A 72,089-nucleotide genomic window follows, 5' to 3' on the forward strand; every position below is an offset into this window, starting at 1 on the left:
AGTGTCCGAAGTCCAACCATCTTCAGCTGCTTCATCAATGACCTTCCTTCAATCATAAGGTCAGAAGTGGGGATGTTCACTGATGATTGCACAATGTTCAGCACCATTCGTGACTCCTCAGATACTGAAGCAGTCCATGCAGAAATGCAGCAAGACCTGGACAATATCCAGGCTTGGGCTGATATGTGGCAAGTAACATTCGCGCCACACAAGTGCCAGACAATGACCATCTCCAACAAGAGAGAATCTAACTATCTCCCCTTGACATTCAATGGCATTACTATCGCTGAATCCTCCACTATCAACAGCCTAGGGGCTATCATTGACCAGAAACTGAACTGGAGTAGCCATATAAATACCGTAGCTACAAGAGGAGGTCAGAGGCTAGGAATCCTGAGGCGAGTAACTTACCTTCTAACTCCCCAAAACCTGTCCACCATCTACAAGGCACAAGTCAGGAGTGTGATGGAATACTCTCCACTTGCCTGGATGGGTGCAGCTCCAACAACACTCAAGAAGCTCGACACCATCCAGGACAAAGCAGCCCGCTTGATTGGCACCCCATCTACAAACATTCACTCCCTCCAACACCGACGCACAGTGGCAGCAGTGTGTACCATCTACAAGATGCACTGCAGCAATGCACCAAGGCTCCTTAGACAGCACCTTCCAAACCCACGAACTCTACCAACTAGAAGGACAAGGGCAGCAAATGCATGGGAACACCATCACCTGCAAGTTCCCTTCCAAGCCACACACCATCCTGTCTTGGAACTATATCGCCGTTCCTTCACTGTCGCTGGGTCAAAATCCTGGAACTCCCTTTCTAACAGCACTGTGGGTGTACCTATCTCACATGGACTGCAGTGGTTCAAGAAGGCAGCTCACCACCACCTTCTCAAGGGCAATTAGAGATGGGCAATAAATGCTGGCCTGGCCAGCGATGTCCACATCCCATGAATGAATAAAAAAAAGTTTCCTGACTTCCAAACTTCCCGCATGGCTAATAAGGGGTCTCAGTGGAAACTGTGATGGGTTATTGACGGTTGCACGTTGGTGGACATTAGGACCGCAAACCGACCAAAGGGAGGAGAATCCAGGCCTGTACCTCTCCAGATTTTGCCATATCAAAAAGATTTGCTGAGTTTTCATGAAGGAAACCAAGAACACAACAGAGTAGTGTATCCCTCTTGTTCTGAGTGTAACAGGCTTCTTATTAACTTCTGCCTGCAGTTACTACATCCCAAAATCATGACTGCCTGTCTTGTTTTCAGGATTTAACTCAAAGAATCTGAGTTTGCCTCTGGATTTTCCACACCATTCAATTTCTTAAGATATGAATCATAACACCCTAAGTCCATTCTTCAATCTGAACTCCTTGAATTTATCTTCAAAACTATAATTTTACTTCAGCTGTTGTAATGTTTCTTCTTGTTTGCACCCATTGAAGAGTACTGATTTTTATTTTAATGGAAACGAGATAACTAGAAATTGATCCAAAACTCTTGTTTCCCTACTGAGCTATGGTTATTACAGTGAGATATTTGAATTCATATCAAACTTGAACATTGTTTGTGTGGACTTGTTTGCCCTGATTGTAACTTAAAACCTCCAGCAGGACAGAGGGGGCTTTGGGTTGGACACCAATTTTACTACCCTGTTTGATTTACACCCAATTGAAATTAAGTAAAAATCAGGGCTCCAGGAACTAAATTGAGATTCCCAAGCTAACCTTTCCTTAGGACTTTTAACAGCCATCAGAGAAATCAAATTGCAACTCAATCTATTTGAATCGGGTTTAAACTCAGTTTTCAGAGGTAAGAGGTCATTATGTCATCCTCAAACTTTGAAATTCTGCATGGTATTCCCAAGTCCAGCTCATTAATACATATCAAAAAGAGCAGTGGTGCTAAATCATATCTGTGGGGGACACCACTGTACACCTCCCTACACTCTGAAAAACAGCCATTTATGCTACTCTTTCCTTTCTGTTCCTTAGCCAGTTTCATATCCATGCTGCCACTGCTCCTTCAATCTGTGAGCTTCAGTTTTGCTAACAAGTCCATTATGTGGTACTTTATCAAAAGTCTTTTGAAAGTACATTTACACAACATCAACTGCGTTACCCTCATCCACCTGCTCCATTACTTCATCAAAGAACTCAATCAAGTTAGTCAAGCATGATTTGTTTTGAACAAATCTGTGCTGGTTTTCATTGATTAACCTATGTTTTTCCAAGTGGCAATTAATTCTGTCCTGGATTACTGGGCACAAATTTGATTCACATTGCGTCGCTGTGGAGGCCTTCCGCTGCTTACCAAGTGTGGGCCTCACTGCTGGCCTCTTCCTGAGCAGCCCGTGTGATGTAAGTGCAGAAGAAGGGCGCATGCAGGTACATGCCCTGCGTGTGTTGGAAGAGCTTGAACCCACACTATTTCGGTGTAGCACAGCCCAACCGGCTGATGTGATGCCAGGATTGGAAACTTGGCTGATGAAAGTCCAGCCCATGAAAGTCGTACATCACTCACTAAGGATGAGGCAAGATGGGACCTGAACCTGAGCTAATTAAAGAGTCACTCCACAAATTGTAGGTGAGGTATATTTCAGTGACTTCTCCTTTGGAAGAGCTGATGGAAGCTCTGTGCTGGGTTCCTGGAGGTGATTTCTACCAGTTTAGAAACACAGCCAAGGAGGAGAGACAACTACCTGATCCATGTGCGGGGACAGTTTTTTCATTACCTCCTGGTATGCTGCATGACCAGGTAATGGAATGGAGAAGGCAGAGAGTGAAAGCTCCGTGAGAGGGAGGGAAGAGGAGGAGGAACAGGAGGAGTCAGGGAGGAGGCATCCTGGACCCTGTGTAGCTGGATGGATTGTTACACAGTGGATTGTGGGTCTCTGCTTCCATTTCAAACAACATCCCCCAACCCAACCTGGACCCACCAATCACCATCCTTGCATCCATTTCACACTCCCATCGCAATGTTCCTTTGACCAACATCCAGCAATAACAGCCACAAAGAAAAACCTTAGCAAAATAGCTACAGCCAGCAACCCATCTAACTATACAAACAACAGTGAACTAATCACATTTGTGCATTCCCATTGTGCCTGTCTTGTGGCTGCCCTTGCTTGTTCTACTCCTCCTATTCAGTGCTATCCCAGTGGGTGCAGCGTGGCTGGTGGAAGGCTGCTAACCTTCATTGTGGGAGACTGCAGATGGCCTTGCAGGATGTCCTTGAGCAGCTGTCAGCCTAAGAGACCTAGGTTCAGACTGCACTACCTCGGCATGGACGGCAACAGTCTGGGCTGGCTGGCTGACAGGCAACAGCAAGGGCCTTGGCGGAGCGGCAGTGGTGAAAGCAAGAATGCTGTCATCCTGACTGAGGGCAGTGGGTTTGGACTCCAGAAAGCCACTTCCAGTCCCATGGGGGCGGGGGGGGGGGGGTGGTCACCTTAGAAATGCTGGTAATCTGCCGGTGTACAGATTGCTGGACTGTTGTGAGAGCCTACATGTCCCTCTGGGCACTGAGATCTGCACCCATAATGGCAACAGTCTGAGCCTGCATGGCAGCAACCATGGATCTAGTGACCTTCATCTGAGATTCCACTGCAGCACTGAGACATCGGAAGAATTCTGGCTTGCTGCAGTGGAAGCTGAGACAGCAGCCACCAGTCGTGTCTACTAGTGCTGTCATGGAGTTGGCCATCATCTACACACTGGAAAGGACAGGCTTCAAGCTCTGCATGATGCATTCTGCCACCTCGGAGCTGGACTCCTCCATGCTCCATGACATGGACTAGAGTTTGGCTGGCAGATCTGCCAATGCACCAAACATCTCGGTGTGCATGTTCATCAGCGTTCTCCTAAAACCCCCCCCCCCCCCCACCCCCCGTCGATGTCCTCATCTGCGTCCCCTGCAGCAGAACTTGTCTGTGACCTCATTATCTGGTGAAGTGATTCATTTTGGCAGGAAGAGTGAGAAGAAGCAATATAAAATAACGGATACAATTTTAAAGAGGGTGCAAGAGCAGAGGGACCTGGGGATATATGTGCACAAACCATTGAAGGTGGCAGGGCAGGTTGAGAAAGTGGTTAAAAAGGCATATGGGATCCTGGGCTTTATAAATAGGGGAAAGGAATCTATGATAAACCTAAAGAAAACACTGGCTTAGCCTCAACTGGAGTATTGTGTCCAATTCTGGGCACCGCACTTTAGGAAGGATGTGAAGGCATTAGAGAGGGTGCAGAAAAGATTCACGAGAATGGTTCCAGGGATGAGGAACTTCAGTTATGTGGATAGATTGGAGAAGATGGGCTGTTCTCATTGGAGAAGAGAAGATTAAAAGGAGATTTGATAGAGGTGTTCAAAATCATGAGGGGTCTGGACAGAGTAGACAGGGAGAAACTGTTCCTGTTGGCAGAAGGATTGAGAACCGAGGGCACTGATTTAAGATGATTGGCGGAAGAAGCAACAGCGACATGAGGGAAAACCTTTTTTAGGCAGCGAGTGGTTAGGATCTGGAAATTACTGCCTGAAAGTCTGGTGGAGGCAGATAGAATTGCGGCTTTCAAAAAGGAATTGGATAATTAGCTGAAGGGGAAAAAAATGCAGGGCTATGGGGAAAGGCGGGGGAGTGGGACTAACTGAGTTGTTCTTGCGGAGAGTTGGCAGAAACACAGCAGGCTGAATGGCCTCCTTCTGTGCTGTAACCATTCTATGATTCTATAATATGAGCCACCCTTTTCCCTGGCCTACCTGCAGCCCACTCATGCCTGGTGATTCACCACGTGCTGATCCTGACTCTATACTAACCTCTAAAATGCACACAGTGCCAGTATCTGAGATACTGGTTGTGAATGTATGCTCAAGTGATGGTCCCTTCTCATCACTTTCACAAAGTAGATCTTCCTCCTATCTCTGCTGAAGCCGTTAAGGTGGCAGCTCTTCTGCATCTGAAAGCATACAAGCAGAAGAGCAGTATTGGGGCAGATTATTCCCTGCAGGTTTCTGAGCCCTGCCATTCAGCTCAAATGGGCAAGAGAAGCCCACACCATGTAGGAAACTGTCACCCATTGTGATTTTCCCTGATTTGGCCAATTAGTGGTCAGAGGTTGGCCTCGCTGTCCGATTAAGGATGGCAGCGTGCTCTATCTAAGCTGGAGGGCCAATAGGAGGCCTTCCAACTTGAAAGCAGCAGCAGATGCCATGACAGGTAAGTGAGAGAGAAGGCCGCCCAAATTGTAGATGCCCTCTCTCCAACATCTTTAAATTTAAAATTAAAAAAATGGCCTTTGCAGTCAGGCCACCATTGTGGGGTGGGAAATCTGTCCACAGGATGGCCTGCGGCTGCTCCTACACCCAGGCAGGAAGCGGGTGCCTCTAGGCCTGCCTGGAGCTCTGGCCAGCCTGGTCTGCTGCCAGGAGACTGCCTCCAGGTTGCTAAACTGTCCCCCGCCGCCTGCGGGGACCTGGAGATCGACTAGAAAATCCTAGTCAGCCTCCATTAACAGGCCATAATAGGCCTTTAAATTGCTTAATAGGATACCCACCACTTGCGAGCAGGTAGCCCTGCTGACCACCAACCGCACCCCCCCCAAACAATCCCACCTACGGAAAAATGATCCAGGGGTAGGACGGAGCCAGGGTACTGGCATATAGGCCAGTGGTATGAAATTCCATGTCCACCTGACTCTATTCATGCCCCCGTTGTGGGCTAAATACCATGCTCTTTGGATGAGGGAAGTGGGGTGGGGAGGAAAGCAGGAGTTCTATGGTCACACTATCTACAGCTTCTATTTGATGCCACATCTCAGGATGAAGGTTAGGAGGGAGTTGAAAAGGAGGGTAAGGTTGAGACTTACTGTTATTCTGGACAGCCTCTGCTGTGCCAGATGCCCATGGGCTGAGTTGCTTCTGGACCCATGATGCATTCCACCATCTCTTCCAGGGGCTGAGAGGATGGAGAAGTGGAGCTCCCACCCCCTCCGGTCATCTGCCTCTGCCTGGTGTTATGGGCAACCTCCCGTAAGAGAAAGCGCAGAGTGTCAGTGATTGTGTGGCACTATGGGCTGGATTTTATAAGCTCGCCACCGGTTATGGCGGCCCGCCCACACAGGCTGCACGCCAAAGAGCAGATGCGATTCCAAGCACGGTGGCTCCTTTAAGTAGCTAGGGTGGGCCACCCACCACCACCCCCCCCAGCCCCCCAATCAAGTAGAGGGGACAGGCTGTCCATCCCTGGCAATGGCGTCAGCTGTCTGTGCACAGGCACTGACCCCATTTTTAAAGGGCTGTTAGCCCTACCGGCATATTTAAATATTTAAAGATAGATTCAATTACATTAAAACAAAACATTTCTTCTGCCTCTCTCCCACCACCCCCTCATAACAATTAAGTTTATTATTTGCCCTTTCCCCCCCAAAAACACTTACATTTACCATCTGACCTTCCCACCATCCTCTACACCCATGACGTTAATTTGACCCCATTTCCCTCCCCGACACACACGCATTGAAAAACTTAACTCCCCCCCACCCCCCACCCCGCACACCCCACCAGTGTTGCGCCAGCCGCTGGGCCAAAGATCACAGAGGGACATCAGGAGGCAACGGAAGTTTATTTAAATTAATTATTTTAATTGATTTAAATATTAAAATTGTGGTCCCATCACCCAGTGGCGGGAAGGCCACCATGGTGCCTCAACACCGCCGGGAGGATCGGGCTGGGCCCTGCTGGTGTTGAGATCAATGGCGGGCCTCATTCGGAGCCATCTTCAGGCCACCCCTACAACAGATCCCGATGTTGAGGGCTCCTTAAAATCCAGCCCTATTTTTGGGTGATGTGTCTGTCATAGCTGAATAGATGGAGGTATGTGGAGGCAGGGTGAGATGAAGTGGAGTATTTGAAGATTAAGCATGAGTCCTGAGTGACAGATGGTCCTTCTCGGTGAATAAAGGGGATGTGGTGCATTTAGCAGAGTGAGAGGTTGTTGCTGTGGTAGGTAAATGTTTGAATGTGTGGATGCATTCACTCACCTTGACCACCCACATAAGGTCATTGCATTTTTTCCTGCATTGCTGCCATGTTCGTGGCGTCAGACTCTAGGCATTTACCTCCAAGGGAACATGCTCCAATTCACTCTTCAGGCTGTGTCTTGAGAGCTTCTCCCCCCTCCTGGAATTCACCATGGTGACCAGAGCATCCAGTGCCCCATCATTACAACTGGGAGCCCTCTCCCTTGCCTGCTGAGACATCCTTCTAATCTTGCAACATCATTTTCCATCAGCCATGATTTCAAGTATGCCCCCTTCCTTTAATGGACAGAGAGCCTTTAACAGGAGCAGGCTGCCTGGAGCATGTGATTGCCAAGCAACACTGCCAGGCCCTCCTGCTGCGCGCAGGGGCAGCATGGAGAACAAGTCAAATGAGGTGGGTAGATGAAAATTGCATTTTGTCCACCTCAATTTGAATGGGTGCAGGCAGGTTGCGAATTGTAATTCCCTGCCGAAAAAACCCAAGGCAACCCAATTTCTAACCCATTGTCTCTACTTCCTTCAGCAACGTGGGATGCATCCCATCTGGACTGGGTGACCTTTCTCATTTGATTATTATTAACCTTTTAAGTGCCTTCTCTTTATCTATTTTTATCCTATCCAATTGCTCTACTACTTCCTCCCATTACAGTGACATTGGCAGCATCTTTTCTGTTGTGAAGACAGATGCAGAATATTCATTCATTATCTCAGCTATACCCTCAGATTCCACAAGAAGTTCTCCTTTCTGGTCCCTAATTTCACTTCCTTTGACTACCCTTTTGCTATGTTTTTATGTTTATAAAAGATTTTAGTGTGCCCTTTTATGTTAGCCGCTTATTCTTTGAACCTATTGTGGCATCCTGCCCCTTAATACTCTTGCATCCATTTGCAAGAAGATATTCAGTGAGTGTATCATCACTTGTCAGATGGTGGAATATGATAATTTAGAAGTAAAGGGTATTTTGAGCAGTGATATTGGTTTGATAATGGTAAATGATTACTGCCGGTGAACTATAAACATCAACTGACCAAATTAATTGGGAAGCAGCAATGTTGGATCCAATTATCTGAAGTAATATTTAGAGCTTTTAGATGAGATAGTACCAACCTAACAACAAGTTTCATTTGTCTAATACCTTTAGTGTAGAAAAATGCCCCCGGGTCCTTCTCAGAAATGTAATCAGACAAAAATGGAGGCCAAACCAGAGAAGAAAATATTAGGACAGGCGACCAAAAGCTTGGCCAAAGAGTTATATTGTTAGGTATGTCCCAGTGAGATTTTTGAAATAGTACCAGAATTATTACTGCCACAGTATGTCTTCTTACCTCTTAGACATGAGTTCAAACCTAAGCCAGATAGATTGGGTTTCACAGGGTCTTAAAGAAGGAGAAGGAGGGAGAGAGGCAAAGGGATTGAAGGAGTGAATTCCAATGCATCAGGCCTGGGCAACTGAGAGCACATTCATCAATGGTGGAACAAGGTGGTGGGGCGGGGGTGGGAGATGGAATGTATAAATGAAATCAGAGGATGAGGAAGTTGTAGTACTGGAGGAGGTTATAGAGATAGAGAAGGGCAAAGCCATTAATTTTAAATTTGAGGCATTGGGAGATCAGGAGCCAATGTAGGTCAGTGAGCACAGGAATGATTGGCTAGTGGGATAGATTACAGGCAGCAGAGTATTAGGATGAGCTGAAGGATGGGAAGCCGGTCAATCGCACATTGGAATAGTCGAGTCTGGAGGTGAGGAACGGATGGAGACCGTGTAGAGGTCAAGAGAGGTGATGGAGGAATAAAACTGGGTGTTGTCAGCATATGTGTAGAAGGGGCAGCACGTAGATAAGGAAGAGAAGGGAGCCACGAATAAATCCTTGGGCGACTTTGGAGACAATGGCGTGGAGGCGGCTTGAGAAGCCATTGCTGAAGATGCTTTGATTACAATCAGATAGATAAAAGTGAAGGCAGCCTAGGGCAATTCCATTGAGCTGGATAAGAAAATTATGGTGTTGTTTACTTAGACAAAGGCTGCAATGAGGATGAGGAGGAATTATGTACCATGGTCACCATCACTGTGGATGTAATTTGTGATTTTGTTTAGGGCTGTTTCATTGATATGGCTGGGATGGAAACTTGATTGGAGAGATTTAAACATGGAGTGGCTGGAAAGATTGGCACTGATTTGAGAGGTGATAACATGTTCAAAAACCTTGGAGAGGAAAGGGAGTTTGAAGGTGGGGAGGTAGTTTGCAAGCACAGAAGGGTCATGGGCAGAATTTTGGGGATGTGTGATGACAGAGTTATTGAAAGGGACAGTGACAGTACCTGAGCACAGGGAACCATTTACAGTGTCACCTAGCATGGGTCTAGGAAGGAAAGTTGGGTGCTCAGCAGTTTATTGGAAATGGAGACAATGGAGCAGGATCTCATGGACAAAATGAGTTTGGAGAAGGGTTGAGGGGAAATAGGAACAAAACTAGAGAAAGACATGGCTTAATTGTCTAGGGCAGGGTTTGGGGTGGGGTGGGGGGGGGGGAGGGGAGCCTGGGGCAAGCTTTGGATTAGTTGGCAAGAGGAAGGGTGATGCAGCAGAGGTAGTTGAATGGATGGTCTCAATCTTAGTAACAAAAGATCCACAAGCTCCTTGCACCTATTAGAGGTGAGGGTGGGTAGGGGAAAGGATTTCAGGGGGTAATAGTTAGTAGCCTTCCAATTCATCTGCATTTGGTGAGAGTCTTCTGCGTAAAACTATGATCTCCCAATCTCCTGTCGGAGATTTGCAATCTCATGTGTCCATTGTGCTGATAAATCCCAGATTCATACTTTCTGTTGTTATCACTTGCTGAAAAGTGAGAGAAAGCAGACTTAAGTTATACAAGTGAGTTTATTAATATCCATAACAGTAGACAACACAGAAGTCCTCGAGACGGCCAACATCCCCAGCTTATACACACTACTGAGTCAGCGGCACTTGAGATGGCTTGGCCATGTGAGCTGCATGGAAGATGGCAGGATCCCCAAAGACACATTGTACAGCGAGCTCGTCACTGGTATCAGATCCACCGGCTGTCCATGTCTCCGCTTTAAAGACGTCTGCAAATGCGACATGAAGTCCTGTGACATTGATCACAAGTCGTGGGAGTCAGTTGCCAGTGTTTGCCAGAGCTGGCGGGCAGCCATAAAGGCGGGGTTAAAGTGTGGCGAGTCAAAAAGACTTAGCAGTTGGCAGGAAAAAAGACAGAAGCGCAAGGGGAGAGCCAACTGTGTAACAGCCCCGACAAACAAATTTTTCTGCAGCACCTGTGGAAGAGCCTGTCACTCTAGAATTGGCCTTTATAGCCACTCCAGGCGCTGCTCCACAAACCACTGACCACCTCCAGGCGCTTACCCATTGTCTCTCGAGATAAGAAGGCCAAAGAAGAGACACTACAGCCAGGGTTTCTGTTTCTGTGCTCTCTACTTGTGATAATCCACCTTTACAATTTAATGGGCAGACAATCATGGACTGGCTAGCAAAGAATAGGTGGCCTATGCGTCGTTTTGGATGTTGTGATAGTTCTGGTTCCATCATATGCTTTTTCTTTTCTTCAGCAGGTAATGTGGTTGTGAAGGAAGAAATAAGAAAAATTAGATGAAAGGAACTGCAATTGTGCAAAAGAAGAAAAAAATTACAGATTGAAAAATGTGATAAAAGGAGGGAAAAATACTGGGAAAAAAATGAGACAAGCGAGAAGCAGTAAAAGAATTTGTCAGCACACTCACCTCTGAGTCACAAGGTTGTAGGTTCAAGACCCATTCCAGGGACATGAGCAGATAGTGTAGGCTGACACTCCAGTGCAGTACTGAGGGAGTGCTGCACAGTTGGGGGCGGGGGTGCTGTCTTTCAGATGAGACATCAAACTGAGGCCTCATCCGCTCTCTCAGGAGTACGTTAAAGATCCCATGGCACAATTTGAAGCAGAATGGTGGCCTGGTCACCATTTATCCCTTAACCAAGGCATAAAACAGATTATCTGGTCATTTATTTCATTGATGTTTGTGGGTGTTTGCTGTGCCCAAATTGGCTGCCGGTTTTCCTACATTACAACAGTGACTACGTTTTAAACAAAATATTTCATTGGTTGTAAGGCTTGTCAGCATGTTCTGAGATCATATATAAAAAGACAAGTCATGCTTCCTATAAGCTGCGTGGCCATGCAGCTACACAGCAACACAAAAGTCCTTGTGCAGGCCGAGCACAAGTTGGGCCCTTTAAATTACTATGTGTGCATGGCTGCGTAAAAAATTTAAAGGGGCTGCGCAATTAAATTAATCGCCAACACAATCCAAAAAAAGGTTAGAGGGAACATTCAAGTAAGTCTTCTTCCTAAAAGTATGTTAATACCAAATTGATACTGCATGTGATATTGTCAGGCTGAGTTATGCAAGTGGAAGACATATTTTTATTGCTTGCTCACATCACCGCGAAACTGGCGAACAGAGATTTCCAAATGCGGACACACAATATAGCACTTACTAGCCTCCCAATATCATAGTGATTTTTTATTTGTTGATAATTGATGATCAGTTCTTTTCAATTAGTAAAATACTTGCTTTAATTATGTTACGGCAATATGGTGTGACGTGGGTGTTTCCCCCTGTTAAACTCCCCACCTGACCGCAGCAAGTGTATTTGTATTAGAGTTTAGCCCCTTTGTGTTTTATTTTTCAAATAACCAGCCTGCGATAGGTTTTCTTATAGGTTTGAAAAAAACAGAAAGTCAATTGCTTATTGATCAATATGCCTTATCCCAGAATTGTCACAACTGCATCCACTCAAGCATTCGCTCACACACACATACACACACATAAGGAAACAGATAGAGAAGGGAAAGAGGAACAAAAACAAGAAATGCTGGATTCACTCAGCAGGTCTGGCAGCATCTGTGGAAAGAGAAGCAGAGTCAACGCCTCAGGTCAGTGACCCTTCTTCGGAACTGGCCCGAGGCGTTAACTCTGCTTCTCTTTCCACAGATGCTGCCAGACCTGCTGAGTGAATCCAGCATTTCTTGTTTTTGTTTCAGATTTCCAGCATCCGCAGTATTTTGCTTTTATTTAAGGGAAAGAGGAAGGTGGTTTTTAGTGGGCGTGGGTGGGGGTAAGATTACGTTAACCTGTTGAATTCTCTTGAGAATCAAGTTCTAGATAGATGCAAGCCTGAGATGATTGTAGATTTCTCTTTTGATTCAAGGTCCTGTTGAAGATGGTGGGTTACTTCTAGCTCTCACTGCTGCATACTGTAGATGTTGGATTTTTTCAGCAGGGCACTGTGTTTCCTGGCTTGGCTGGAACTCAAGCTGTTACAAGTAGCTTCACCTTCTGGGTCAGTCTCTTTCTCTATCTGGATGTCTTTTTAAAGGTAAAATTGTGTCACCTCTTACCTCCTGGTGGGAGACATTTTCATCTCTTCCCCATGGTGATTGCACAATGACCCAGGATGTAGTTACTTCACACCTCCTTTGTTTCAGAAGAAGACATTCAATTCTGGAATGTTTTAGGATATGTGTAAGATGGGTACCATTAACATTTTTTGGCTTTGAAGATTCATCCTTTGTCTTTGTCAGACTGTTTGAATACACAAAAGTCGAATCCCCTTTTCTTTGGTGGCCATTTTGGACCATTGTTTACATTTAAAAATAAAGGTTCATTTTTTACAGACAAAATCCCACTTTCATAACTCTTCAGAGTCAGTCCATGATCGTTGTATCATTGCACTTCTGGTGTGCGTGACACCGGTCCCAAAAAGGAAAAAATGAAATTTCTTAGATTTTATTTTTTTGGAGGGTTTAGAAAGAGGGAAAAAGAAACAGTAAGAATGTTTTAGGTCACACCATTAAACACATTCATTTCATTCATTCCTCAGGCTTCCAGCCAACTTTTTTTTATCATCCTTCCTTTGGATGAGGTACCATCAAAAAACTACATTTCTTTTGGTTACCTGTTGTCAAATGGGGTTGTAGTTTCTCTCGTACCAGTTTGTACTATTTTAGGAATGATAATCTCCAGGACCATGTGATTATTGGTGCAGCTTGTAGTATGCAAATTTCTGTTACTGCTTGTTGTGAGATTCTTTGTACAAACGTTAGCCCCTTAACTACTGCTTCCACAATACATGGCGTTAACTACTCAGGTTCCCTTTTCCTTTTACTTCAGAGATAGCTATTTCCATAATCTGCTCCAGGTCCTCTGGGACACTACTGCTTGCAAGTGGTTGTACAGCTTCCACTGCACGCCCCGTGGCTCTTCGACTAGGTGAGGCATCTCCCTCACACTTGGCTTTCCAGTTTGGGAATTTTCCTCATCCCTATTAAAATCTTTATCATATCTCAGTTGCTTTTCTTTTTGGCTTTTATCTTAGCTTCTTTAATAAATCTTTTTGGCTCTATCTGGGCCCTTTTAAATACTTCTGGCTCTATAACCCCTGTGGGATTTTTGGAACTTCCCCAGCCCTCTGCAGTTGTACAGAGTTTTATTTTCTCCCCTCAATTTCTTCAGTCTCCACGGACTGTTCAGGACCCTCTGTGTGCAATACTGTGCTTCCTGCCAAGTCATTGCCCAGCAATAGGTCTACCCACTGCATGGGTAAAGTCGAAATGATTCTATCACTACCCCGGTGATAAACTTACTCTGTAGGTAAATTTTAACTAAGGGAACTTTCAAACATTTGCCAATAAGCCCTTTTACCAATACCATGGTATTTGTTCTGCTTTCCGGTGGCATTTCTGTCAGTTTGGCTGCCAGTAGGGTCTGAAAACAACTGGTATCTCTGAGGATGATTACCTCCTTGTCTGGTGCCTGGGACACAAAAGGAGTCATTTTACCTTTTGTGCAATATGTTCTGATATCTGCTGTGCTCTTGAGTTATATAAGAACACAGGCTTGACTGCAGAGTCAGCTGCTGTTTTTTTTGGCATACCAACAATTGGCTTGGACATGCCCAGATTTGTCACACTGGAAATATGTCTGGTGGACCCTTATTGGTTTAACCCCTGGGTTCCTTCCTTTAAAAGTTGGAGACTGGTCGGGTTTTCCTTTCCTGCTCGCCTTTTCTCTTGAGCCAATTTCTGCTTCATCGCTATCCCTGCTATCTCTCCCTAGCTTTTACAAGTTACTAGACCCACATTTATTTGGAGTTCGGGATTTAATTCATAGTCGTTGGTCATTTTAGCTGCTTCCCTTACTCTTGTGACTTTTTGTTCTTCGATGTGGGTTCTAATACCACTTGGGATGCTATTTTTAAACTCTTCCAGCAACATCACTTTTCTCAAATTTTCATATGAGGGTTCTAGCTTGAGAGATCGTATCCAGCGATCAAAAGCCATATGTTTGATTCTTTCGAATCAATGGAGGGGTAACCAAAGCTTGGCCAAAGTGGTAGGTTTTCTGGAGAGGAGGAGGAGGAGAAGGAGGTAAAGGGGTTTCGAGAACGAATTCTGGAGAGTAAGACCTAAGTGGCTGAATACACAGCTGTTAATGGTATCATGAAGGGGTGGAATGGGGAAGATCATTGGGCTGGAAGAGGTCACACATTTAGAGAGGGCCAAGGCGATACAGGAATTTAAACACAAGGGGCTAAAATTGGATAGCCCCATTTTTTGGACACAGTTTGAGGATGGCAGGATCATGATTTGTGATCTGCTTGCGCTGGTTCGAAATGAGATAAGCAGCATGCAAAATTGATGTACCCACCTCCTCTCCATGATGGTAGTGTGGCCCCTAGCGGCTCCCATGCTGAACTGCTGTCTATAGGGCTGCCAGTGGCCTTTGTGCACTACAGAGGGCCAAGTTATGTTCTGAAGAATCTACTTGCTCCAGGCAACCTTCTGTTTTTAAAGACACAGTCCCTATAAAAGGGAACGTGCACTAATGTACTGCAAGCTGCTAGTTAATCACTTTGAAACACTGAGAAACAAGGAGGATGGTGCACCATGCCAAGAAAAGGGCTCCCTGCTTCAGTGACACAGCCCTGGAGGCACTGGTGAGATAGGTGGAGGCCAGGAAAAAGGTCATGTTTCTGCCAGGGGGTAGGAAGACTCCAGACAGAGCCTCAGAAGGGAATGGGAGCTGGTAGAAAAGATGGTTAATACCCAGAGTGTCTCTCCTCCCCCAGGACATGGCAGTAATGCAGGAAGAAGTTTAATGACCTTACTTGGGTCATCAAGGTGAGTGAATGCATCTGCACATCATATCTCAGACCCACCACGGCACCCACCTCTCACGCTGCTCAATGCACAACGCCCCCATCAATTACTCAGCAGCCACACCTTGACACTGAGGACTTATCCTAACATCCTTATACTCCACCTCACCCACACAGATCTTCCAATCATGCCAGCCATCCACACACCTTTATACATCTACTGAAACCTACAGCTATTCAGCAATGGCAGGCACATCACCCAAGCACACTTACACTTAGGTCACTGACATTCTTTCCTCTGTTTTGCAGGAGAACAAGGGGAAACCCAATGGACCGGCAGCGGACCAACACGGCCTCAGCATTCCCTCAGCACCTTCGAGGAAATGATGTAATGAATCATCAGGACCGCTACCGCGGAGACAGTGGCACCTAGCACTGCTAAGGTCATCGTGGATGATGGTAATTTAGGGGCCCATGTACCTTCCCCACTCACTCCTCACCCTCATACTGAAAGGTGTTGTGAAATGGAAACTGCAAATGGCACAGGTTAAAAGAATTGTGGGTGCTGCCAGGAGCAAAAGAAGCAAAAGCGAAGGAGAAAAAACTTTTTCACACAGCAAGTGGTTAAGGTCTGGAATGCGCTACCTGAGAACGTGGTGGAGGCAGGTTCAATTGAAGCATTCAAAAGGGAATTAGACTGTTATATGAAAAGGAAGAATGTGCAGGGTTAAGGGGAGAAGGCGGGGGAATGGCACTAAGTGAATTTCTCATTCAGAGAGCCGGTGCAGACAAAATGGGCCAAATAGCCACCTTCTGATCTGTAACAATTCTGTGATTCTGTGTGTTGCAGTTTGCCGTGCGTAGAAGCACCAGAGAAGTGACAGAGGCATTGCACACAAGGAGAGAGGACTTCATCATCTTCTCCCTAAGGAGGGAACACCGGAATGAAAGGGCAAATGATTTGCCAGGATAGCAGGCTTCCCGATAGTGCAGGGCACATTCAACTGCACACACATGGCTCTGCGGGCGCCCATATCAATGCTGAGTGATAGCTCAATTGCAAAGGCTACCACTCAGTCAATGTGCAGTTGATGAGCGACCACATCAATAAATTCATCCAGGTGAATGCCTGCTTCAATTGAACCTGCTCCCACTACACTCTCAGGTAGCGCATTCCAGACCTTAACTACCTGCTGTGTGAAAAAGTTTTTCCTCATGTCGATTTTGCTTCTTTTACCAATTACTTTCTGTGCCCTCTTGTGCTTGATCCTTTCATGAGTGGGTACAGTTTCTCTCTATCTACTCTGTCCAGACTCCTCATGATTTTGAATATCTCTATCAAATCACCTCTCAGCCTTCTCTTCTCCAAGGAAAACAGTCCTAATTTCTCCGACCTATTTGCATAACTGAAGTACCTCATCTCTGGGACCATTCTCATGAATCTTTTCTGCACTCTCTCCAATGCCTTCACTTCCTTCCTAAAGTGCGTCACCCAGAACTGGATGCAATACTCCAGCTGAGGTCGAATTAGTGTCTTATACAAGTTCAACATAACCTCCTTGCTCTTGTACCCTATGTCCCTATTAATAAAACCCAGGATACTGTATGCTTTATTAACCACTCCTTCAACCTGTCCTGTCACGTTCAATGACTCATGCACGTGTACACCCAGGTCCCTCTGCTCCTGAACCTCACAATGCTTCCAAGTTTCATATCAGCCACAAACTTTGAAATAGTGCCCTGCACACCAAGATCTAGGTCATTAATATATATCAGGGAAAGCAAGGGTCCCAACACTGACCCCTGGGGAACTCCACTACAAACCTTCCTCCAGCCCAAAAAACATCCATTAACCACTACTGTTTGTTTCCTGTCACTCAGCCAATTCCATACCCATGTTGTTACTGTCCTTTTTATTCCATGAACTATAATTTTGCTCACAAGCCTGTTGTGTGGCACTGTATCAAACGCCTTTTGGATGTCCATGTACACCACATTAACTGCATTGCCTCATCAGCCCTCTCTGCTACCTCTTCAAAACACTCCAGCAATTTATTTAAACATAATTTTACATTAAGAAATCTATGCTGGCTTTCTCTAATTAACCCGCATTTGTCCATGTGACCATTAATTTTGTCCCAAATTATTCTTTCTAGATGTTTTCCCACCACTAAAGTTAAACTGACTGGCCTGTAGTTGCTGGGCTTATCTTTACACCCTTTTTTGAATAAGGGTGTAATGTTTGCAATTCTCCAGTCCTCTGGCACCACCCCTGGGTCTAAGGAAGACTGAAAAATTATGGCCAGTGCCTCCACATTGATGATGTTATCTACTCCCATATGGAAGGATCTCGTGGCATAGAATGTAAGAGGGATGGTGATCCTTTCAGCCACTGGGAGGGCTGTCCTCGCCCTGCTTTGAGGCTCCAGGTGGGTATGAAGGACACAACTCCGTGACTACCTCCTTTGTGAATTGTAGTCTCTTCAGGCATTGCTCTTGTCTAAGTAGGAGTGGAAGACCCTTTGTGGGTTGGGCCTTCTACAGCGAGCCCTCCTACTCCACTCTTCTCACAGAGATTCCTTTCTCTGCATCCTCCTCTGCAGGTCCCTGCTCATGCTACAGAGCAGGTTACGCTCCAATTACTGCACCCATACCTATGTAAGGGACTGATCAACAAAATCCTCCAAGTTGCTCCAGCAACTCACCACAGAGCTTCAACAAACTTTGCCTCAGCACAAGCATGTCAAAAGCACCTCAGCTGCAAATTGTTGTGTGGCCCTTTAAATAGCCCGAGAGCAGGGCACATCTTGCTTCATAACACTTGTAGTTTCAGGAGTGAATAAGGGAGATGTTGCTTGCACATGCATTGACCAAATTTGGCATCCTGGCGTTGCATCTGCCTTTTCATGTCAGTTACGCCATGATAGCGCACATTCAGTGTCTTCGGGCATACGCAGGGGACGGATCGGTGTGTGCCACTCTACTTCACTAAGGTCATGCAGATTACGCAGGAAGCGGACCGCAGTGCATCGTGTGCATGGAAAACTCAGGTAGGCCTTCTTTGCAACTGAATTTCGCACCCAAAGTTTACAATTTAAAATTTGAGGTGATGGGGAAATTGGGAACCAAATTAGGGCAGTGAGGAAGAGTGATTGATGAGCATGACTTGAGTTGGAAACAATACAGGCAATTGAGATTTTGACGAGCTGAAGAGGGGGACAGACAGGGAAGCGCAATAGAATCAAGTCTGGAGGTGACAAAGACATAGTTTCATATGATATTACAGAAGTAGAAGTAGGCAGTCTTTGTGATAGAAAGGATATGGGGTAAACTCAGAAGGACATCCATACTCACAGTAAGTACAAACAGACCCACACCCAGTCCTGTCTACATTGGTGAAAGAGATGTATAACAAAAGCATAAAATTGCACTTCACTTAAGGGAACAATTTTTCCCAACATAACCTGAGTTATCCATGCTTACTGTCCCTTTAAGGCTATTTTGTAAGTGCCCCCTATGGATATCCAGATAATTGTAGTTGACTGTAAATTGTAAGCAGTAGCTGAGGTCAGTTAGAAGTCAACAAGCTGACTATGTTTTAGGCTTCCAGTCAGTACTGAACTTTCTTTTTCTTTCTGTTAAGATAGTTTTACTTTTCTAAACAAGGTATGATGTCTGCTCTCTAATGTCTGGTGAACTAACCTGCAACAACTGTTTACTCTTCACATATTGTGGACAACTGTAATAAAAGAAACAGCATTAATAAATGAATCAGATGTATAATATTAGTAGAAAATATCACTGTGCATGGGATCCTATTGCTTTTGTACATTTTAGTTAATGAGACCTCATTCTTTTCACCCATTGCTGACACATTTCTAAGTGTGATCCTTGTGATTTTACTTTGGTAGCAATACCAAGTGAGGAAGAAGTCATTTCCAAATTAAGTCATTAAATGGAATTAAGTGTCCTAAGTTTTGTCTACAGGTGTTCCTGCAGGCACTCATATTTATTTCCTTCAGTTAAGGCAGATTGAAAGAAAATTCAAAGGTCTGCAAAATCTTCCATCCTACATGACTGCAATCTCTTACCATGATCTGTCAGCCCTGATTGAAGAGGTGTTTGTGGTACTGACCCCTAATTACCTGTCTAAATGTGTAGTGCTATGTGCCCTATATTAGGCAAGTATGCTACAGTGGTCATATGGTACTATATGTTGGTGCTTGAGAAAGGCAAAGGGAAACCACCTGAGCTATTCTTCTCGAGTAATTGTCTTAAGAATCTCATGTGTGAGACTTGAGTTTTGACCTGCCCTAGTGCAGAACAGGATGGATGGACAGACCTCATCAAATGTTTTTTGAAGAACCATCTGCTGTTTTGCTCTTTATCTATCGTCTGGTATTTCTTTGAAGAATTCTGTAATGTTGGTAAGGCATGACTTGCCTTTTAGAAATCCAGACTAACTAGCCCTGATTAACTCTATGTACTAAACAATCTCCAACAATTTATTAGCAACTGAAATAAGACTATCTGCCCTAACAATCACTCTTCTGTGTAAAGAGGAGAGCTTATATTCAATAGATCCTTCCAAGACCTCTATTCTGATCTGTGAACTGAGGGATTGAAGGTGGCATCAAATACTATGCCTGGAAATTCCTGGGGTCCAGCTCCATCAACCGAAGTGACCTCACCTAAGGCTGGAAACTCTGTTCAAAATTCCAATGACAGGTTGTTTGCATCAGCAGCACTCGCTCTTGCCTTAGCTGATCCGTCTTGTGAGGTAGAGTGGAATTCTCTGGAGGCCCAAATGGACCAAATCATTTTTATGTGTGTGTATATATATATATCCACTTGAAGCCCCTTCAACTTAGAAAGGGTTAAGGAACTATTAAAATACTCTAGAGAAGGTCTGAGGCCTTTAGAAAACCTCAAACAAACTCATGTCAGGTCTCAAATGGCGAGAGATCTACAGCTTAAAGGGCATAAAGGGAGGAATTCCCCAAGGAAGCCCGGAACTGCCCTGACATACCCTTTTAACATGGGGAAGGGGTGGGGAGGGGGGGCTACCTACATCTGATCTCTTTCCACCACCTCACCTCCCACTCCCCTTATCTGACACTGCACCCCCACCCCACCACATCCTCATGTTATGCTATGCTATGCCAGGAGTTCTGGTCCAAATGAGGTTGAGGTGCAAACTTGGGGGAGCCAGAATTCAGTCCAGATTCTCTCCCTCCCCTGGCATGAATGTAACTTACACCCTTTTTGGTCCAGGAATTTTGGGGCTAATGGCCTTACTGGATACCCACCACACTCAGTTGCCCTCTTGCTTTGAATCTGGCCTTCCTACTTCTTTTGGACACAGCAATCATTTTCTAACAACTCGAACAATGACCATCGTGCAAAATGAAATGTAGGTTATAAAAGGTTTATTTCTTGCTTATTTTTTATCATTAACTGTGTTTCTGTGAGATGATTGGGTATCTACACTTTTCTGGTGCTAATTTAACAATTTGTGGATTAAGCTATGCAGTATTAACAAGTGTCCTTAATGATGGAAAACTCTGGATGGTGACTCCCCTCTCTTCATGATTGTGTAATAGTGATGTGCAACTACTTCAATCAACATCACAGAAGCTTCTGATCTGGGATAGTTTAAAAAAAAAAGTGCATAATTGGATTAATTACTTACAATTTTGTCACACATAGTGAAGGATAAAGATCTGAATGGTAATTTCTCCATTAACAGTGAAAAGGGTAACAGAGATATAACAGATACCCTGTATATAGATGGCCTGGTAACCTGAGATAAGAATTTCGAACAGTTTTTTGTTCCTGGAAGAAAGACCCTCAGTGAATGAGAAAAAATGCCAACATGCTACTGTTACACTGTTATTTCTTAATGGTTTTTCTGTTTATAATTCACCCTGAATTTTATGGTAGAAATTTCAGTCTGGGTAGCTCATTGTGCTCATGCATGTATTTTCTTTTGATGTCTTACCAATTCTTTGATGTTTTGCTAATTTTTAGATCTGAAGTGAGAACTGTAGCATATTGTCACTACAAAGGACATGGTCTCTTTAAAGGATAAAATAGGTATGCCGGATTAGAACCAATATATCATATAAAAGTGATGTACTAGGACTATTACCAGCTGGGGGCTCTATAGGGCTCTTTGAATGGAAGAAGGCTGACAGCAACATCCATTTGCAACATGAAAAGAGAATCATACATGCAGAATACATATTCAGCCTCAATCTGTATATAAATCAGAATGTACTGGAAGTCTGATACATTCTTTTCAGAGACACATTAAGTGATTGAGTGAAATGCAATTGTATGAAGTCTCTACTCTGAAATAAGTAAAATATTGATACTTGCGTCTCATTTAATCAACAGCAGTCACAAAGACAGTGTTTCTTCCCCTATCATCGATCCGCAAGTGCAAAGGTGATAAATATTATCTTTATACTGATATTCACTTGACATTTCTGTAATAGTAATTGTATTCGCTTGTCAGGCAGTGGGAAATTTGTTTAACATTCATTATAAATTCTGAGTACAGAAACAATAACTCCACTTCTCACTGACTGACAGCAAGTGGCACCCGGGGATGTCACCCCCCTTGAAAATTCTGAAAAGCTGGGGCACCGGACTTCATAATAAATTGAGAGTAGGAGGAATACTTTTAGAAGATTGCTTATTAAATTGGACAAAAGCTGTCTCGTTCCTGGTGATGTCTCAAGATGCCCTCTGCCTGCATGCAAACTGCGTGTATGACTGAGAGCCATTTGCATTACCCTGCAGTCATTTTTATATGTGAAGGTAATGAAGTTGTCAGTGCTGCCTCAGTATGGCAGAACTGATATTCAAATGGAGCGTCCCCAGCTGATCTGTAAGTCCCTGTATTACCAACTGAATGATCCAATTATGCGCAGCAACTGCAGCTTTGTTTCTATGTAGGCGACAATATGTCCGCCCCGGGATTCGAATGCTACAGCACAATTAATCCATTGACTGCTAATGAGTGTAGCTGAGTCATGCTATATACATATATGTGTATTTGTATTTATGTGCATGTGGTTGTCACATATCTGTGACAACATTTATTCCAAACTGGTTTCTATTTTGTCCACCTTCCTGCATAAAGAATAACAAACCCAATGAGGAAATAAAGATTTCAATCAGGAAATCTGTGAAAAGATGAAAAGGCCAGCCAATGGCAACTGATGTTGCTGAAGTGCCACTCTCAATGGGTTTGGACAAAACTGAAAAATGTTGGTAATATCAGATCTATCGGCTGATTACTGAAGCGTTCGATTTTTGCAGTGTCAATTCATCAATGTCCACCTGGTTATATTTAACACTTTCTCCAGTTTCCAATGTATCTGCTGGGATTGCTAATCTTTGTCACATGATATCTGTCTCACAGAAAGGTCAATGGACCATTGTGGGGCCTCATGGTTGCTGCCCCCAGCTGGCTTACTGCTCTGCCTGCCATGGCTGACAGCAGATGGAGCCGGGGTGTCTTGCAGGGCCAAGTGGGACTGCAGCTCCAGCTCCTGAAATATTAATGGAACGAGTCAAGCTATCAATAGCCTGTGCCTGACTACCCCTCTCTGCTCCCACACAACCGAATTGTCCTATTTTTTAACTAAAATATTTATCCATGTTTTGTCAGCTCGTGCTAACAATGATGACTTTGTGATTTTCATCGGCAGGCTTGAACACAGGAATCAAATCTTACCTCTTTACCTTGCCAATTCATCAGCAGGGTTAAGACTGCTGCTCACTGCCATACGCCCTTGCCAGAGACAAATGGCTTAAAAAATTTAAAATCAATCATTAACAGATTAGCTGTTAGTTCAAAGTAAATAGCAATCACCCTATTAAGCATCAGCCTGAGTGTGATAAAGGTGAAGGGTAATTGGGAATGAGGATGTTTTTTGGTAATGTGCTTATCGGACAGTCCAACCAAAGGCTGCTTCTTTGTTTGTTTCAGTAATTACAGATGGAAAATGCCATTGTGAGAATACCCAGAATACATAGCAAGCACAGATGCTAACGCACAACACAGACACGACAGTGGCAGCTAACTGACACCTCAGACCTCAATTAATTTTGTTCTGTCACACACCCATTGAATCCCTACATTCTGCTGCCAAATTAACCCTTCTAAGTATTTATTTGTTGAGACTTGGGTTGCCACCTTTTGGCTAGTCCAAAATCAGACAGGGTCTGGCACAGATGGCCTTTGTACGAACATTAGTATTAATACTGTAAAAAATTCAGTAAAAGTTTTAGTAACTAATGTCCCTGTATCATTATGTGGAAAAATACAATTTTGTTTTTTAAAGTCTCTTTTAATGTTTGATTTCATTTTTGAAATATCTAGTTGGCAAACTCTATGCCAGTTGAATCCAAAGCTGGAGCAGAGAGGGGGCAAACAGCATACATTGGTGTGCCAAAATAAATAATTTTTAAAACTGTATAAATTAAATGATAAATTATTAAGGCAAATAAGCAGATATTAAAGCAGCGTTTCACTCTTTAATGTGTGAAATGTAAGTTGTTTAGATCCTTTAATAGTTATCTTAACTCTACTGGCAAAAAAGAGACATATTTTTATTATTGTATGTTTTGATCAACAATACTTAGACTCATCATAATCGAGGGGTGGATGATTCATTATGTGTGATGGATGTAAGGAAACGTTACATTTGCCTTTTATAAACATGTCTCTAATTTCACCTAGCACACTAAGGAAATATTCCCCAGTCTACTGAAAAGTGGCTGCCAACTATCCAAAAATATTAATGAATGTTACCAGTAAGTAAAAACTTTTAATTTGAAACTTTTTTTTCTGTCTAAACAAAATTACACATAATTGTTCAAAACAACTCATTAGATGAATATTTTGTTTATGAAACATAAGTTATCATAGAATCCCACAGTATAGAAGGAGGTCATTCATCCCACCATGCCTGTGCCGACCTTTTGAAAGAGCTGTCCAATTCATCCCACTTACCTGCTCTTTATCCATAGCCCTGTATTTTTTCCTTTTAGGAGAACAAGTTGCTTGGAGTATCCCTTTAAACCGCTAATGCATTGTGTTTATGGCAGGGTTGGGGACTGGTCGGGTAGGGAAAGAAAGAAAACTAGGGTCAGTTACTATTTTATTTTTTAAAAAAATGTCCTCATCAATACGAGGGATCTTAATACTATGACATTTAACAATGCATCTCTCCCAAATTGAACAATCAGTGAGAAGATCAAATACTCCCAAGTCAGGTTTGATGTACAGTAAAGTTACTTTCTGTGCTGTTTCTCAAAGGCCATTAACGTCTGGGTTGAGATTGCTCATACAAATTTCATATAGCACCCTTCCAGTCAAAGACAATGGAGACTTTCATCCCATCAGTCTGGGCTAGATTCAAACTAAAGACCAAGGATGAAAGAACAATGCACTAACTTGATGCATCACCCAGTTCCACTACCTTAACTTCTACTTATATTTTGAAAAATCTGACAGGACCTTAAGGCTGACCTGACATTTTAAATGCTCTCAGTATTTCAGTCCTACATCCTTCCCAAAGTGCAACAAGACTTAGGTGGTTGCAATGGCTTTTCCTGAGTGGAAGAGGAACATGGATCTCAGGAATTTAAAGACAGCCATTCAGTCCCCCAAGCATGGCATTCTGACAAACTATAATGTTGTTTTCCTTTTGAGAGCTATCTTCAACTTACTCCAACTTCTGCAGAAGGTGAATAGCCAGGCCTCCAAAAAGATATGACTCTGTGAAACCCCTTGCCTCTGACTTCTGTAGGCAATTTGGGGATATGCAGTGTAAATCTGTATGTGATTCTGTGTTTGTGTGGGACCAAGCTCTTTGCTGTTGTGTTATATGAGGCTTGGCACCAAAGTGAGCTTTTCCATCCTGGAAAGTTCAAAAAACTAGCCTAGGCTGGTGCTTCACTTTGCTAGAATTGTGCCATCTATTGGTCTGATTCTGAAGCTTAATTGAAAAGGGTCCTGGAGCCGGTTATTTCTTAACTCCCCAACATTTATAAAAATATGTCTACTCACACAAGGCATGTGAAAGGAAGGAAGAGAAATTAAAATAAAGGTTTAAAAATTGACCTTTGGTCTAGTCACCTTCATCTAACTGCTTTAAAACAAAGGAATGCTCAATATAATTCATTTTCAATTCAATTTAACATGCTGATGTAGAGGAAATAAGCAACTAGGGATGATGGCTAGTAAAGGGTGACATTCTGCTTCTTTCTGGAACCTTCAGTAAAAGAAAAAGGTGATTACAATCACTGGGGTGTAATCGTCCATAGGACTAGAGAAATGTGCTGAAAGCCAATGTGATTAAGGGAGGCTGCTTGTGAATACTAATAGAACAGACAAAAAATAGGAACATATGTAGCTTATTAGTCCCTTGCAAATTTCCTGCATACAATGGTGCAGCGGCATCAGTAATAAAACAAATGGTATCTCTTTGAATTTACATGTGTACAATATTTCAAATATAATTCATTTCTAGCCATGAAAGGAAGAGAAATATAATCAGTAATTTTAAGTGTGCAAGTGTCCATGCAGAGATGTATCTGTTCTGTTTGAAAATAGATCACGGAGGAAAAGCTGCAATATGCTCTATCTATTCATTTGGTTTCATCGAAGTGAAAGAACAACATGGTTCATATTCTCTGCTACAGAAGAAAGGTCAGAAGAATGAAACTATGAAGGTTTTCCATGATTAAAATTTGAAAGCGATCTGTGTATCCGAGAAATGTCACCATAGCAACAACAATATCATGGACACAAAATGTACTATTTTAAAAAAAAATCATTTTCCTTCAACTACAATAATTGCCTATTTCTATGGTCCATTGGCTGTTAACCTTGAAGTGACTAGGGTAAAGCAAGCAAGACCCGCTCTGTCAGAACACTCTCCAGGCTGACCTCTTGTGGTGCTGGGGAGGATGCTACCATGACAACCACGACAGATGTCAGCTAACCAATGTATAGTTGAGAAAGGCTCCTGTATTGTGAGAATCGATCTTGTAATGGTAATATGGAGTGCATTCACCACACTGCCATGTGTTCTGCACTCAAACATTTATTTTACCTAACAGTAAGAGGAAAGCTTAAAAGAAATGAAATGAATTTGACCTTTTTTCAAAAAGCCACTCTTGCTCTGTTGTATCAAAGTAGTATCTGATATGAATAAAAGAGGGGAAAATTACATTTCTAATATTTTTAACACATTGATTTTTGTGATGTCAATCTTTTGTGACCAAATTCTAGAAAGTCAGAGCAGTAACAGAAGGTTATTGTTCTATTGCCTCTAGTTGCTCTGAGGTCATCTCAAAATACACATAATTTTCAATGTGATATGCTGCTGTCATTTGTACAGCAGGATATTTAATCATGTATCCCCCACAGGTAAAACTGACAGGAGTCATTCCTTCAACTTTAATCAATAAGAGCCCTTTTCCAGGTCCATAAAATACTTTGCTAAACCTTTGAAGTCACACACTTGGCTGCACATTGAACACAGTGTAACTGTATCCTGAGATATATTATAGCATGGGAACAGTGGCAAAGTGGCATCAAAGGAAACAATTGCTTCGGCACCTCCTTGGAACAATGAGAGAATGTGTCTACCTCTTTTGTCCCTGCAACATTGTGGCAAACGCCAGTGTGTGAGGAAGCTATAAACAAATACGCTAATTGGAAGTTCAGAGTAGCTGAAGATGTAGATTTTCTTGTTGCACAGGATCACCAGGCTTTGACAAGTATGAGAGGATCTGGATCAGCTTCCAGTCAAAAGGTCCTCATGCCACATGTGCTTGTTCAACTCATGTTAGTATATATGCTCATACAAATGTGATGATGAGGAGGTGGAGCTGAAAGTGAGAATAGGTTGTGTTGCAACTGGACCTGAGCTTTACTGATGTGGGGGGACTGACTATAACCTAAATGGAAAAGTTTAACTGTACTACTTAAAAGATTAGAATCATCAAAACAGTTGATCACAGCTTTTTTTCTTCAATATTTACACAAAGGTAATCTAGTGGTTCTCAAATGGATATTTAAAGAGGACAAACTTTTCAGGTTCTTAATGAAAAATAGAGACTTTTTAACTGATATTAGTTTAAGGATAAATTAAATCCAAGCAGTGCAGCCACTTTACAAAAAGCATTATTTGCCACATCAAAATAGCATGAAGTGTTTCACTGTATTAAAAATCCTTCAACATAAATGTAATTGTGCGAGGATTTGAAACTATAACAGAAATTCCATTATGGCAGGATTTCACTATGCTGCAGTGAAAGTTGTACTTGGGAAATACAGGCCAGAATTTTGTTCTTGTGGTGGGGGTCCCGATGATGGGCCCGAAAGCCAGGGACGATCCCGTCTTGGCCATCTGCGGAGCTGCATTTTATGGGGGTCAGGCAATTAATTGGTTGCTGTGGGGGCTGCCGTCGTTATTAAGAATGGCCGATTCCCCACCACCCCCTTCCCCCCACCCACTCTCGAGCTGCCGGCCAATCAGAGAGCCGGCAGCATAGCAGTCTCACCAGCAGTGGTGGCCGCTGCTGGGACTGCACCTGGAAGAGGAGGCCGCCATAGAAGGATGCTGCCTCCCAACCAAGTCAGTGGGGTCTGGGGGCACCAGGGCCTGTCAGCCAGGCGCTGCTGAGGATGGGGTGGGAGTTGGTGAAAGCAGGAGGTGCTATTGCTGTGGGAGCAGGCATTACAACCAGTGGTATCCCCATGTGGCAGAGGGCCCATCCGCTGCTGGTAAAATACCACTGGTGGTGGGAAGAAGTCCTTAATTGGCCACTTAAGTGGCTCAATTTGCCTCTGGAGGGCTATCCTCTATCTTCCCCACTGTTGGCAAGATGGCATGGCAGCTGGAAGATGATGGGCATCCCACCTCTCTGCTTTCCCTCGCCATTTTACAGGCCCCGCCACCCCCTGCCCGCCCATATGCCAGCCTGTCCCCAGAAGGCTGTTAAAATTCAGCCCACTGTATCTGAAATATCTCCTTTAGGATCCTTAGCCAAATAAATACTGCAAGAATGGTCTTAGCAATGAATATTTTAAGACATGTGTAAGAAAATTACATCTTATCCAAACTTATTAAGGTATTAAAGATGTTCACATTATGAAAGATTAATTCATTCTTATTTGCTTTCAGCTGAAACATTTAAGATACAATGCTTTCTTCATATGGAATCTTGCTTTTTTATATTAATTGTGGCCACAAGATTAAGTATTTAATCAAATATTAGTGCTGAGCTATTTTTAAGTGCAGTAAATATAAATGATTATTAATGCATATTTCAAATCAGAATTGCACTATCTGGTGTATAATTGTAATTATAAATTAACAAGCAGTCTCCATTTTTAGGTGGTTTGAATTAGTCCAATCCAGATTTGCTTAATCCAATCACTGGAGGAAATGAAGTGTAGCATCAAGTAAGATAATCAGATTCCAGTCAGAGACTATCCATAACCAAATAAAGTTCATAAAAATAGCAATAAACAAATAGTTTAACAAACAAGAAGAAAAGGGTCTGGTAATTTTCAGTTAGATTGCACAAAAATAATAGAAAAACAGGAGGGATTTACAAGGATGAGAGTTATTGAGTGCTGGAGATTTTTTTTTTTATGAATGTTACCTGAATCATGGGTTTAATTATAACCTTTAGCTCCCTTTCAGATGCAATACTTGTTATAAAATACGTTTCTTATATTTTGCTTAACCTTGTCAGTACTAACGTATTAACGTGACTATGCCGCTGGTGGCTAATTGAGGCACATGCTGGCTGAAGAGCATTCACAACTGTTGATGAAATAAGCACTAAACATTTATGCTATTACTTGTCGGGACAGTAAAGTGCAAAGCTGTTTTTTAATGTGCACTATTGAATATTAAACATAATACTTTAAATTATATTTTTGTTAAACTGGTTCTTACTGCAAGTACTGTCTAAAATATTGAGATGTTAAAATTCCAATAGTAGCAATACTTGCAATTTCATTAAGCGACTGTACAATTATTTATCTTTATTTGACAGAGATATTAACAGAGCAAATAATAATGACCTTTTTTTGTAGTATATTTAGGCATCCATCTCCTGTGTTCAGCAAAAGCTAATTCCCAACATTGTTAGTATGCAAAATGTTGTGCCACTGGAGGCAAAACAGTCAGTATCACACATATCTGCTGCACTCTCAGTTTTCAAACATAGCACAAGCTTTTGAATAAAGATGTGTATTTTTTCAAATACCTTAACTTTTAACTCTGGACCGTTGTGGATAAACAGACCTTGTATGGCAGTTTGGTACTGTGTGTGATCTGAACTAAACCCTAAATTGCAATAACTTGGCTGTAACTATTAGTGCAACGCATCCTTCTTCTAAACATGGATAATGTGGTCATGGATTTGTAGTGGAGTGAACTGTGGAAGGTTCTTGTGTGCTGATTATATTCTTAGTTGAATTTAGTGTTCTACTGTTAATTCAGAGTCAGCCCACATCCCCTCATTCCTCACGGTAAACTAATATCATGAATATAACTATTTAGACCAGTGAAATCTGACTTAAACTAGTTTAATTCCTTTCACAACTCATTGGTGTTATTCCAAAGACTTTTAGTATACCTCATTGTCATTGTTTTGATCTATTTCCCACCTGGTAGGCAGACAAATAGACAGCCTGGCCAGTGGCTGGGTGGGAAAACCAGTAGAAAGAGGCCATCGCAAAGGACCCTTGGGGATGGTCCTAGCAATTGGTGGTGGTGAGGGGTGGGTGGGGGATTGTGGGATGGTGGGGGCAGAGGAAGAGAGGTTGACTATTAAGCTGGGGGGTTGGTTGGTTGTGGCTGGCAATTGGGGCTGGAGGAGGCTGAAGGCTTCCTTGATGGACTGAGGCTGGGGGAGCACTCCTACTCCTCCAGGCCTTCAAGGAGTGCTGGAAAAGATAGCTACCTCAGGGAGCCAGCAGCTTCTGCCTTACTTTCGCTGCCAGATTTCCCGACCCCTGGGAAACAGGTGCAGCAGTCATGAATTTTAAATCATGCTCTCAATTGCACTGTGGGAACCCGATTTAAGTATGTTAATGAAGTGTCTTGCTTCTCTGTGGTGGTACACTCGGATGCCCTGATATCTGCCGCTGTTAAAAAGGTAGTGTACACGTGTGTGGTGTGTTGGGTACATGTTTCCCATATTTTAGAATTTAACACACCCCTCCTCCCCAACACTCTCGCACCTGTCATAGGAACATTAATATCCAGGCCTTAGTCTCTCAGTGAAGCTCTCATTGTGGACCAATAGAGGATTCGTGTTTTCCAAGTCAGCTTGATTCTTGAGTGTAGATTCTCAAACCTCTTTCCACAAAAGTGAATTAGAAAATCTCGGGCCCACTGTGATCTCTTGAAATTTTTAGCCTTTGATTCTAAAAAAATGGTCATTTTGCTCAGCAGCAATGGCATTATTAGACCTCTACGATTGCTTATTAAATAGATACACTGCATGGTGCACCATAGAGACTAGAAAGGTTCTGGTATTGTACTGAATCACAAATAAAGCAGTAGTAGTGATTTAGTATTTGGCCTCAGTGACCATGGGCAAGGAAAATGAAAAATCAGCTAGGGCTCCTCTTTCTGATCAAAATTCAATGACCTTCCCCTTTAGGTGAATATTTGGAGAAGACATTATTAAACTCAGCTGAAACACCCCATAACAACAACAACTTGAATTTATATAGCACCTTTAACAAAGTAAAACATCCCAAGTTGCTTCAGCAGAGCAAACAAAATTTGATTCCAAGCCACCTAATGAGGTATTAAGACAGGTGACCAAATGCTTGGCCAAAGAGATAGATTTTAAGAAGCATCTTAAAGGTGGAGAGAGAGAGAATTACAGAGGCAGGGGGGGATGAGGCCATGAAGGATTTGAAAAACGAGGATGAGAATTTTAAAATAAAGGCAAATATGTTGCTGGCACTCAGGGCTGGATTTTACCAGCCCCTCGACATCATGGATCGTAGCAGGGAGGCCCATAAAATGTTTGCTGGAGCAGCCCGCCACGACCCACGATGCCGAGAAGGCCCCGCCACATATTACCAGCGCCGGCAAGACCTTGGTGGCGGTGGGGCCTTCATTTCAATATTAAAATTAACAGAATAAATATTGAAATGAACTTATATCATCCCGACGGCTGTCCCACAGTGACTTTACAGCCACTGGCCACAACTTGTGTGCCTTTAGAACTCCGTACAGTGCTCTGAGGTGAGACACTGGTGGGGAGGGGGGAGCAGGGAAAACATTTTTTATTGGCTGTGGGGATGGTGGGAAGGGATTGAAGGGCAAAAGTGATGAGGTTGTGGGGTGGGGGGGGGGGAATGTTCAGGGTGGGAATAAAATTAATGTCCATCATATTGGCATATGAGGGGGTTGGGAAAGGGCCTCCTGCTTTTGATTTTTATTTTAAAAAATTAACAAAGTACTTTCCCTTTAAACATTAAAATTTTTGTAAAGAGCTTGAAGCCTTTCAAAAATGGCACCGTCGCCTGCGTGATGTCACTGGACGCCATTGCCGGGAGCGGAGGGGCCGCTCCGCCCCCTCCATTTAAATGAGCCCCTGTACGAAATATCGTGGGGGCTCAGCAGTGGTGCTTCCATGTCGGAAGGCTGCCGGCTTCAAAACATGCCGCCATGAAGTGCAGCGCGCTAATAAAAGTCAGCCCTCACTGTCTAGGGACACATAAAGAATGATCACTTTGAAGAGAAACAGTGAGTCACTGCAGCTTAGTTAGAAGTATTAACATTTTAGGATGTATGTGATAAAGTAGCTATAGTAGAAAGCTTCTACTACATACCATCCCCACAGCCAATAAAAAACTTTTTCCCCGCTCCCCCCCCCCCCACCGCCCTGATTATTTCAGTCCTCACCCCTCCCCACCAGTGTCTCGCCTTGGAACTCCATACGGAGTTCTGAAGGCACGCGAGTTGCGGCCGGTGCCGTAAAATCGCCCTGGGATGGCTGCCAGCGCCAGCTAAGTTCATTTCAATATTTATTCTGCTAATTTTAATATAGCTTAAGTTTAGACATGACTTATGACTTAAAATGTTTTAATCAGGTGTTTCAGATGGGTAGTAAGGGGTTCCCACTGTTCACCTCCCAACTGACTGCAATTGTGTTCCATTAAAAGTGGTGAGTTAGTCCCCGAGTGTCTTTAGGGTCAAATAAAGAGACATATAACAGGTTGTCTTGTAGGTTAAACAAAAGATAACTATTTTTACATGATTCCTGAAATTGTCGTAACCTCACTCGTGCACACATTCACTCACACATGCATATACAAGAATAGAGGGATAGAGAAGAAAATAGTGATGGGTGTTCCTGGTTCACGGTACACCTGTTGAATCTTCTAAGGAGGACAGTCTCTTTTAAAGGTGCAGGCCTGTGTATTTGTATCCTTCAACCTGTTGAGGTGTTGTAGATTTCTGGTGGTTAGGACATCAGACTGGAGGTGGTAGTTACTTTTAGTTCTCTTCAGCAGCAAGTTGAAGTGCAGAATCAGCAGCAGGGATTCTTCTTTGTCTTGGCTGGATCTCTTTCCACAGCTTCTCACTGGACTGCTTTCAGTAATGTTGTTGTGATCTCTCCTCTCTCCAGCGGGCTTCCTTTTAAGGCCAAAATCCATCACATTAGCATTTCTGTTAGTTGGCACATGGTCTTCTCCCCCAATGTGACCACACAATGGACCAGGATGTGGAATCCATGGTTATCTAATGAGATCTGGGTGGGTACCATTCTGTTATGATGTGGCTACTTCACACCTTTTTCTCAGAAGAACCCCTTCAATTCTGGAATTTTTTTTGATGGTTTCAGGATGGGTGTAGTTAACACGTTTTTGTCTGAAATGTATCCACTTGTCCTCTCAAGACAGTGAGACAGATTTTGAATGCACTGCCAGGTCATCTGACCTTCAGCAGCCATCCTTGCAGCACATTGTCCACTTTTTTAAAAAGGAAATGTCAATTTCAAGGAAGCCACATTGAATAAAGTTCATATCTTAAGAGTTATAAATATGCGTCTTTATTGGGCATAACGCAGGATTATTCAGGAGAATTAAGGAGGGAAAAAGGGAGATGGGATGGGGTGGCAAAGTTAGTGAAGGATTCTATGATAGCACTAGAATATAAAGATGTCTTATGCACTTGTATTAAGATTCATTCCATATGGTTAAAGTTAAGAAATAGGAAGGGAAATGGTACAATTGTTGATGTGCTTTATAGGGCATTAGCACAGTGAAATGAGGTAGAGGTGAAGATCTGCAGCCACTTCAGAGATTCTGTAAGAACAACAGGGCAATAATATTGGGTTATTGTAATTACACAAGGATGGATCGGAATACATGTTTTTAGTCTAAAATAGAAGCATTCTGTTTCAGAAGCAATCCTTAATTAAGTTCTTGGAAATGAAATGGGTAAAATATGTAATATGAGTGTAGGAGAACAATTGAGAACTAGCAACTGCAATATAGTTAGATTCATTGTAAGAAAGAGAAATGACAATGAAGAATCAAAAGTAAATGTGCTGGACTGGAAATAGGCCAAGTTCAGCGAGGTAAAAAGGAATCAGCTCCAAATTAATTGATCAATAAAGTTAGCAAACCTGCCAACAGATCAATAGTGGGAAATCTTCAAATATGAGATGAATATACTACAAATATGTTCCTATAGGCCAAAAAGTATATGGAGAGTAAAACTAAACTGAAACTTAAAAGCAAGGCATATGGTTAAGTGAGGGCTAATCAAGCTGAAGATAATCACGAAAGATCAAGTAAAATGGGGAGATCATAAGAAAGATCATAAGGGCTAAAGGAAATACAAAATAACATACTAGATAATAATCAAGGAAGTAGAAAAGCCTTTAATAAAGATATAAAAGTAGAAAAAGTTAAAGAAAGGGTAAGACCAGTCAGGGATGAAGGAGGGAATCGAATTGTAAAGGATGAAATCTTTTGCATTATCTTTTACAAATAATGGTGGAAATGTGAAAATAGGTGAACTGAAGGATATGGAGCAATTGAAAGAGCTAATTGTAGAAAAGCAACAGGTTCTGAAAAAATTAGCAGATGGTCTAGAAATTTGGCTGTGTATTGTCACCTTGAGCAGCACGATCGAGACCTACTGCCACTTCCAGGGGTGCGCTGCTGTTCCACCAGTTTTTGAGCCACCGTGAGATACCAAAAGGTGGCTGCTGGACGATGAGGACTATCCACTGACCACCTAGCTCATGCCGCCAATGTGCAACTCACACACGTGCACTCAGCATGCACATAGTGAGAGCCATGCTGCCACACACAATGTCATTGAGCAGAATATTCGAGTTCTTAAAGAATGCTTCTGCTGCCTGGACCACTCTGGAGAAGCCCTGCAGTACTATCCAGAGCACACGTCATGATTCATCATGGTCTGATACAGAATCTCGCCATCAGGAGGGCACAGCCCTTGCCACCAGGTATAGGGTGAGCCACTGAGGAGGAGGAGGAGGAAAGGAGGAGGCAACTAACTTTGCCTCTTTCTGGATGGGTTGTCTTTGATTGGGAATGCAACCACAATTCCCCATTTCATCAACAATCCCACACCTGACCATCACAGTGTCTGCTTGGCTACAATGCTGAAATAAAAACTACCACAAAACAAACATTACAAACAAACGTTCATATAAAACTATCCATGATCTCATACAAAATTCAATTATTCACCCTTGTGCATTCCCTTAGTGCCTGTCTTCCATCTGTTATAGCGCTCCGACACAGTGCTATCCCAGTGGCTGCAGATTGGCTAGTGGAAGGCTGCTGACTTTGAATAGGGAAGACTGCAGAAGGCCTTGCAGGACAAACTCAAGCAGCTCTGGCCCTAGAAGGCCTAGATTCAGACTGCACTATCTCGGCATGGGTGGCTGCTGTCTGGGTTGGCTGGCTGACAGGCAACAATAAGGGCATTGGCACAGTGACAGTGGTGAAAGCATGAATACTGTTATTCTGAGAGAGGATAGCAGGTTCATGCTCCACGGAGTTGCTGCCACATCCCTGAGACGGTGTCTCAGCAATGTGTTGGAGGACGGATGCCTGGACTGCTGTGACATCCTGGAAGCCCCTTTGAACACTAGTTATATCCGCATCCATGATGACCGCAGTCTGAGCTTGCGTGGCAGCAAACTAAACTTGCAGAAGAGCAGTCTGAGCTTCCGCTGCAGCACCCAGACTTGGGTGGCTTCTGCTGCAGTGGAAACTAAGACATCGACCAGCAGACGCTGCATCATGGACAGGTTCGCAAGTATTCTCATGGAGTTGGCCACCACTTGCACACTGGAAAGGATGGGCTCCAAGCTCTGCGCAAAGCCCTGTGCCAAGTTGGTGCTGGACTCCTCCATGATACTTGACATTGACCACAGGCTTTCTGGCAGGCCTGTCACTGCACCGAGCAATTCTGTGTGCATACCCATCAGCCTCCTTTTGTGGGCTGTCCCTCCGCAGTCCTCATCTGAGTCCTCTGCAGCAGACCTTGCCCTCCCAGTGCGTTGGCACCTGTGCTAATCTACGAACATACGAATTAGGAGCAGGAGTAGGCCACTCAGCCCTTTGAGCTTGCTCCACCATTCAATACGTTCATGGCTGAACTGATTACTCTGGATTTCCACTTACCCCCGATAACCTTCCACCCCCTTGCTTATCAAGAATCTATCTACCTCTGCCTTAAAAATATTCAAAGACTCTGCTTCCACTGCCTTTTGAGGAAGAGAATTCCAAAGACTCATGACACTCAGAGAGAAAAAATTTCTCCTCATCTCTGTCTTAAATGGGCGCTCCCTTATTTTTAAACAGTGACTCGTAGTTCTAGATTCTCCCACAAGGGGAAACATCTTTTCCACATCCATCCTGTCAAGACCCCTCAGGATCTTATATGTTTCAATCAAGTTGCCTCTTAATCTTCTAAATTCCAGTAGATGCAAGCCTAGCCTGTCCACTCTTTCCTTGTAAGACAGCCCATCCATTCCAGGTATTAGTCTAGTAAACCTTCTCTGTGCTGCCTCCAACGTATTTACATCCTTCCTTAAATAAGGAGACCAGTATTGTACACAGTACTCCAGATGTGGTCTCACCAATGCCCTGTATAGCTGAAGAATAACCTCCCTACTTTTGTATTCAATTCCCCTTGCGATAAATGATGACATTCTATTAGTTTTCCGAATTACATGCTGTACCTGCATACTAACCTTTTGCGATTCATGCACTAGGACACCCAGATCCCTCTGCATCTCAGAGCTCAGCAATCTCTCACCATTTAGATAATATGCCTCTTTTTTATTCTTCCTGCCAAAGTGGACAATTTCACACTTTCCCACATTACACTCCATTTGCCAGGTCGTTGCCCACTCACTTAACCTATCTATATCCCTTTGAAGCCCCCTTATGTCCTCTTCACAAGTTACTTTCCTACCTATCTTTGTGTCATCAGCAAATTTAGCAACCACACCTTCGGTCCTTTCATCTAAGTCACTTATATAAACTGTAAAAAGTTGAGTCACCAGCACAGATCCCTGTGGCATACCACTCAATACATCTTGCCAACCAGAAAATGACCCATTTATGCCTACTCTCTGTTTGCTGTTAGCTAACCAATCTTCTATCCATGCCAATATGTTACCCCCTATACCGTGAGCTTTTATTTTCTGCAATAGCCTTTGATGTGGCACCTTATCAAATGCCTTCTGGAAATCTAAGTACAATACATCCACCAGTTCCCCTTTATCCACAGCACATGTAACTCCCTCAAAGAACTCCAATAAATTGGCTAAACATAATTTCCCTTTCATAAAACCATGTTGACTCTGCCTGATTACCTTGAATTTTTTGAAATGCCCTGCTATACCATCTTTAATAATAGCTTCTAACATTTTCCCTTGGATGGATGTTAAGCTAACTGGCCTGTAGTTTCCTGCTTTCTGTCTCCCTCCCTTTTTGAATAAAGGAGTTACATTTGTTATTTTCCAATCTAACGGAACCTTCCCCGGATCTAGGGAATTTTGAAAAATTAAAACTAACGCATCAATTATCTCACTAGTGACTTCTTTTAACACCCTAGGATGAAGTCCATCAAGACCCGGGGACTTGTCAGCACGCAGCTCCAACAACTTGTTCAGTATCACTTCCCTGGTGATTGTAATTTTCTTGAGTCCCTCCCTCCCTTCCATTTCCTGATTTACAGTTAATACTGGGATTTTACTTGTATACTCAATAGTGAAGACCGATGCAAAATATTTGTTCAAGTCATCTGCCATCTCCTTATTATCCATTATTAATTCCCCAGACTCACTTTCTATTGGACCAACACTCACTTTGTTAACTCTTCTTTTTAAAATATCTATAGAAACGCTTACTATCTGTCTTTATATTTCTAGCTAGCTTTGTCTCGTACTCTAATTTTACCTTCCTTATCAATCTTTTAGTCATTCTTTGCTGTTTGTTATATTCTGTCCAATCTTCTGACCTGCCTCCCATCTTTGCACAATTATGGGTTTTTTCTTTAAGTTTGATACTATCTTCAACTGTTGTAGTTAACCACAGATGGTGGGTCCCACCCTTGGAATTTTTCTTTCTCGTTGAAATGTATCTATTCTGTGCATTCTGAAATATCCGCTTAAATGTCTGGCACTGCATCTCTATTGACCTATCCCTTAACCTGATTTGCTTGTTCACTTCAGCTAGCTCTGCTTTCATGCCCTCATAATTGCCCTTATTTAATTTTAAATTACTAGTCTTGGACACACTCTTCTCTCCCTCAGACTGAATGTAAAATTCAATCATATTATGATCACTGCTATCTAGGGACGCCTTAACTATGAGGTCGTTAATTAATCCAATCTCACTGCACAATACCAGGTCTAGTATAGCCTGCTCTCTGGTTGACTCCAAAATGTATTGCTCCAAGAAATTATCTCGAAAACATTCTATGTACTCCTCAACTTAGGTCATCCCTCCCTAAAGCGCCAATACCATCATTAATTAACAGAGCTACCCCTTCACCTTTTTCTAGCTTCCTGTCCTTCCTAAATGCCATATACTCTTCAATACTCAGGTCCCAATCTGTGTCGTCCTGCAGCCATGTCTCTGTAATGGCTATCAGATCATATTTATTTATTTCTACTTGCACTCTCAGTTTATCTGTTTTGTTTTGAATGCTACATGCATTCAGATACAGAGTCTTTAGTTTTGTGCTTTTATTATTTTTGTAACCTCTAGCCTTATCTGTTGATTTACTCGTAGATTTGTATGCTCTGTCCCTTCCTGTCACAGTCTGTTTATCATTTCGCATATTTATACCTTTCTCTCTTGCCTTGTCACTGCTCCTTCATTTAACTTATCGTCCCAAATTTGATCCCTTGCCCCCACAATTCAGTTTAAAACCCTCTTTACTTCCCTAGTTATGCGGCTTGCTAGAACACCGGCCCCAGCACAGTTCAGGTATAGACTGTACCAATGGGACAGCCACTACTTTCCCCAGTACTGGTGCCAGTACCCCATGAACTGGAACCCACTTCTACCACACCAGTCTTGATCTACACGTTAATTTCTATAATCTTATTTGTCCTATGCCAGTTTGCACTCTTGTCCCCTGTCCTTGCTGCAGGCCACTCGTGCCCAGTGTCTCAACACGTTACGATCCCCCCTCCAAACTATCCTCGAACGTACACACAGTGTCAGTATCTGAGCTGGTGTGAGAGCAAGTTACTTTGTTTCTTCTTCATTGCTATCTTCCCGCTCCTCCAAATATTACTCTTCCACCACTGCCTGGTCAGGTTGCAGTTCTTGGGTATCTGAAAGGAGAATGGCACAAGGCTAGGGTTGTGGTGAGGGAATGAGGTTGGGGGGAGGGGGCTGCTGGGAAAGCAAAAGGCATATACTTACATCACCTGCAACTTGTAAATCAAAAGAGATTGTGGGATGAGAGTGAAGTGGGATATGAGAAGGAGGGTTAGATATGAGGATACCATCATCTTTGATAGTTTCAGCCCTGCCACAGCCTCAGTGTTGGCCCCTCCAATGATGGCAATCACCATTGCCTCCATCGGGATAAGTACATGCAGCATGACTGACCCTTGCCAGTTAGCTCCTGTTGCATCTGGTTATGGCAACAGAGAGCAAACTGTGTCAGTGATGTGTCAAAATCTGTGCCTATCATGGCTGCATCGATGTCATTGTGTACAAGCTGCAAATTATGGATGTGAGGCTTGCAGCAGTGTTAAGTGTGCCAGGGTGAGGTGAAGCTGTGAATGATAGGTATGAGTCATGACTGACAGAGACTATTGAATTATTGAATGGTTACAGTACAGAAGGAGGTCATTTGTCCCATCATGTCCATGCCAGCTCTGTGCAAGAGCAAATCAAGTAATCCCACTCCTCAATCCCTTGCTCCATGGTCCTGCAAATTCTTTCCCTTCAGGTGTTTATCCAATTCCATTCTGAAAGCCACGATTGAATCTGACTCCACCACATTCTCAGGCAATCCAGATCCTAACCACTCGCTGTGTAAAAATGTTTTTCCTCATGTCACCATTGGTTCTTTTGCCATTCACCTTACATCAGTGTCCTTTGCTTCTCGACCCTTCCAAAACTAGGAACAGTTTCTTTCTATCTACTCTGTCTAAACCCCTCATGATTTTGAACACCTCTGTCAAATCTCCTCTCAACCTTCTCTTCTCCAATAAGAACAACCCAGTTCCCCACTCGATACTCATAACTGAAGTCCACCATCCCTGGAATCATTCTCATAAATCTTTTCTGCACCCTCTCTAATGCCTTTACATCTTTCCTAAAGTGTGTGGCCAGAATTGGACAGAATACTCCAGCTGAGGCTAAACCAGTGTTTAATAAAGGTTTATCATAACTTCCTTGCTTTTGTACTCTACATCTCTATTTATAAAACCCAGGATCCCGTATACCTTTTTAACAACTTTCTCAACCTGCCCTGCCACCTTCAATGATTTGGGCACATATATCCCCAGGTCTCTCTGTTCCTGCACCCTCTTTAGAATTGCACCCATTGTTTTAAATTGCCTCTCCTCATTCTTACTACCAAAATGTATCACTTCACACTTCTGTGCATTAAATTTCATCTGCCACATGTTCGCCCATTCAACCAGCCCGTCTACCTCCTCTTGACGTCTAACGTTATCCTTCTCACAGTTCACAATACTTTCAAATTTTGTGTCATCTGCAGATTTTGAAATGATGCCATGTGTACCCAAGTCTCTGTCATTAATATATATTAAAAGCAGTGGTCCTACTACTGACCCCGAGGGAACCCAACTACATACTTTCCTCCAGTCAGAATAACAACCATTCACCACTAAACTCTGTTTCCTGTCACTCAGCAAACTTTGTATCCATACTGCCACTGTCCCTGTTATGTAATTGGCTTCAACTTGGCTGATAAGCCTGTTATGTGGCACTTTATCAAATGCCTTTTGGGAGTCCATGTACACCATATCAACCACATTACCCTCATCAACCCTCTCAGTTACTTCATCAAAAAATTCAACCAAATTAATTAAGCATGATTTGACCTTAACAAATCTCTGCTGGCTTTCCTTAATTAATCCACATTTTCCAAGTGACTGTTAATTTTGTCTCGGATTATCATCTCTAAATGCTTTCCCACCGCTGAGGTTAAACTGACTGGCCTGTAGTTGTTGGTTTTATCCTTACACCACGTTTTGAACAATGGTGTAACATTTGCAATTCTCCGGTCCTCTGGCTCCACACCCCTGTAACTAAGAAGGGTTGGAAGATTATGGAGAGTGCCTATGCAATTTCCACCCTTACTTCCTTCAGTATCTCAGATGCATCTGATCAATCTCTGGTGACTTATCAACTTAAAATACAACCAGTGTTATGAAAGTGCTTCCATTTTTGAATTTTTTTGAGGACGTGTGTTTAAAACTGAAAAGATTCCATGGTTGTGTTTTTTTACAAGTGTCACTGAGAGGTCTTGTTTGAAAACAACCTTTGCTGGAAGTCACATGCTTTAAGCTTGATAAATAACAGAAACCTTGGTGACTTGGGGAAGATGTTTATAGAGAAGTGACATGACAAGATTTATGATGGTCAGGAGGTTTCACTTTTGGGATATTGTTTTGACTTTCTGGTTGGGGTGTGGACTGTTTTGAATTAGTTGGAGGTCAGCCTGCCAAGAAAGAAACATCCAGCTCATCTCTTTCTATACTTCTCTGAAAAGCCCTGAGAGTTCAGTGTGTGTGAGAGCTAAAACCTCTGATGCCGCATTTCTACTGAGACACTCCTGGAAGGCCTGCCAGATTAATTCTCAATGCTGACTGATAGGAACTGCTCCAGAAAAGATCCTAGTGACCAGTCTATATGTTCTCGAATGCCAGATTGTATGCCATTTTGAGACACAACATATTTCATTTGTTTTCTTCAAGAATTAGCAAGTATTTGATCAAAGTATTCTTTTTTTGTGTAAAAGACCTCTGCAGAAAGAATTTCTTTTGCCTTTAACCAGTGTATATGTGAGTGTATGTGCGGGTATTTAAAAAGGGAACTTTCATATTTCAATCTGTGTGTTAATTATTTGCTTCTTTATTGGATAAGTCTTGTTTTATAATAAACTGATAATGTTGTTGTTTATTAAAGAAACCTGGTTGGTGTATTTTATTCTGGGGCTAAGAGTATATGATCGACCATAGCAGTCACTGGGTGAACATTTAAATATATGTTGTGACCTTTGGAGAAGTGGAACTAGAAAAGACAGTGCACTCCTCCCGCCTCAGTTGTAACACCAGCCTTTCTAATACCTACTCTTTATCAATTTTTAGCCCATCCAGTGTCTTAACTACCTCCTCTTTCATTGCGAATTTGGCAGCATCTTCTTCCTTGGTAAAGGCAGTTACAAAGTATTCATTTAATACCTCATCCATGCTCTCTCCCTCCATACATAAATCCCATATTTGGTTGCTAATCAACCCTACTCCTCCATTTACCACCCTTTTACTATTTATATGTCTGTACAAAACTTTTGGATTCCCTTTTATGCTGGCTGCCAGTCTCTTCTCATACTCTCTCTATACTTCTTCATTTCCTTTTCACTTCCCCTCTGAATGTTCTGTATTCAACCTGGTTATCACTTGTATTATCAACCTGACATCTCTCATACAAACCCTGGTAGGTGAGTGATGGGGGTGGTTTGCATTGAATAGTGTGTGAGGCTAGTGATGCAGTTGATGGGATATGGCATTTGGAGATACATTCACTGATCTTGACCACTCGTGTGAGGTCATTGAATGTCTTTCGGCATTGCCTCCGGGCTCTCAGCGCTGGACTCCTGGCATTCACCACCACGGAAATCTGGTTCCATTGCTTTTGCACTGTTCGTCTGGTGAGCCTCCTAGAGTCCTGTGGATAAAGGACCTCTTTCCTTCTTTTCATCTCCTCACCAAGGTGTCCAGTACAATGTCAGGGAACCTTTGAACATGTTCTCTTCCCTTTTGCATCACAATTCCCTTTCCTCCCTGCTCAGACTCTGGACTGAATTTTAACATTTTGATTCGCTTACACCAGGGGGAGGCAGGGAGGGGTTGGAGAATGCAGAGGTTTGAGCAACGAGTTTCTCAGTGGCTTTTTAACTGAGCCACGACATTCGCAAACCTGCTTCTGGGTTTCTGGACTTTTTTGAGTGGGCGGATGTGATGATGACCTACACCTGCCTCTTGAAGCTTCATTATTTAAAGGGACCCTGCGAGGGTCTGAATGGAAGCATTCAACAACTGTTAGGAGAGAGCCAGCTACTGGAGTGATGGAGGTCAAGAAGGGAGGGCTGGTTCTCAGATGCATTCCTAGACTTCATGCTATGCGCTGTAAGTGCTCGCAGACAGATTCTATTCCCCGTAGATGGAACAAAGAAGCCTACCTTAGAGACCAAGCAAGTATGTCTGGAAGTGGCAGAGTAAGTCAGCTGTAGGAATATGGTGTACAGTACTGAGATACTGGATACAGTGTCGCAAGAGGTTTGGTAACCTCAGCAGGGCAGGAAAGGTGAGCATCATGGCACATTGAAGTGCAAACCCTGTCACTCTAACCTCCTAGCTTTCTCCTGCACATCATTTCTCAGACTTTGTATGTGCACTCATTTCTCTCTCTCTTGACGCACTTGCTCACATCTCCATCTGATCAGCAACCACTGACACTCACCCTCATCTTATTGCCATGTCACACCCATCCCTCACAGTGACCCTCCACAAATGGTGTCCTTCCATCCTCTTAAAACATTCAATTTCTCACACTCGTAGGTGTCTTCTTTCTCTCCTTTCAGGAGAAGAGAACACAGAACAGCAGGAGAGGCAGAGAACCGAAGGTGACCCTCCAGACTCTGATCACTGGAGGAGGTGCATTGGAAATAAGTAGAGTCTCGGCATGCCTAGTCATTGGCAATGGAGAGATGGGGGTTTCCCAGCTCTCTGCCGACAGAACTAGATAGCAGACATGGCACATAACACTCATTCATGTTGACTTGATGTCAGCAGTCACTGCACAATGATGATTGAGAATGCTCACAGCTTGTCAGTTCTAAATCATGTCTTTCATTTTCCACAGGTCCCTCAGGAGCTGGCGCTGGAGGAGGCTGAGGATTCCTCAGAGGTGATCACGCACTCTGTGGAAGCACCATCATCTGACTCATGTAAGCATTTCCAGAAGCACTTGCACGATTGGAGAGAGATTGGAAGGGCCTTTCTCCATAATGAGTGCTATGATGTCTCAGGCCTTTGAGCTGGTGTCTACCTCATGGAAGGAGTAGCCACCTTCATGGAGCTTCAGATGTGGCAGGCAGCTGAGTACACGGTGGCCCGATCCATGGAATTTCTCAGTCTGCTAGCTAATAAAGTCAATGGAAATCATGACGAAACTCTCCGCTGGTTGGAGTCACATCTAGCACAAAGGAAGATGGTTGTGGTTGTTGGAGGCCAATCATCTCAGCCCCAGGACATCACTACAGGAGTTCCTCAGGCCAGTGTCCTAGGCCCAAGCATCTTGAACTGGTTCATCAATGACCTTCCCTCTATCATAAAGTCAGAAGTGGGGATGTTTGCTGATGATTGCACAATGTTCAGTCCCATCTGAGACTCCTCGGATACTGAAGAAGTCCATGCCTGCATGCAACAAGATCTGGACAACAGCCAGGCTTGGGCTGATAAGTGGCAAGTAACATTTGTGCTACAAAAGTGCCAGACAATGACCATCTCAAACAAAAGAGAGTCTTACCATCTCCCCTTGACATTCAACAGCATTACCATCACTGAATTGCCCCACCATCAACATCCTGGGGGTTACTATTGACCTAGAAACTTAGCTGGACCAGCCATATATATACTGTGGCTACAAGAGCAGGTCAGAAGCTATGAATTCTGTGGCACGTAACTAGTCTAGGAATCCTGTGACGAGTAACTCACCTCCTGACTCTCCTGTCCACCATCTACAAGGCACAAGCCAGGAGTGTGATGGAATACTCTCCACTTGCCTGAATGGGTGCAGCTCCAACAACACTCAAGACGCTCAGCACCATCCAGGACAAAGCAGCCCGCTTGATTGGCACCCCATCCACCACCTTCAACATTCACTCCCTCCACATTCGGCAAATAGCGACAGCAGAGTGTACCACCTACAAGGTGCACTGTAGCAACTCACCACAGCTCCTTTAACAGCATTTTCCAAACCCAGGAACGCTACCACCTAGCAGGACAAAGGAAGCAGGCCTATGGGAACACCACCACCTTCCAACTCACACACCATCCTGACTTGGAACTATATCTCCGTTCCTTCACTGTCACTGGGTGAAAATCCTGGAACTCCCTTGCAGCATTGTGGGTGTACCTACACTACACGGATTGCAGCAGTTCAAGAAGGCAGCTGACCAGCACCTTCTCAAGGGCAATTAGGAATGGGCAATAAATGCTGGCCTTGCCAGCGACGCCCACATTCCATAAACCAATTAAATAAAAGGTTTAAGTAGAATGAAGGAGAGCCTCACCTTGGCCATTCAGTGCTTCCCTGAAGTGCAGCAAAGTTCTCTCTAGCACTTGGCTTGCAGGAAAGTGCAGGTTGGCCATGGAAAGGAAGATGCAAGTGGGGACTCTGTTCTAAGCGCTTCCACTCCTCCTCCCTTGCCCCCAGCCCCCTCAGTCAGAGTCCCACATGCTGCCTCCTGTCCTGATGGCCGAGTCTGCTCCTGCAGAAGTGCCGGTTGAGCAGCCTTTGGCGGGGCCCTCACAGGATCCAAAACCCAGAGGATGTCAGTCATGAACATCAGAGCAGTCAGAACAGAGGAAGGAGCAGCCTGCCTCTAGTTTTGCTGAAGCCACAGGGTTGCACTAATTTGCAGTTATAAGTAAAGGAAGAAAAATAATTTGTAGTTGTACAAGAGTGATTACTTGGGTGTTTAACACTGTTAAATTGTCACGTATATGTTCAACGATTAGGAATAATAAACTTTATTTCAAAGCTCCATTGTCCCATTCTCCCCATGTCGCCTGCTACCTGCCAAGTGGCCTACCGCCTTGAGGAATATTGTTCAAGAGTAAAAATGGGTGTCAGTGAGAGGGATGGATTGTTGACTGTGGGACTGCTTTGTGCAGGGGCTGGGGCTGGGGGTGTACAGTGGGTTCAGCATTGCTGTGCCAGATAGCTGCACTGCCTCAGATTAGCTGAAGCGTGCCCAAATGAGTCTGTGCTGGGCATCTGGCAGTTAAATGAGCAGCTGCGGGTACTCTCACCACACCAGGCTCTTCTTCCTGCTCCTCCTGTTGTCCTCCTGTTCCTCCTGCTCCTCCTCTGAAGATGCAGAGTGATCATTACCTTCCGGCGCCTGCAGCTTCAGATCTCTCTGCAGTTGCTATGTTGTGCAAGGCACAGCAAACCATGTTCATTCCGGGCACCCTTACTGGTGGTTACTAAAAGATACCCCATATCTGTCTAGGCACCTGAATCGTATTTTCAACATTTTGATGACTTGCTCAATGAGAATTATTGTGCTCATGTTGCTCCAGTTGTACCTTTCCTACTTGTCAGCTCCTCACAGGTGTCATCAGCCACGTCCCTCTGCTTGGACGTGCAAATAGCTCGGGAGACTTTACTGGCGCAGAATGAAGGCATCATGGCAGCTCCCTGGGATTCTTGCACAGACATGCATGATGATCTTTTGGTAGCTGCTGAACATTGATGTAGTGGAATCCCTTTCAATTGATGAATACTGCTGGGTGATCTGAGGTTGCCTTGATTGCCACGTAAGTGCAATCTATGATGCCCTGGACCTTTGGTAATTCAGAGTGGGAATGCAGAGCAGCAAATCCGAGGGCCCTCTCATCAGCAACAAAGTGGAAATAAGTGGTGGCCCTGGCAAACAAGGCATTGGCCACTTGGGATATGCACTTGTGCACAGCAACTTTTGAGATTCTACAGATGCCACCCAAATTATCATTGGAGGCGAAGAAATGGTGCTGACCTTGACCGCCACTGGCAATGCATACCCACCTGGTCCACTTGGCAGGAGGTCTTCTTGTAGGAGGCTGCAAATGTCAGCAATGACCTGACGTGAAAGTCTGAGCTTCCTGAGGCACTGGTGCTCAGTCATGTCTAGAAAGCTAACCCTCTGTGTTGGGGTTATCGCCTCCTGGAAGCAGAAGCTCTGTGCCCGTCCCCTCTGTCCTGTGGAGCGGCTGCTGCTGCTTCTCCTGGTGTTGCTCCTGGTGCTGTTGGTGTTGGTGTTGCCGCTCCTCTTGGTCCTCATCAGAGGTCCAAGATTGAGCTGCATAAGCTGCTCCCATGCTGCTGAGAAGGCTGACTGCTAGGAAGTGCAGATCAAAGGCAAAAATCTCAAAGCAGAAGAAAAGACTTCCAAAGTCTTGGAAATCACCTCTAAAGAAGTGAACGCACACTCTCAGAACAAGTCCTGTGAGCAAAAGCCTTTTTAGCCTGTCAGTTGCTCAGCCCTGTCAATTGCTGCTGTTCTCTTGCCTTGTTCATCCTGGCAAGTTTCAGTTAGTCCAGGAATTCAGGGTTAGAAATGCACTCAATTTCCTTTTAGCATAAGTTAACAGCAGACCTGCCAGTCCCTAAGGGGTTTCCCATGCGCTACTAAACACGCTCGAGTTAAATGTGGATGTTGGGGGTTCCTACTGGCTTCCCGACATGCTGGCATTTTTTGCTCTTTTAACCTATTGTTTGCACAGACACACATTCACCCTGGCAGGTTAAAGTCCCTCTCTCTCCCACAAACAATTTCAACACCTGCCCCAGCCAGAATGTTCCCCCCTTTAAGTGTGCAATCTGGCTTTAAGTAGTGTAGCCTAGCTTTAAATGGTACCAGCCTTGCAGCCCACTGCTGAGACATGAAGCCACTCAACTGCACATGTAGCACTGGCTGCATGCAGCAATCATGCAAGTTAGCAGACAGCACAAAGTTGGCGTGCTGTCTGCATCATAGACAATGGACACAGGTTAATACTGCATTGTGATATCTACACCCATTTTTGGGGGCTGTTTAATTTAGCCCCCTTCTTGTGTATCTATTATGTAAGTATTGTTACTTCATGCTTTTCCATGTATTTGAATGAGGAATCTCTCAGCGAGGTAACGGTGTAGTACAGCTTCTGGAGGAGCAGGCAAGTAACTTCCTGTCTTCCACGATTAACTGCGCGTATGTGGAAACTGGAATTTGCTGTCCGTTTTACTCTTTAGTAACGGTGAGTGCTGATAGCCTTACGTGATGTCTATTGTAAAATCCGGCCCATTATCTCCTTTGGCTTAGCATCTATTTTTTGATTACACCTCTGTGAAACGCTTTGGGATGTTCTTCGATGTTAAGGTGCTATGTAAATGCAAGATGTTATTGGGCATCCCATTATAGAAAAGACATTAGGGCCATATAAAGTGCACAGTGTAGATTCTCCAGGATGATGGCAGGGAAGGCCTGAGATACTGGGACTTCTTTCACTATAGCAGAGGATAAGAGATTTAAGGAAATTAAAAAAATTATGAAGAGATTTTATAAGGTTAGTAGGAAAAGTTTATGTCCTATAGTTGGGGAGCCAGTGATGAGGGGTTATTGATTTAAAATTTTTCACTAGGAGTATGAAGAGAATGGCTCGGAGAAATTTATTTGCTGCAAGCAAAACCTTGCCACGTAGATTGTTTGCGGCATAGACTATTACATCTTTTAAGGGAAATTTGCATAAATATTTGAGGCAGATGAAGAAACAAGGCAATGAGGAGAGTTGGGTGAAGTGGGATTAGTTTTGGATTGCTCTGGTGAAGACACAATGGGCTGAATTTTGCTGTGAACGTCGGGAACATTTCCAGGTCCCGACCCTGTGTGTACCAGTAGCGCACCCGCTGACTTAATTTCACAGCCAATTAGTAAGGCCGCCTCCATGTTCCCCATCCAATTAGGGATGGCGGACAGGCTGTGGAGGCGGGAGGGTCAATCAGGAGCCAGCGTGTGAGAGAGGCCCGCTGCCTGCACTGTGGCTGCAATGAAGATGAAACTACAGTGACTGGGGCAAAGAGAGGGAGGGGAGGGGAAAGGAGTCAGAATGATTTTCTTAATTCCCAGCATTCTCAGTGGCAGCAGACAGCTGCTGCTTTGGCAGGCCTCTGCCTACCCTTGACCGCAGGCTTCCCGATGTTTTCCGATTATTTACTGATCTTATGTAAAGCTGGAGTCGCAGAGCCCTCCTGCTGTACACTTCCCTCCTGTGAGCTGGAGAGCTCTGCACACTGCGGAAGCCCCCATTGCCTTCAGGAAAATTGAAATGATGTGAAACAATACAGCCTAATTACCCAATCACTTCTCTTAATTGGTCTCCCACCGCTGACGTGTGGATAGCTTTCAGCGCTGCAATGCCACCGCTGGTAAAAAGTGCATAGAGGCAGGAAGACATTGAGGAGCTAGCCCGATGTGTTTTCTCACCACCTTGGGATCCCCCCCCCGCCCCCGCCCCCCCACTTTCCGAACCTGACTCTGAGCTGCTGGAGAAATTCCAAACTTCTATGGTTTTATGGAAATCATATAACTTTAATAACTGAAATGAGTATTCGAAGAGGCATGTGAGGACAATAGAAAGGCAAATTGGAGATAATAGCATAAAACAAAAAAACTTTTCAACCCTTAATGCCTGGTCTACCCTCCAACCATCTACAATGTGCATATGCATGAATCCATGCAAATCATCTAATCTTCTGGCGAAAGACATTGGCCATTACTTTCCTGCTCACTAAAGGCAAATTAAGCACAATTCATGAAGATCAAACTTCACTTCCGCTTCAAAATCTCCTAGACCTCGGGATGAATCTCCATGTACCCCAGCAGCTTGGGAGTCATGTTGCAGCACTTGATTATTTGTGTATGAATCTATCCTTGTAATGCTCAATTCAATTCCTACTAGTTATTTCTTCAGCTCTTTTCTAAAGCTGTTAATTGAGGCAGTATTAGTTGCTTTAACTGGGAATCTGCACACATATCACAACTTTTAACATTGTCTTGTTAATATATACTCTTGCCATATGGGGTCCACATTAAATAACTTACCTACTTCTACATTATCCGCTATTTCAAAATTTTAAAAGAGGGGTTCTGTCTCCCTTTAGTCTTTGCTTTGCTACATTAAATAACTTATCTAATTCTACATTATCCACTATTTCAAAATTTTAAAAAAGTGTTTCTGTCTCCCTTTAGTCTTTGCTAAGCATATGTTCAAGTCATGAGTCTCTCCTTATAAGTGAAAGCTCCAGGTTCTAGGATCATCTTTTTTGCCTCCTCTGAAATATCTGCAATGCATCAAAAGCTCAAAATTGTATACAATAGTGGGGAGTCTCCACCAGACGAGCAGCAACATCACATTCCATGCCATGAGCGTGGGGTGTGCAACCACCAGTAATTTCCAAGCTTGCTTCATTTCCATAATTATGGAGCATGCCAGCACTGATTTGGCCTTGCACTGTGGGTGCAGTGCATGATATCAATGCCAGCACTGTAAAATAGCAGCTGCTCTCCCGTAAAGGGCTGCCTGCACTTCCTGCTGTGGTCAAATGTTTGTTGTCTGCTAATGCTTTGTGGCTGGATCCTTCAGCACGTCTGATGAGTCTGCAAGGGTGTAGGAAGGAGAAATAGCTTCTCCCTTTTCTGACAAAGCTCCTTATGTCAAGCTGAGAGAGGTCAATGAAAGGAAGGTTTGCTATCTTTGGCTCAGTGAATTCCTCCTCAAAAGGCAGCTGTCTTGAGTTCTTGGACCAAGGCAGTGCGGCAGGTCACTATGGTGTCTGCATCAGGAGATTTGCAAACTCATCTACAAAGAAAGTTCAATAGCTTGAAGAAGTTTGTCAAGGTGAGTATCTGCTGGAGTTACTTTTTCCACTCTTCTGGTTTTGTGTGGTAGTAATGTACACTTTCACCTGCATTAGCTGCACACTCACTTGGAATTCCTGTTCATTTTTAGGGAACACCTTGGGCTGCATTACCCATATTCATGCATTGCACACCTTTCACATTCCAAGCAGATCTTTCCACACTGATGGGTTGAACCATAAATGACTCCACCAACACCCACTTACATTCTGCATGTCCTTGCACTCTTGTTTTGAGAGGTACTGGGCTGAGTTTTTGTTTTTAAGATGAGATCCCGACATTCGGAGTATTTCTGGGTCCTGACCCTTTACCATGTCAGTGCCTGATGCCCGATGCAATTTTCAAGAAGATGGCCAATTAGTGGCCAGATGGTGCATTCACTCTCCAAACAAGGATGACGGGTAGGCTTCTGAGTCTGGAGGGCCAATAGGAGGCCATCCAGCATTAACTGATGGGCAGCCCCACCTTTCAGAGGTGGGAGTGGCTGAAGTAGTTCGGGAGGAGTGAGAGTGCCTCCTTTCCTGGTCGCCAGCCACAAATGAGGTAAGTAAGACGGTCAAGAGGATTAGGGTCCTTAGACATCAGGGGAAAGCCCCCAACAGTAACAGGCATTGCTGCAGTTGTGGTCAATATTAGGAGTGGCACCATTTAACTAGATTGGAGCCTCTGGCTCTGCCCTGCCGCGGGGAGGCCACCACAGTTTCAAGGATAGCCTCCTGACGCAAAGGGAACCCTGTGCGCCTGGTTGAAAATTTGGTTGGGGTTGGGAGAGTGCCCTTAATTAAATCCTCGAGGGCCTTAATTGGTTATCCACCACGTTTGGACAGGTGGACCCACCGCCACTTCCAAAATCGCTGGGAGGCCAGACTGCATGGGAAACCAGCATGACACTTGGGGACGCGAAATTACGGGCTTGCTCACCTCTGGTCCCACCAAACGAAAATTCAGCCCACAGTATCCAATTGCATATCAGTGACAGTGCCTATGAAACAACACCTCATCATTCGCTTTATGATGGCAGGAAAAGGAAACACATTACCAAAAGGAGAGGCTAACAACTAGCAGGGCACGCCATTTGGAGGAATAATGCTGGAAGTTGTGGGGTGACACTCTGTTGAGCCTATTGGAGAGGGGCAGGGAGGTGGCCAACCTGTGCCACCACGCGTATAGCTGCTCTTCTTCTATCTATGAACTTCTCATACGCTTCAATATTCTGCTATTTTGGAAGTTGGCAGGCCCAACAATATTATAATACTCATGAAATAAAAATAGAAGATGTTGAAAACATTCAGCAGGTCAGACAGCATCTGTGAAGTTCTGACGAAAGGTCATTGACCTGAAACGTTAACCCTGTTTCTCTCTCCACAGATGCTGCCAGACCTGCTGAGTATTTCCAGCATCTTCTATTTTTTATTTTGGATTTCCAGCATCCGCAGTATTATGCTTTTGCTTTTATTATAGCATTCGTGTTGTCTGGTGAAATGCGTTACAAGGAGTGGCTTGCTGATAGCAACAAATGCATTTTGCTGCTGTATTTTCATGGGGAAGGTTGGCAACTAGCAGCTTGAAAGGCCCAAGGCTGTGGCGACTTCCAGCTCCTGCCCTTTATCATTCCCCCCACCAGCAGCAAGCCTCAGTGTGGGAATATTCACTCAAGGGCATCAAGTGTAGAGTTAGAGTTTAAGCAGGGAACATGAGGGAAGAGGAGTAAATGAGGTAGAAGATGAGGAGGAGGGAAGGGTTGATCAGAATCGGCTATGTGCGATCCTCAGATATTGATTTCTGAGATTGTCAGCATGAAGGACCTGTTTACAAAGGAATGTTACTTTGTGAGCGCTGTCAATTCATCGAGTAGTTTGAGAGTATGCAAAGCACCCTGCTAGTATGGAGGGATCCAGTAGCTGTATCTGCACAGTGATGTATCATCCCTTGACCAAAGTGTAGTCCAACCTGGAACAAACGGCATCAGCAGCAGATACAGCGAAGACTCTGGATTCCAAAGTCATGAGTTAATTCTATCTGAATTCACTATGTTGGGGTATAGTCTAAATAGTTAACCTGATGGAGTGCTTCAGTGACCTCATTGCAGCCCCAAGATATACCTCCACACAGATATTAAGAGATAAAAACAGAAAGTGCTGGAAATACTCAGCAGGTCAGGCAGCATCTGTGGAGAGAGAAGCAGAGGCCAATGTTTCAGGTCTGTGACTCTTAAGGGATGCAGTGGGAGTGCCCAAACCCAAGGACCTGGCAGCAGTCAGTATGGATGAGTGAGCTGTCCCTTAAGATGACCCTTTATCCATTGCGTGCAGCTGCTCCACTTAAATGTTCCATGATCAGACAGAAAGCTGACAGGCCCAGGCAGACATCACAGGCATCAGACATGGCTCCAGCAGCCACAAGACCATTTTATCACCCTGCAGAAGCAGTTACAGCTTCACCACAATCTCAAGGAACTCCGAGGGCATCCATCAAGCTACCTCACTTTCTACTTCCACAAGGTGGCACCTAGAAGGTGTATTAGATTAGTTAGTAGGAGACATTTACCATACACAGTCACACTAGAGAAGCATGGGAGTAAAAATAAATAACAGCACCCTGTTAGAGAAGAAAAAAGGAGAAGGATTTTGAGCGTGTGCAGTTTATTTGTACTCGGATATATTTCTGCAGTGGGAGATAAATGACTGTCCATGTATAGTGTCAAAGATCAAGTAGAAAATGATGGTGTGTATGTGGTTTGCTGCATTACTTCATTGGAAACATATTCAGCAAGGCCATTAAGTTTTAATTGAGATGGTTTCTAATAGATGCTGCTGAATTCATCTTTCTTGCTGAAATTCTAGAGAAACTGGAAACTCTTCAGCCTCAGGTTCATTCAACCCTTTCTGACCCTTCTCTTGTACCTGCTGCATGGTGACCCCCCCTCTTGATACAATGTTTCAGCACACAACCTACAACTATCATTTTTAGGACCTTTTCGGAGCTGCACTACACCTCAATTCAGACCTGTCACCTGTTCCACTAGTGAGGCACAGGGTCCTTCGAAACCCAGCCGATTAGAGAAAACAAAATGCCCCTCTTTTGCTGATACTAATTCTGTTTAGCAAATGTGATAAAGCCTTCGGCCCTGACTGATAATACTGTGACCTGCTGTATACAACAATGCACTGCAGACTGGCCGATCTGTAGACGTGTCCTGAGCTAGCTTGAAGGATCCAACGACATGGATGTTTGAGGCAGGGATGACCTACAGCTAACAGTCTCACCTCTGATTCAGAAGATCATGGGGACAAGTCCCATCGTAGGACACTAGTACATAATCTTGGCTGACACTTGATTGCAGTACTGAAGGAGGCACTTCTTTCAGATGAAACCATAAACGGAGGCACCAACTGCCTGATGTAAAAGATACCATAACACGATCTGAAGAAGAGCACGGAAATTCTCCCAGTGTCCTTTCCAAGATTGATCCCTTAACCAGTATCGCCAAAACACATTATCTGGACATTTGTCACATTGCTGTTTGTGGGACTTTGGCTGTCACGTTTGCCTACACAAGGACAGTAACTACATTGGCTGTGATATGCCTTGGGAAGTCCTGAACATGTGTAGAACTCAAAATAATTGTAATTTTGTTATTTATAATTGTCCTAACCAAGCAATCAGTGGAATCTTGCAATGTCAGCCTGGGGGGTGGGGGGTGGGGGGTGGGGGGGGGGGGTCACGGCCAGTTTTGTGGGTGGAGCCTGATCCGTCCAAATTGAATCATAAATCAGCATAAAAGATTGCAAACAACATGAGTGTAAGAGACTTTGGGTCTAACTCATCTACGTTTAAAATGTCCCAACCTTTTGTGCTACCCCGCTCAATTTTACCAGATTGTGCTGATATTACTTGTGGAACCGAGTGGAAATTCTATCCTGATGTCTTACAGAAGCCCTGTTTTGGGTTTCTTTTTCTCCTTACTCACTCCATGGTACAACTGACAGAGAGGGACCCTGTGCATTCTGATAGTGGTTTGATTCACTTTAAGGAGGTCCTAAACTACCTACTGGAAGCAGTAGCATCATAATTATGTTACTAGACCAGTAATCCAGATGTATAGACTGATGATCGTAAGACGTGAGTCCAAATTTTACCATGGCAGCTGAGGAAGAAGACAATGTACTATCCTCTTCTGGAATAGACGACCTCTGTGACCTCCCGGATGCTCCGATGGATGGCATACTGGGAAACGCTTGAGATGTCACCAACTCCCACCTGGAAAGATTCGGATGCATAAAAGTTCAATGCCACTGTGACCTTGACTGCTATGGCAGGGCTGTCCTCACACTGGTGTGAGGAGATGACGCAGCTCAGTGACCACCTACCTCTTTGTTGAACCTGAGTTGTCCCAAGCATTGCTCCTGGGTCAGGTGGAGGTAGGAGAAGTGCTCCTGAAAACCCATGGTGGCTAGGGCCATCTGTGGAGAGTCCTCCTTCTGCTTCTCCCTCTTGGCAGAGTTTCCCCACTCTGCAGCCTCTGCTCCATTTGATGGTCATGTTGCAGACCCAGAGGCAACATGCCTCAGTTATCAAATCTTGTGTCGTCCCTGATTTTAAGCACCAGTTTTCCCTAACACCTCTAAACTACAGCATAGTATTCCTCAAACTCAGCCTAAGCAGATGTAAGTTAAAAGCACTTATAACGCTAGTGGGAGAGCCTCATGCTGCTGAACGCATATGCAGCTGGGAGTGATCAGCACAGATGTTTATTGGACTTAGGCAGACAAAGTTTTTGAAACTAACTTCAAAGTAGCTGGAAAGGTTGTTTGACATCATGATAGCATCACTCCCACTGCTGCCGCACATGCATGGCATGCCCACAACAGCACCCTTCCCTCATGGGGCACTGCGCAGGCCATACCAGAAGTGGCTGGAAGTACAGGCGGGGCCATTTTCTTGCATTGGGGTGTGCCATAGCCCAATGTCACATCTTATGTCTGCTGTAATTACTTGTTTTACGCAGGCTCCATTTTCTATAATTTTGTCCATAATGATACGATACAAAAGCATGTTCAATACAATTAGGTTTGATCTACTGTCACCATATTTTGACTTGTTCTCATCAAAATCACTTTCACAGCTGCACAGTGAATTTTGAATACCGCTACTCTTTGTTGTAAAATATTTAAATCCTATTCTGTAGTCAACTAAAGCTAATTTGCATAAATTCACATTGGCCCAAGTGAAATTTCATATTCTGAATGCTGATGCCATTCCTGTTTGCTGTCGACCACTTCCCTGAACAGAGTTTTTAGTGGGTTAAGAGAACAAGCACCTGACATTGAATTGATAACCTCAGTTAGTCGAAACCCCAGATAATATCATATTCAGCTTGGCTGACATGAGAAAGTGACAGGGTTACAGTTGGTGGGATAAGAACACCTCCCTTCGAAAGAGATGAAACCATATTCAATTTCAGGCCAGCTCCTGCACAGAGGTCACAGTAATTATTGAGATCTCCGTATGCACAAGAAAACATTAGATTATAAACAGAAGACTGCATATTTCTCAGGTAAATCGTTCCACTGTTGTCTGTAATTAATTTTTTAGACACAACAAAATGTCCACTTTGTGAATATAATAAAAATTAATGCATTGTGTGACTTAATGTCTCAGTGAAGTGATTAAATTTTTTATGATAAGGAATGACCTATAGCAGTAAAGAACAGCCCGTGCACTAAAATAAAAGAATAAAACTGCATGTGTCATTTGACTAGTAAAAAGGTACAATAAAAGTTATCGTGCCATGAAAGTCTAACTGTAAAAAACAAAATAAGGTAATATAAGACTATTTTTTAATTAAGTACAAAAAGGCATATTGTTTAAGAAATTGTTTTGGTAGACTTGAGCTGCCAGTTGCAGGGATGAAGTCCCAACCCTGATAACCAGCAGTTTGAATCCCAATCTTGACAAAATTCTTTTTTAACAGAGCCACTAGATGGCACACCTCATGGTGATAATTGCTTCATTTTCGGAGTGGGGGAAAACAAAAAACTATCAGGGTCTGGTGTGAGCTGTATAAAGACCCTTCTGGCTGTCGGGAAAATTGACAGTGGGAGGGAGCAATAGAGGACCTACTGGGGGAATAAGAAGAGAAAATATAGATTAAAACATTGGGCTGGATTTTAAGAGTCGCTGCTGATCAAAAAATGGCAGGCTGCACGCCAAAGAGCCGCCACGATCTCACATGCGGTGGCTCATTTAAATAGCTGGGGCGGTCTGCCCCCTTCCCCCAATCTCGTGGAAGGGGCGGGGGGCAGGCTGGCCGTCCCTGGCAATGGCACCAGCTGCCTGTGTGCAGGCGCTGGCGCCCTTTTTAAAGGGCAGCCAGCCCTACCGGTCAATTTGAATTTTTAAAGACACTGCCCCAAAATTTATTAAATAAACTTCTCACGACCCTTTCCCACCCCCCCAATAACAATTATATTAACTATTTGCCTTTCCCCCCAAAAGACTTACATTTAAAATCTGACCTCCCCCCGCAACCAGACTGCACAAAGTTTAAAGTTCACCCCTTCCCACAATCCCCTCCACCCATTATGTTTATTTGACCCCATCCCCCTGCCTCCCAGCACTGAAAATCTTAACTCCTCCCCCCTCCCTATCAGTGCCACACCAGCTTTCCCTGGATGGGGAATTGAAGGCGCGGGAGTGCCGGCTGTCGGACCGAAGATTGAAGGCGGGCCCAGAAGATTGAAAGTAAGTTCATTTAAATTTATGCATGTCATAAATTTAAATATTGAAATCCAGGTCCCATCACTCAGCAGCGGGAGGGGCGGCCATGGAGCCTCACTGCTGCTGGACGGATCGGACCAGGCCCTCCCAGCGTCGGCATCTGTAGCGGAGCACCGTCAGCCCCATCTTCTGCCCCCCCGCCACAGACCCCGATGTCAAGGGCTTGGTAAAATCCAGCCCATTGTGTTCGGTGGCATTCTGCTTATTGACTAATGTTTCAAGATGCAGTGACATGCTCCTATTTTCAGACCATTAAGTAGGAAATGAGTAATGCTGCACTATAGGTCATGAGTGTGGGTTTAGACAAAATTGACCCATGGCCTGGAAATAAAAAAGACATCATGATTTTGAAGATGACAGTCACTAAGCTGATCAAAATAGTGGCTTCTAAGCTACTTGGATAATAAGGTCACCATAGCTTTAGGGTTTTTATTATGTTGCAAACTCTATAAACCATCATTTCCATAACGTCGGAGGCTTTTGTAAACAGTCTATCTGTATAAATAGTCATGCCTAGAGGATCATTGGGGAATTGTAGTTCATGCTTAGAAATAGGGAGAAATTTTTACAAGCAAATGGTTAAACAAACACAAGTGGGAATTCTGCACTCAAGTATGTTGACACACTCACTGTAACAATAAATTATAGGGTGTATGCATTCTTATAACTATTTATATATGATGGATCTATTTTATCACATAATTAATCATTTCTTACTGGTTGAGACCTTGTGTAAGCTTAAGAAATGGGGAAGAAAAATATAAGGGCAAAACATACTGGTGGACATCTTTCAATCTCACTGGGAGATTAGTCACAGCCACCAGTAATAAGAGCAGTATTTACTGATTTATGAAAATACTGAATATTTCTAATACAATACTGACAAATAGAGCAATCCTTCTGAACATGCGTACAATAGAAATAGTTCTGCCTATACTAAGATCTCTATTTACAATATCTTTGTAAATCTGCAAAACTCTTGCCCACACCTTTCCAGTAGCATTTCATTTGCTCTTCTTGTTCTATACCTCGTTTGCTGAGGAATGATAGTCATTATAGCATTGTGGAAAATACAGTGTATGGATTTTGTTTGAACAGCGCTTTTGGCACTTGTCTAGAGGCACACCCCTATAGATTAATATGCAAGTAGTATTCACAGGGCTTTGCAGAACAGCAAAAGAACAATTAACAGGAAACTTAATTACAGTAATCTTCAACTCCTGTCAAACCTGATGTGATCATATTGATTACATTTTGGAGGACAAAGGCCTATCATACCTGAATTAGAGAAAAACAGGAGTAAGAATTCCTTTGGTTGCTATGCTTATCAACATTGTAAATTCTAGTGAAACTGTAAACACATTCCAAATGAATGTATTTATTGTTTCACTAGAAATACTAAACAGAGGAAATCTTCTTCAGTACATTAATAATGTTGCAACAAAAGGCGAGCTGAGGCATCCTTACCCCAAGATGAGAGGTGCTCTAGAAACCTTTCATATCATAGGGAGAATGTTATTGTTACAAATTTCTCCCTGACTGGATGACTGCGTGTATGGTTTGGAAATACAATAACAATGCTTTCTGTAATCACTGATCACTGGAATGATTCAGTTACTGGATCGCTTTCCAAATAATGTTTTTTCTTTGTTTGCAGTCTTAATTCAAAGTCAGTTATTTCAAATGATTGGATAATTCATTTTTAAGCACTAAGTTCCCACTTTGCTGTGTTATTTATACTGCTTAATTCAAATGATTGGATACTTAATTTTTTTAATGCAAAAAAGGACCTTGAATCATTAGCAGTAGACTCCAGTGTCACTTCATCTCCACATGAGTACAGCTCAGGAATTAAATATTTTCTGTCGATAATTTTAGGGAAAAGGTTGGCATACTAGAATAGTCACACTGCATTTTTCACTAATATTACCAACAAGAGGAATTTCACCCTTATTGTGTAGTAAATCTTAATTAACCATTGTGTAAACTATTAAGTGCAAATTTTGTATTTATACTTTAAATGCTGCAAAAGAGATTTGTGTTTTTTCCTGTACCTGACATGACAGTACAGTATATGTGCAATAAATAAATGTTTGATTCGTCTCTTTTTCTATTTGTTAATAGTTCTAAGTTTATCTTTTACAAGATGTCCCCTTTGTTGGTGTTATCAAATAGTTAATGTGATTAAAATGAGGAGTGTTGAAGGATAGTCACATCAAAAGGCTTCTATTATACATTTTCCATATACAGACTATGCTCAAACCTCTGTGATCAGCTCAGTGGAGTCCGGCTGTCAAATGCCAAGGTCTGTACTTGTAATAGTCACAGTAGCATCAATCTTTTTTACCACAAGTTCATTTCAATTACCTGAAGATGACATAGGTGGCATTGCAATGCCTTTCTCAGGTGACTGCTGCCCTTGCCAGAAGAAAAGATGTTAGGAGCCTGCAAGGCTGTAGCTGAAATCAGGGCTTCAAGCCCCAATTAATTGCATAATCTTATAGGATTCTTCTTTCTTTCTTCTTTTGGGCCTCCTTATCTCGAGAGACAATGGACCTCTTATATCATCTACTCCTCCTTTCTGAGCTCCTTCTGGCACAAGCTCCTCCTCTGGAGTCCTATGTTGATCTGGCCATGATGTCGTTTTTTACTTCATACATCGATTCAAATTCAATTCCCCTGTATTTGATATCCGAACTGGGTCTACTCTAGGGCAGAATCTTTGCTTTAATTCTTATATTGTTGCACTTGGGCAACCTGCGATGAACGTAGTTAAAGGATGGCCCTGGTATTTGTTACCTCAAGAATCATAGAATCATAGAGCATAGAAAGAGACCATTTGGCCCATTGTACCTTTGTGAGAGAAAAAGGACCTTGTGCTTCTCATTGCAAAATGTATCCTATTTTCAGGTGTAGCAACAATGTAGCAAATGTCAATGAAACAAAAACATCATGGGGCGGCACAGTGGCGCAGTGGTTAGCACTGCAGCCTCACAGCTCCAGGGACCCGGGTTCGATTCCGGGTACTGCCTGTGTGGAGTTTGCAAGTTCTCCCTGTGTCTGCGTGGGTTTTCTCCGGGTGCTCCGGTTTCCTCCCACAAGCCAAAAGACTTGCAGGTTGATAGGTAAATTGGCCATTATAAATTGTCACTAGTATAGGTAGGTGGTAGGGAAATATAGGGACAGGTGGGGATGTTTGGTAGGAATATGGGATTAGTGTAGGATTAGTATAAATGGGTGGTTGATGGTCGGCACAGACTCGGTGGGCCGAAGGGCCTGTTTCAGTGCTGTATCTCTAATCTTAATCTAAACTAGAAAAGCCTGAAGAATCATTAATACCTATTTTCTGTGGTCGTTGCAATTCAGGTTTAGCATGATTTCAAAATGGCAAAACTAATATCAGCAAAGGCTTTGCCAAAATGCATTTTGAGGTATGTAGCATATTTTCAAAAAAACTAATTATTGAAATCTTATTTTTTAAAAATGCAGATGTCTTTGAATAGGGCCTTAAATCAAAAATGATTTGCAAATTGATTACAGAACTTTGCCAGGATATTTCTCCCATATCAAATTTGCATTTAAGTAGATTTGATTGTAATGTATAAGAAAAGAAGGTTCTTATTGATTGACCTCAGAAATTCTAGCCTTTTGTGTTACAGGCCACTTTTGCCGAGGCAGGTAAAAAAGGCAGTCAAAGAATTCAAACCTTTACAGCATACAAAGTGCAGCTAATATGAGATAGAAAAGATGTGTTGTAGAATCAGAAAAGAAATGAACATTTTCTTTTGATAGTGACATATACACTATCATCTACCGAGGTTTCAAGAGACTAGAGGATTGGTATCCTAATAGATTCAGAATATATTGTTATTTCCATTCCACTGTATAAGACTGAAAATCCTCTTGTGTTCAATTATCTGTATCTACCTCATCCCTGAATCACATTGCAAAATCAGGTTCAGACTTAGGTTAAGAACATGCATTTAGCTTAAGAATATGGGGTTTCTCAAATATCTGCACAATTAACATCACCATATCAATAAGTATTATCATCAAGAAATGTCAATCATGTACCAAATTTAGCTTCAGGGAAACAAAACAATTTGAATTATAGTGCGGTCTTTTTACATGCCTTCCTTTAAATTGGATAATGATGGGGCTTTTCATTAGGTTTCTTGTGGTGTAATAGATTACAATATTCACCTTTTGACCTTGGTGATGAATGCCTCAAGTGAAAGTGCATGGCAACCTGGTCTCCTGGTGAAGACAAGGTGGTTAAATAACTGTAAGTAACACTGGACTGCAGGAAGACAGATATGCAACACATAAGACTATGGATGACGATACATCAGTGCAGCAGAGAAGCACTTCAGAAGTCTGCTTCAATGCTTTTTTTTGTTTAAACAAATATATATATTTTCAATTCATCAGCAATTTCTCATTTACACAACTTTTTTTTATAGTTGAATTTATACAAGGTAAATGATCCAGCCAAGCTTCTATAGTTTAACAGAGTGCTATTGGCCAGGAATAGAAAGAAAAAAAACAAGACAAAGGAAACCTGATAAAAACCAGCATGGACCATTTCAAATACGCACAAGAAAAAATCATTTTACAAATGGAAATGTCATACACATCAGGCCATAAGGTGGATTTTTGTAGTAAAATTATTCTAATTTCTTCTTGATTACAGCATTTGCAAATTTTGATTTTACTGACTGTTTGCTGTTGCAGAAGTAAATAGAATGGAAAGTGACGGGAAAAGAGCTAGAATATATTAACAGGAAGAAGCCTTGTTTTATAACAAAATGATGATGATAACCCAGGTAACCTATAGCTTTGTTTGAAGATTTATTACTGAATCAGAAGGTATTTTGATACTAAACTGTATTTTTCCCTCTCTGTTGATATGTTCTTTACATTCAGCAAATACTCACCAGGGTTTCACTGCAGGTTCTGTAATTGGAATTTTCAGCGACATAGGAATAAACTGAATTAACAACCCCCACTGAACTGATGATGACTGAGGTGATTTGTATGACATTTTAGTAAACTAAATTTCTTTGTTTTTGCCTACTTAAGACAAAATAGATTATGAAAACACAGTCATTCTATCAGAGTAGTTCCAAAGAATATTAAATATTGAAAGTTCCTAGTAATACTTTTTGGCAATGCATTATGTTCACTTTAAAAAAAAGGTCTCTCAGAAACATTGCAGTGTTTAGCTATATTCCAATTGTATCATTACTATTACCTGGCGCTGTCATCTCTTCAAATTGCCAAATCGGGACCTGCTATGTTTTTGCTGCCTTGACATTGGAATGATTTCTGCCATGGATCCCCTGCTGTATCTTTCCCCTGCTTGCCATTGCCTTCCAGTCCTGACAGAGTTATTTACACAAGATGAGCCCTGGAATGTCCATTATCAGCACTACCCAATGGTCACATAAAAGCTTCCATTTTGTTCTACTGATAAGAAATCATGTCGGTGATAGTTGTTTATCATTTTGCACTGTTCCTTACAGGTTGGCACAATTCATTTGCTAGTGATCCCTTGTGTTCATGCAAACCCTGGATTATGCAAAGAAATTGGTCAGATCAAATAATTCTGGCAGCAGGCCAACACAGAAAAACTTATAGCTATATCAATTCTGTCTGTTGAAAGATATATTATATGAGTACTAACAGATTACACACAGAGGAATGTGTAGTGCAGCTTCAGTTCCCATTGGTTGCAATTATTTATTTTACAGAAGCTGGTGGGGTTTTTCTTTGAACCATGCCCTCTCTCTTCCTCCTCCTTGCAAGTCACTCACCACAGCATAACTCTAGCTTGTCAGAGAGGGTCGTTGAGCTGCCAGCATCTTCACAATCCCAAATCACCTTTCATAATCAGAGTGGAATATAAGAGATTAAAACTGGGTAAGTTTGGAAATGGAGGATTTCAGCTCTCATCCAGCACAGAATGGAACATATTATGCTCCATTAATGTTCCAGAAGAAAACTTGCTAACACATCTAACAAAGGCCAAAACTATTTGGGTAACCTTGTGAATCCAACTTGTCCTCAGGTACTCAAAACAAGTGATTGGCTACTTGATCAGCCCAATAAGGAACTAGTTAGTCCAATGCACTGTTATTGTTAGCTATGTGTCAGTTTTGCTCAGTGAATGGGGGGGGGGCGGGAGGCGGGTGGGTAGATCAGGCCAAACATTTATTTTTAGTGCAGTTGGGGGTGGGGGGAGGTGGGTAACTCTGCATTCTTTGAGCAGGGCTGGCAGTCCTTTAAAAATGGCACCAGCCCTACACAAAGACAGCTGATGCCGTTCACAGCATTACCGAGGCCGCCCCCACCATATGAATGGGGAGGGGCAGCTGCCCTGCATATTTAAATGAGCCATCGTGCTCAAGATCGTGGCAGCATGGTGGCACGTGACCCGCACATGCGGGCCACCGTATTTTTTGGCAGCCGCTGCTCCTGGCGGCGGAAATAAAATCCAGCTCAGTGAGTGAGTCCAGTGGGAAAGTCACGCAAACAGCGTCTTGTGCACCTCACAATGGGCCAAGGTTAGGGTCAGCAAAGGCCAGGGAACAGGGTACCTGGTTGTTCTTCAAATGGGGAGATCTGCATCTGATTTTGCAGTATTAATGACAGCAAAACTGTCAGCATTTGCCGTCATTACTCCTCTGAAACTGACAGCAACATTTGGAGTCTGCACATGCACAATTAAATGCAGAAAATCGCATGTTGCTGTCAGTGATTGTAGGCTTCCCCACAGGGTGTGCTGTTAAAGCACCCCAGACTACAATCAAGTAGAAATCACTGAACTGATGAAAACTTGCACTTTTATGCCCTTATTCACGCTGTATAAACCCTTGAAAAGTTTGTTGTATGAGGTGTAACTGAGTTTGTTAATGTAGCAAGTTCATAATTACTGCTGAATAGCCTCACTGTCCCGGAAAAAAACTAATTTTATATTTGTGGAATGTCATATTTCTCCATTATGATAAAAAAATTTATCTTTTAAAAAAGTTTATGATATTTTAGCTTTTATCTTAATCCCATGTGTATGTCCCAATCATTTATTTTGTTCTCTACAAAATTTTAATTAAAAGGCAAAAAATCAGTGCATTTTACTTCTTGGTTTGCTATCTATGAGGATACTTCAATGTGATTGGCTGTTCATGCTGCTTGGTAACATCACTTTTTCTGGACACCTGGAGATCCATTGACTTGATGCCAGATGCAGACAAGCATCAGGAAAGGGGAAATCCATGCCACAGAGATCACTGGATCTTTGTGGGCAGCTTTCTTTGAGATCAGCAACAAGCACTGTCGTTCCGCTGCTGACCACTAAATCCAGGCCGAGTCCAAACTAAGGAATTAACAATGCTGTATTGTAATAGTAAAACTCAAATCAGCTTTAAAAAAATTAAAAGGCAAACAACCAAAAATGATGGAAATGTGAAGCAAAAACAGAAAATGCTGCAAATGCTCAACATCTGTGGAGAAAGCTGATGAGTTCATATTTCAGGTGTGAACCCTTGACCCACAAATGCTGCCTGAGCTTCTGAGTGTTTTGAACATTTTCTGTTTCTCTTTGAGCTAATTTCTTTATTGTCTGCTAAGAGAAACAATGTCACACTTTAAATCTGTGCTGAACTGTTGATTCTGTCAGTGTGGAGCGAGGAGAGTATAGACCCCCTCACCTCTGTAAATGATATTTCATAATCTTTAGATGATAAAGTAGAGTGTAGTAGAAAACAGACTCTTAATGTATCTTATGCAAGTGCTACTTGCTAGCATTTGTTTTGCAGTATTGCTATCAAAAGGCAACACAGGCCAAAATTACTGTTCATAGCTACTGCATTATGACCTAGGAAAATACATAATATTGCATAATTCATTGTCTAAGTCCTCTCAGTTATAATATTTTATAATTTATTTCCCCATGCAATTGTCTGTCTGATGTTTACTGTGTTTAGTCTCTCAGTGGTTGTAAATTCTGAAATAAACCATTAGACGTGGAGTCCTTAACATTCATGTTTATCACCTGAGCAGAAGATATATTTTATTTAACTGTACTCCCTAAATACAGTCTCCTGACATAACTGTGCTTTGGATTGGATGGTTTGATTTAGATTGTAAATAGCCTGACAGGGATTTGAGACTACTGCTGCTTTAATATGATCAGATTCCATTTGTCATCTCTAATGTATACATCAATATGAAAATGTGCTCAGACAAGAGAGTTATCCTAGTTTCACCAAGGGAGGCACGTTGGCTTTGCTTGTTTCCACTTGGTTAAGCTTGTTATTTGGTTTGTTAAAACTGAGACCTTAGTGGTAAATTCCAAAGACAATATAACAATTACTGAATTCAAGTACAGCTATTGAGAGTGGGGGAGGAGAGTCAGGAAATGGTGTTCTACAAAGGCTCCATTTCCTTGATAAAAATACCCACATACAATTTTTAAATAAAAGGTGTGTGAATTGGAAGGAAGGATAGGCTACTGCACTGTCCTTTCACCTCTGGGACTTGGGTTCGAATCCAACCTCAATTGGTGAGATGCCAGTGCTTCATTGCAAAACTTGGTATTAAATTGGCAATTTCACAAGGATGGCAGGTAAAAGGAATGAAGAAAAAAACAAGCTGAAGTTGAATGGAACCATATTGTAGGGCATAAGCTTACTATGCTCTGCTTGACCTAGCATACAGGCCTGAAATACCCAAAATGAAAATGTACTCCATTTATCCACCACAGTAACATTGACATCCCTTAACTTGGTGAGCATGAAGAAAATAGCAAAAAAGGGAGAATGAGAGTAACGCACAAAAAGAGGAAACTGCAACATTATGAGAGAATACAGGTTATACACATTTGTGAAAGACTTTAGGGCCGAATGCTGCAAAACCACTGGAACTGGTGGAAGTGTCGAGGGGGATGTGGGGCAGGGGAAACTTTCACCAGTGCTTTGACCTGCTGCTTTCCCTGTACCAAATCCTAAGGACAGGTGCTCGTGCCCATAGTGGCACAACGTCACAGCATGGTGTTCTGCCAGTCCAAGAGGGGAGCCTAAGGTATGTTCAGGCTGAAGACAAAGGCCAGCAATTTTTAATTACTTTCTATGGTTAAAGTATGGATTCCATAGCAATGGCAGTGGGATTGATTGCTGTTTTCCTTTGCAGCATCAGGTCCCACTTTTGGCCTAGAATGAGGCCTATGCCTGCTCTCAGGAAACATAGGTCCCATTGGACACATTGGATGGAATTCCTGGGGAAGCAGGAAATGCTCCAAAGACACCCCCAAAAGTTGTTCTTCAACATAGGTGCCACATCAACGGAAAATAAAAGCTCATGGTGCAGGCGGTAACATATTGACATGGATAGAAGATTGGCTAGCTAACAGGAAACAGAGAGTAGGAATAAACGGGTCATTTTCTGGTTGGAAAGATGCAATGAGTGGTGTGCCACAGGGATCAGTACTGGGGCCTCGACTTTTTACAATTAATATAAATTACTTGGATGAAGGGACTGAAGGTATGGTTGCTAAATTTGCTGATGACACAAAGATAGGTAGGAAAGTAGGTTGTGAAGAGGGCATAAGGAGGCTACAAAGGGATATAGATAGATTAAGTGAGTGGGCAAAGATCTGGCAAATGGAGTTTAATGTGGGAAAATGTGAAATTGCCCATTTTGGCAGAAAGAAAAATATCTAAATGGTGAGAGATTGCAGAGCTCTGAGATGCAGAGGGATCTGGGTGCCCTAATGCATGAATCGCAAAAGGTTAGTATGCAGGTATAGCAAGTAATTAGGAAAGCTAATAGAATATTATTGTTTGTTGCAAGGGGAATTGAATACAAAAGTATGGAGGCTATGCTTCAGTTATACAGGGTATTGGTGAGACCACATCTGGAGTACTGTGTACCGTATTAGTCTCCTTATTTAAGGAAGGATGTAAATTCGTTGGAAGCTGTTCAGAGAAGGTTTACTAAACTAATGCCTGGAATGGGTGGTTGTCTTATGAGGAATGGTTGGACAGGCTAGACTTGTATCTACTGGAATTTAGAAGAGTAAGAGGTGACCTGATTGAAACATATAAGATCCTAAGGGGACTTGATAGGGTGGATGTGGAAAAGATGTTTCCTCTTGTGGGAGAATCCAGAACTAGGGGTCATTTAAGACAGAGATGAGGAGAATTTTTTTCTCTTCGAGGGTCGTGAGTCTTTGGAACTCCTCAAACTTCCTCAAAAGGCAGTGAAAGCAGAGTCTTTGAATATTTTTAAGGCAGAGGTAGATAGATTCTTGATAAGCAAGGGAGTGCAGAGTGTAAACCTATTTGAAACCCTACCAGGCTGCAAGGATGGCAATTCACTGTATTGTTTCTAAATATGAAGGGAAGGTTAAGTTACATTGAAAAGAATCACATATGCAGATACATAGACCCACTGTATCCCCTTGTATGTACGTGCACACAAGAACGTGCATTATATTGTACCCTCCATCACATTTGTATACATACACCCCCTCCCAAACAGTACTCCTCTACACACACGCACATCTTCCTGTTCTTTAATGGTAGGAAAGTTAGCAAATGGAAGGTACAGTATATAGAAAAATAAGATAATGCTCATAAACTAGCTATTAGGATTCAATGTATTTTTAATTTTGTGTACACTCAAGTAAAAGTAACAATTGATTTGTCTCTTTGTTGAAATAGAGATTGCAAGATATTTTTATTGCACCAATTGTTTTGCACGGAAATTCCACTGACAGTTTCTGACATCTGATAAGATGCACTATTGAGAACTGAGCTGTAATGTAGCTCAATAGATGGGTGTACAGTCAGTTAGGGCGTTTTGCTACCATTGCAGCTCTAGAGCAGTTTTATATCACCTAGTACTTTCCACAGATTTATTACAAATAAACAAAACGGTAAACAGAAATGACCAAACAGATATCTGTAAAAGGAATTCCCCTCAGTCCTCCTGTGTTCAATCTCTTGGATACACCCTACAATAGCCCCAATTTACTCAGTCTTGCTTTCAGCCTTTCAATATTAATATAAAGCAATGAGCTACGTTTATCTAATCTTGCTGTTAAGACATCTCAACAGCACATCTATCTGCAATGTCTGCCTAAACACCAATTAGTGAGTTTTATGATCTTTCCTCCAATTCAAAATGCTTGAAATATTTTCACAGTATCTGTCATTCTATCATCTAGCTATGATGAAAATGCATGCAAACACAGAAAGCTTCACAGAGGCTCTGTCAATCAGGACTCAAGGCACATGTACTCAAAGACACTTTTCATCCCAGCTGTTTTATTCCACATTAAAGGGACTGTCAATCTCCATCTAGGGAATGGTTTTTAGATGATGTGTCATAGTTTTTGTGTTCCAGTCACATACTGTCATCTCGTTATTTGTTTTTTTCCCTTGGTGTTGGCACTGATGGTTGAGATAGAATAAGTTTAGCCTTTCTATAAAATCAGATCTTAAATGCCACACAAGAAACAGCTTTAACCTATATGATTTTTAGGATATGACTCTCCTTACTATATGCCAAATTGATAGGCACAAATTATGTGAAATAAATCAGCACAGAAATATGGATGTTTTTAATCAAATTTTCCTCCTCCCCCAATTTCTTTCCTTTTTCTCCTGAAAATTCTGACTATTGGACAGTTCCACAGATGCTGGCAGCCCTCCAGCACATCACCTAAGTGGATATTTTTCACGTGAGGCAAGAAAGCGGGTCTTAGCGGGATATTTGGCCATAAGGGTATCGCAACAAGCCCTTTCCCCAGCTGACAGTCATATACACATACTTTCCAGCAGGGGTCACTGTTAGGACTGTGGCTGACATTTCTACTCCTTCACCCAGGGTACTATGGTCAACCATAACATGCTAGCTGAGACCAGCTATCTCAACAGAGAGGAGGGATTGAATCTGGAGCCTTCTGGCCAGTTTGGATCAATATTACATTGCGTGTTGCATTAATCTGTTTAGGGAGCTGAGGAAATTTGATTTTCAAGTTCATTTCAAGACATCTACCTATGTGCTTCCTCCAGGCACGCACAAACAATAAAAATGTTAAGACCTTGGATAACCTTTTATTACATGCACATCAATGAATTGAAGTGACTGTCAGGACAATTACAGACTTTTTTTTATGTAATTGTACATTTGTCCCTTTATTTCTATACTTTTGTCTCCTTTTCTTCACCCTCTTAGTCTGATTCCTCAGGTATTAGAATGGGCAAGAACTCTGTTCATGGAGCATTCCAACTAATGCCCCTTGCAGCCAGCCACTAGAAAGTGGCCTACCAAGCATGATCCATTTCATGGATTTTTCCTCCCACCAGCTGAGAGATGCCAGAGTCTCCACATGATACTTCTTCATACTGCTCAGATTGGAAAATAAGTGGAATTGGACTTTGGCAGTTAGGCTCAAATGGGGGTCAGAAATATGCAGTGTGTGGGAAACAGTTGCTCACCTTTGATTTTCCCCAGATTGGTCAGTTGGTGGCCAGAGGGCAGGCTTCACATCCAATTAAGGATGACGGGTGGGCTCTTGAAGCTGGAGGGCCAATAGTAGGCCTTCCAGCTTGAAGGCAGGAGCAGGATGCCATGGTAGGTAAGTGAGGGAGAGGGCACCTCAAAATGGAGGTGTTCTTTCTCCAACATTTTAAAATTTGAGCTAAAGAAAGGCCTTTGCAGCCTGTCCACCACTGTGGGGTGGAGCCCCTACACAAGGTGCCCTGCACTGCTGCTGAACCCAGGCAGGCTGAGAGGGCCTCTAAGCCTGTCTGGAGCACTGGCCCCCTGTCTGCGACTGGGAGGCCGCTCCAGGCCGCATAAACTGTTTCCTGCTGCCCGTGGGCTCTGCTTTTCTTGATATGTATTAATGATTTGGTGTGCAGGGCACCATTTCAAAATTTGCAGACGACACGCAACTTGGAAGTATTGTGAACTGTGAGGAGGATAGCGATAGACTTCAAGAGGACATAGACAGGCTGATGAATGTGCGGACACGTCACAGATGAAATTTAATGCAGAGAAGTGTGAAGAGATACATTTTTGATAGGAAGAATGAGGAGAAGGGCACAATTCTAAAGGGGGTGCAGGATCAGAAAGAATTGTGGGTATATGTGCACAAATCATTGAAGGCACAGTGTGGCTTTCGTGCAGAGAGATCGACCGTTGACATGCTGTTCTCCCTTCGTCAGATACAGGAGAAATGCCGTGAACAACAGATGCCCCTCTACATTGCTTTCATTGATCTCACCAAAGCCTTTGACCTCGTCAGCAGACGTGGCCTCTTCAGACTACAAGAAAAGATTGGATGCCCACCAAAGCTACTAAGTATCATCACCTCATTCCATGACAATATGAAAGGCACAATTCAACATGGTGGCTTCTCATCAGAGCCCTTTCCTATCCTGAGTGGCGTGAAACAGGGCTGTGTTCTCGCACCCACACTGTTTGGGATTTTCTTCTCCCTGCTGCTTTCACATGCGTTCAAGTCCTCTGAAGAAGGAATTTTCCTCCACACAAGATCAGGGGGCAGGTTGTTCAACCTTGCCCGTCTAAGAGTGAAGTCCAAAGTACGGAAAGTCCTCATCAGGGAACTCCTCTTTGCTGACGATGCTGCTTTAACATCTCACTCTGAAGAGTGTCTGCAGAGTCTCATCGACAGGTTTGCGGCTGCCTGCAATGAATTTGGCCTACCATCAGCCTCAAGAAAACGAACATCATGAGGCAGGACGTCAGAAATGCTCCATCCATCAATATTGGCGACCACGCTCTGGAAGTGGTTCAAGAGCTCACCTACCTAGGCTCAACTATCACCAGTAACCTGTCTCTGGATGCAGAAATCAACAAGCGCATGGGAAAGGCTTCCACTGCTATGTCCAGACTGGCCAAGAGAGTGTGGGAAAATGGCGCAGTGACACTGAACACAAAAGTCCGAGTGTATCAGGCCTGTGTCCTCAGTACCTTGCTCTATGGCAGCGAGGCCTGGACAACGTATGTCAGCCAAGAGTGACGTCTCAATTCATTCCATCTTCGCTGCCTCCGGAGAATACTTGGCATCAGGTGGCAGGACCGTATCTCCAACGCAGAAGTCCTCGAGGCGGCCAACATCCCCAGCTTATACACACTACTGAGTCAGCGGCGCTTGAGATGGCTTGGCCATGTGAGCCGCATGGAAGATGGCAGGATCCCCAAGGACACATTGTACAGCGAGCTCGCCACTGGTATCAGACCCACCGGCCGTCCATGTCTCCGCTTTAAAGACGTCTGCAAACGCGACATGAAATCCTGTGACATTGATCACAAGTCGTGGGAGTCAGTTGCCAGCGTTCACCAGATCTGGCGGGCAACCATAAAGACGGGGTTAAAGTGTGGCGAGTCGAAGAGACTTAGTAGTTGGCATGAAAAAAGACAGAGGAAGCAAGGGGAGAGCCAACTGTGTAACAGCCCCGACAAACAAATTTGTCTGCAGCACCTGTGGAAGAGCCTGTCACTCTAGAATTGGCCTTTATAGCCACTCCAGGCACTGCTTCACAAACCACTGACCAC

This window comes from Heterodontus francisci, chromosome 2 (assembly GCF_036365525.1).
Source record: "Heterodontus francisci isolate sHetFra1 chromosome 2, sHetFra1.hap1, whole genome shotgun sequence".
Lineage (NCBI taxonomy): Eukaryota > Metazoa > Chordata > Chondrichthyes > Heterodontiformes > Heterodontidae > Heterodontus > Heterodontus francisci.